This window comes from Hyposmocoma kahamanoa, unplaced genomic scaffold, assembly GCF_003589595.1.
Source record: "Hyposmocoma kahamanoa isolate Upper Pololo Valley unplaced genomic scaffold, ASM358959v1 84, whole genome shotgun sequence".
NCBI lineage: Eukaryota > Metazoa > Arthropoda > Insecta > Lepidoptera > Cosmopterigidae > Hyposmocoma > Hyposmocoma kahamanoa.
In genome coordinates this window covers 6,821,706-6,876,916 of record NW_020654229.1, presented here as the reverse complement: position 1 = coordinate 6,876,916, position 55,211 = coordinate 6,821,706, and the positions used below count along the sequence as shown (strand labels likewise).

General features: G+C 36.1%; 3 protein-coding genes across 6 annotated transcripts; 2 read left to right on the top strand and 1 right to left on the bottom strand.

Annotated features, from left to right (window-relative positions):
- Positions 1-2,183: 2,183 nt before the first annotated feature.
- On the bottom strand, positions 2,184-5,058 carry LOC113234464 (gastrula zinc finger protein XlCGF7.1-like). Of its 2 annotated transcripts, none has more exons than XM_026469785.1 (2): positions 4,965-5,058; positions 2,184-3,273 (listed from the first exon to the last, which is right to left on the bottom strand). In XM_026469785.1, exon 2 carries the CDS (start codon positions 3,168-3,170, stop codon positions 2,199-2,201), a length of 972 nt encoding a protein of 323 aa, XP_026325570.1. In that variant the 5' UTR covers positions 3,171-3,273; positions 4,965-5,058; the 3' UTR covers positions 2,184-2,198. The 2 variants fall into 2 exon arrangements, with proteins under 2 accessions (XP_026325570.1, XP_026325569.1); XM_026469784.1 differs by lacking the exon at positions 4,965-5,058 and adding an exon at positions 4,802-4,867.
- On the top strand, positions 5,052-15,469 carry LOC113234463 (gastrula zinc finger protein xLCGF3.1-like). Of its 3 annotated transcripts, none has more exons than XM_026469783.1 (2): positions 5,052-5,110; positions 13,830-15,469. In XM_026469783.1, exon 2 carries the CDS (start codon positions 13,933-13,935, stop codon positions 15,067-15,069), a length of 1,137 nt encoding a protein of 378 aa, XP_026325568.1. In that variant the 5' UTR covers positions 5,052-5,110; positions 13,830-13,932; the 3' UTR covers positions 15,070-15,469. The 3 variants fall into 3 exon arrangements, with proteins under 3 accessions (XP_026325568.1, XP_026325566.1, XP_026325567.1); XM_026469781.1 differs by lacking the exon at positions 5,052-5,110 and adding an exon at positions 7,677-7,889; XM_026469782.1 differs by lacking the exon at positions 5,052-5,110 and adding an exon at positions 12,943-12,977.
- Positions 15,470-18,919: 3,450 nt separating this feature from the next.
- On the top strand, positions 18,920-39,726 carry LOC113234462 (zinc finger protein 287-like). Its single transcript, XM_026469778.1, has 10 exons — positions 18,920-19,023; positions 22,201-22,317; positions 23,200-23,457; positions 26,544-26,804; positions 29,413-29,618; positions 30,169-30,279; positions 35,552-35,755; positions 36,474-36,603; positions 37,818-37,922; positions 39,383-39,726. The coding sequence occupies exons 2-10, from the start codon at positions 22,216-22,218 to the stop codon at positions 39,554-39,556; spliced, it is 1,551 nt and encodes a 516-aa protein (XP_026325563.1). The 5' UTR covers positions 18,920-19,023; positions 22,201-22,215; the 3' UTR covers positions 39,557-39,726.
- Positions 39,727-55,211: the final 15,485 nt, after the last annotated feature.

Sequence of the window (55,211 nt, the reverse complement as noted above, 5' to 3'; positions counted from 1 at the left end):
GTTTCTGTTTCTGCTTCCGCAACTTTTGTAATGGAAATGTAATAGTTTACAACATTCGCGTCGGGTAGATCGCGCATTGTTTATCAGTTTTGTGCAATTATGAAACTAAAAAGAAATCCTGTTTGGAACAATTTTTTAATAGTCTTTACACTTCCTTCATAGTATTTTAAATGCCTCTGTGGCCGAACGGTTATCATGCTGGTCTGTCACGCAGAGGTCCCGGGTTGGTTTCCTGGGCCGGGAGAAATATTTGAATGGCCCACATTTATTTCTCTCGTGAGTTTGGGTGTAATTTGTGGTTGTCTATGTGTGTCCATGGCACCCGCGACACAGAGTTTCCCTAGTGCGGGGCTATGTTGAGTGTGTGCGTTATTTTTTGAGTAGCTCTCTAACCATTCAAGGGCTCTCCCCCTGATACCATACATTTCGAGTTTGCGTAAGAGTTTAGAATGATTGACAAAATCGAAGGCTCTACCATATCAAGAAAGATTGACATTACTGGGGTGAAGACGTTAATAGATTGTGTTATGACGCGCAACGGTTTAAATCACGCAAGAGTAGTAGAGCTACCTTTTTGAAATCCGTATTGAGAACAGTTAATGATTTTGTTTTTCTAAAAATGCGTTTAATCTAGTATGTAGAGCTCTTTCGAATACCTTGGACAGAGTCGGGATTAAAGATATTGGCCTACAATTTCTCGTGCTTTCCTTATCACGTTTCTTAAAAAGGGGTTTGATAACAGAAAGTTTTAATTGTTTTGGAAGAAGGTCAACACTAAAAGATAAATTTATTATACGTGTAAGTGGATGACAAATATAAGAGGCACACAGTTTAAGCTTTCTAGTAGTTATACTGTCATAACCACTAGATTTTGTGTTTTTTAACGACATAACAATGTTATATGTTTCCTTTTCGTTAACCGGTGTAAGAAACATTGTATGGAAATTTTTATTTAGAGAATTTGGTGTAAATGTCATGTGGTTTTGTGTCAAGTTATCTTTATTTGTCAGATCAATAAAATAATTATTAAAAATATTGCAAATGTCAACTGGGTTTGAGTATGTCATGTTATTAAGTCGTATGTGTTTAATGTCATTTTTTATGAATATTGTTCGTGATTGTAGATCAAATTGTATTCCATGTTGCTTTACAATTTTGGTTTTATTATTGTGTGTGTATATAAATATTACTATTGATTTTTTGAGCTTTTAGGATACAATTTCTTAAGATATTATTATATATTCTAAATTCATTTATGTTTATTTTTTTGTTAGAAGTTGATTTCCTGTATTTTAAATATAACTATCGTTTTGTTTTACAGCGTTTTTAAGACCTTTTGTAAGCCAGAGTAGTTTTTTCGGTCTATAATTAATTTTAATTCTTAATCTTGGAAAACAAAGTTCGTAAAAAAGACGTATCAAATCATAAAAGCTTGAGCTACCTTATCTGAACCAAGAACATCAGAAAAGGTAACGGCCTAAATGCAATTTCAATTTTTTTTAATATTCTCAGTACTAGTCGCGCCGTAGTTCATGCCAAGCGGTGGTAGCTTTTTGTCTCCCTGTCCTGAATAATTTGTTTATGAATAATTTTACAAAAATTAGCAACAGAATGTTCGTACGCTCCAAGTAGCGCCACCTGGTGGTCCATTTTCGAACGATCGACTTCTGCGGTCCCGATTATTTTCTTCCAATACAATAAAAGCAAGTGTTCAGATTTTTTACTTCCCATAAAATAAAATCATACTTATAAGAAACTGAGTCTATTAGCATTAAAAAAAAATTAGTCTATTTTATTCAGTTTGTAACAAAAAAATATTTTATGAACTTTAGCCAACTTCAGTTGTCTCGTACAATGAAATGATGAAACGGAGCCAATTGGCACAAAAAATTTAGATCAATTTTATTCATTTTATGGACAACACGCTTGATCAAATAATTGACTATACCAAAATTGTTTTCACAAAAAAAAGACTTAATGGTTCCTACAACAGTTTCCCCAAACTGTTCCATTTAAAAAAACATTCTGTATACCTTTCTCTAAGAAAATGTTTAGGGTAAGGTGTGAACAGCCTGGATATAAAACCTTTTCAATGGGATTTCAGAACAATGTATAACCAACCAGGATGGACTATTCACAGATAATATTGTCGTTCAATTCATATTAAGTATTTTTATTAGTTTCTTTTTATAATAATATTAATATGTATTCTTAGCATGCGTCACTAAATGTCTCATAAGCTGTGTTTTTCTAACAAAACCTTTTTTACAGTAATTACACTTGTGGGGTTTTTCTCCAGTATGGAGCATTGCATGCGTTGTGGCATTATATTTCGTAACAAAATATATGTCGCAAATACCACACTTATAAGGTTTATCTCCAGTATGGGTCATCATATGCGTCTTAAGATGTTGTATTCTTGTAAAAAATTTGTTACATGTATCACACTTATATGGAGACTCTCCAGTATGAGTCTTTATATGTTCTCTAAGCTGAGGTTTTGTTGTATAACATCTGTGGCAACTATCACATTTGAACGGTTTTTCCCCAGTATGAGTCATCACATGCTTCTTGAGCAGGGAGTTTTTTGTAAAAGTTTTGTTGCAAACATCACACTTATTAGGTTTCTGTCCAGTGTGAATCATTAAATGTACATTAAGAGAGGATTTTTTGGTAAGGGATCTGCCACAAGTATCACATTTATAAGGTTTGTCTGCATTGTGAGTTTTTGTATGTACTTTAAGCAGATACTGTGTTTTATATCTTTTGCTACATATATCACACTTATATGGTACCTCAGCAGTATGACCCATTACATGCAATTTAAGATTTTGTTTTCTTTTAAAACTTCTATGGCAAATGTTACACTTATAGAGCTCCAGTTTAGATTGAGAATCTTTGGTCACTTTGTCACATGTGTTCTGGACACAGGTTGTTTGAGATATGCCAGAATACTGCAAAACCACAGGTCCTATGGCCATTTCCTCCTTGATTTCATGATCTGCAAATATATTCCCATCCTCTGCTAAGTTTTCTTCCTTATAAAGATTTATAGGCTCGTGTTTGATGTCAATATTATTTTGTAAATTCAAGGTATTATCTGTCAAATCTTCTGCCTCTTCCTTGATGCTGAATTCATCTTTGATATTAATTGAGTCTATATTTGACATTGTTATCAACAACAGTAGTATTACTCTTCTAAGTGTAAAAGCATTTATATAATACAATGCTAGTTATTTGATGTGATGATTTTATTCCCAATTCTCGTAGAGTCTGAAACAAATTATGGCTCAATAAATAACAACAAAAGATAGAGAGGGGAAAAAGGAAGAAAGCTCCCTTTCTCCACATTTTACACGGGAAGATGATTTTAAATATAATGCTGGAGGAGCATGGAGGCAAATAGCAAGAGGTAGGGAGAAGTGGAAATCTCTGGAAATGTAAACTAGATCTATGCCTTTGGACAAGCTGAAGTTACCGAATTAACTTCATTTCACTTTTTATTTTTATGGCTCCATCATTACATAGAATGATGATTTTTGCCAATGTCACGATAGAAAGAAAAATTACACGTAAACAAAATAAGCACTGAGTTCTATTGTGACATTAACTGGTGTGGATGGGTTGGACCATAGAAGTACTCAGGTGAGAATCCAAAACAAAAGACAGTGCAAACATGTGACACGAATTTATAGATATATATACGAGATTATAAAAGGCCGCCAGCCGGAGCGAGCAGTACACTCGCTGGAACTTACAACTGTAAGAACCTCCGCTGGGTGAGGGGCTCTTGAGAGCAATTTGTTGCGTGTGACCAAGGCGAACCCCAGGCCGTGTACATTGCTCGTCTTCCGCCCCGCGTAGGGACTACCTTTCCCCCGTCCGCCTCCAGGTTTGGGGAGTGAAAGCAGTGCGTGACCAAGGTGCAAACCCAGGCCGTGCGAATCGCTCACCTTTCACCTCCGCCACCCGTTTACCGCTGTCAATTCCCGCAGAGGAGTAATTGCTGCGCGAGACCAAGGCGCAATCCCAGGAAAATGCACGAAATCATGCAACGTCTGGACGTCGAATTGCAGACACCGGCCCACCACACCATACCATAGCATAATGGCCATTGCCATACTGTGGCCTAAATACTCGCTTGAGAGGATACCCATGCCCAGCAATGAGACGTCTAAATGTGTAGATTTTTTTCGTTTTTTTTAATCTATTTTTTATTGAGGCTTTAGCCACCTTGAGTGACTATGTCAGCCTAATGAGAGGAATACTGGGTTCTCTACTCAAGGGACATGTTCAAAAACTTGTAGTTTGTTTAGAGCTCCAATGCATACAGGCTCTCTGAGTCAACAATTAATTTGTTCATTGCATAAACTTATATTCCCAAACATTGTATCCATTGTACTCAGGGTTACATTTCCATTCCACCAATACATGATACAGATCCTCTATTTTATTGCAAGTACTTCACAATGGGGATGGTTTAAAACCCATCATATGAAAGAATTTATTAGTTGGAATGTGACCAGAACGCAGTCTAAAAGCTAGTATAAGATATTTCCTTGCTATATTGACCAAATCAACCACCCACTGTGGATTACTCTGGATGGTTCTGTACTATATTGCAAGGCCTTTATCCACCGACTGTTCTCTGAAATGATATTCCGTTTTTGTAGGGTTCTTTTCTTAATTAGTGGAATAATCTTGATAATAATGATGAAATTTATATACTTACTGGAATCGAGATGAGTAGATAAAAAATGTTTGAAAAAGTTGAGCAAAGTCAAGGTGTGCCGTTACTTACCACCACAATTAATTAATTAGTACTGACTTCAAGCAACGGAGCCATATCCATATAAAACTTGGCTTGAGATATTGGCACCTTAAGGAAAAATGAAAAACTAGACTGAAACTGTAGCACCAGAGCTCCTTGTGAGAGTTTGTCCAGGGAAGTACTGCCAACTTACCTATTTATGCCGCCAAAAAAAATTTCTGCGGCTAAAAACGCGTGTGTTCCTCAACTGGACATTGGCGAAATCATTGATCACTTCGATGGGGCCATAACGTTTAAAAGAAGAAGAGAAGATCAGTATTACTGTTTCGGTTTTGAAGGGTAAGTGTGCTGGTGAAATTAAAGGCACATGGGACTTGATAAACTTATGTCTCAGGGTGACGGGCGCAATGGCAGTGCGTCTCGGACATTGGCGATTTAACGCTCTGAGGACACTGCATCTGTTTTGGCGTGAAGCTTACCACCACGCGCACGACTTGTTCGTCGCGTCACTAGATATTATAAAAAAAAAACAAGGCAGCAATTCGTTGCAGTGTTTATTTCAATAATATTTTTGAATCCATTCCATTTATGTTAATTCAATTTCGCTAAAAATTTCGATTACGGTAGTTATGACGCAGAGGACAGAGTAGTTGATAAACTAAGGCATTCAACATTATAATTATAAATTTAATAAATTAAAAAAAAATTATATAAATTTTTAAAGCGATTTTACGAGTTTTTCGGCGTATTATAACGTACCAAATAGACACTTACCTTTTAAAGATTATCCTGTTTAGTATTCTATAATATCAACATATTTCCTTCGAAGTAAAAACACGACTGATGTTTGGGAATGTATTATAATATATTTAACGCTGCTCCATTATTATTACAGTTTAATCTTTCCTGACTTTTTAACAACGACACAGACCGATGAGACGCGGTATCAGTGTTGCCAGACTTTTGCGAAGTTAATTCGCCAATTTAAAGGGTCGTATTCCAGAACTCAACTCAATACTCAAGTCAGGACTTGAGTATTGCAGTGAGCACTGAAAATCATACTCAAGTCCTTGCCATTAGAGTCGTATTTCCAATGCTTGAAATCATACTCAAGTCTGCTCAACTTGACTTGACTGGACTTGAATTTGAGGACTTGAGTATGATTTCTAATGCTTTGAATCATACTCAAATCCTGACTTGGACTTGGGTATGATTTCAAACGGAGTTTTTATTCCAGAACTTTACTCTACTCAAGCGTAGAATCTGTAATCGGAGTTTTACTGTTTCCTAAACGGTACTCGACTGTAAAATCTTGTCTTGAGTGTTGTCAAAATCTGTATTTACTTGAGTGAGGTCCTGGTTGCGCTTGAGTACATAATAATCGGCGAAAAAATTATAAGATTACGATGGAACCATTTGACAATTTTGATCTTTATCAAAATATATCAATGATGAATATCATACTCAATTGCTTCAGATGTTGAAAGACCTACAAGATCCGTACGACATGGAAGATTTGGTAAAAAAATTAATTTGACCTATCATAGCAGATGAGTGAAATCAGACAACCGTGGTTACCTAATTGCACCTGAAATACAGATTCCGGCTTGCTTACGTTTGTATGTACTGGATCATTACAGTTAACGATTCTTTTATGGGGAACTGTAGGTATATGATTTCATTACAATATGATTCCGAAGTATATGTTAAGATTATCATTTCCTAAGTATAAAACTTACATTCGAAGTAACTTATAAAATGGCGTTTTCAAGTGTAATATTTCACCAATGGAATAAATTGACTTTGACCAACTAGAATGTTATAATTTAAAGTTCTAAGTTAAAATCTATGTAGTTTCAATAATACAAGCTTTGTTTTGTTGATAGGCATATAGATAATAACAACGTTTCGGGTCGTAATCCAGAACTGTACTCAATGCTCAAGTCAGGACTTAAGTATGATTTAAGGCACTGAAAATCATACTCAAGTCATTGCCTTTAGGGTCGTATTTCCAGTGCTTGAAATCATACTGAAGTCTGCTCAAGTCAGGACTTAAGTATGATTTAGAGCATTAGAAATCATACTCAAGTCCTTGTCATTAGTGTCGCATTTCCAGTGCTTGAACTCATACTCAAGTCAGGACTTGAGTATTGCAGTGAGCACTGAAAATCATACTCAGGGCTTGAGTACGATTACTAGTCCTTGAAATCATACTCAAATCCTGATTTGAGCATTGAGTGGAGTTCTGGAATACGACCCTATGTTTGCACCATTTAGTTATTTGTGAGCATTGGCTATAGAGCCACCAGCATATACACGTAACAATTAATTTAAAGTCAAAACGAAATAATACTTCACCTAAAAATTTATTTGTGAAAAAAACTGTAAACATTGTGTGTATAGTTGCTCCACTAGGAACTCTTTTCCTCTAAAAGGGGGGATTCATTATCTTGCATTGCAGCCCGCCTTGCCGTTGGCCACGTAATGCAGGATTATGATTGTAGTCGCAGCATGTTAGCCTTCCTGTAATCCTACAATGCGTCTTGCGAGACTCCATACGTGGGGCTATGAAATGGCCCATTCACTACTTGCATGGCAGTCTGCCGCACAGGCAGGAAACTGCTCACTAATGCATTTAAGAGAAAGTGAAAACATAATGTTGTAGAACCACAATTGAAAATATTTTATGTAGATCTCGATAATTAAACGAAGACATGGCTTAAAATACTTATATCCAATGCCAAAACTCTTGATAAAAAAATCAATATGATCGTTTTTGACATAAATCGAAGCATTTTCTAATATGTGAATCAAAGAGAATTTTATAAGTTTACTAAAAAAACCATTTTAATCAATAATAAATTAAATTATTAATATAAAAATTCTAATTATGAATAGAAAAGCCAATTTTGCTCATAAAATATTAAAACTAAAAATACATAACGGAAGTGGACATACCGGGTCTCTTTATTAAAAGTTTAGGGAAAGATTAGAACTATAGCATAAACTTATGTATTAATGGAGCAGCTTTAAATGTATTACATACCCAAACATCGGTCGTGTTTTTGCTTCGAGGGAAATATGTTGATAGAATACTAAACAGGATAATCTTTAAAAGGTAAGTGTCTATTTGGTACGTTATAATACCCTGAAAAACTCGTTAAATCGCTTTTAAAAAATCTGTTAATAATGTTGAATGCCTTAGTTTATCAACTACTCTTTCCTCCGCATCATAACTAACGTAATCGAAATTTTTAGCGAAATTGAATTAACATAAATGGAATAAGGCTTCAAAAATAAACACTACAACGACTGTAACGAGTTGCTGCCTTGTTTTTTTTATAATTACTATTGACGGGACGAACAAATCGTGATGGTAAGCTACTTGGTACTTGGTGCAACGGGCTGGTGTTCGCAACTCGACGACAAAGTGCCTATTTTACGTGAGGTGGGTGTAGGGTCCTACTTGTGCCACCCAAGCTCCTCCAGGAATCTCAGGCACCTCCTCGGTTTGCTGATGATTTCGGGGAGCGACCTCTGCACTCCAAGGTAGTTCGCCCTGTAGTTGGCCAAGCTGGAGCACTGTAGTAGGATGCGGGTGGCCGTTTCCTCCCTCTCCTTGCACGCTTTGCATAGAGGGCTGTCTTTGATACTTAAATTGAAAAGGTGTTTATTGTATGGACTATGACCCGTTTGGGTGGCAGTTAGAGTGCGAAGGTCTTGCCTTTTAAGTTTGATTAATTTTCGAGATAGACTGGCGTTGAGTGTCGGGAGGGCTTCCCTCGCCTGTCTACAAACAGTAAGAGTTGTCCATGTGTTATTATGAAAAGATTTTGTACCTTTGAGTATAGTTGTTCTTGACCATTGGTTGGGGAGGGACACTATGAGTTCTGGCCCTACAGCATCCGTCTCCGACCCTTTTCTAGCTAGTTCGTCTGCTGCGTCTTTGCCACGTGAGCCGCTGTGTCCTTTAATCCACTGTAGAATTACGTGCTTGTGTGTACATACCTCCATGAGTGCTTGATGGTATTTGTAAATGAGCCCTGAGTTTATGTCATAGCTGTTCAGTGCTTGAAGTATTGACATGGTGTCAGAGAGTATACAAATGGAGTAATTCTTTAAAGAGAAGAAGAAGAAGTAAAGGTTTTCTTCTCTTCCTCTTTATTTCTATTGGTTCTGCAGCCAACTTGATACCCATGCATTCTACCTGGAATACTGTGTTGTGGTCACCAAGTGGTGTTGATATCCTGATATTGAGGTCTTCTGAGAATACCCCAGTACCTTATGTTATGTACTGGGTACTTTAGTTATGGCCCCATCGAAGTAATCAATGATTTCGCCTATGTTAAGTTGAGGAACACATGCGTTTTTACTCAAAAATTGACCGGTAAATTACGACAGAATCCACTGAAAGAAGAATCTGCAAATCCACAATATTACTGCTTGGCAGCAGAAATAGGTAAGGTGGTAGTACTTCCCTGGACAAACTCTTTCACAAGGAGCTCTACTGCTGCTGTCAAAAATTTGTCAGGTGTTGATTCTGAGGGAGATTTTATTTAAAGACTTTAGGGATCAACCAAGATTCTGTGCCCTGTGGTCCGATGACGATTAGTAATTATTTGACTTTAATTAAGCCCAAACTCACGAGAGAAATAAATGTAGGCCATACAAATATTTTTTCCGACGCGGGAATCGAACCTGGGACCTCTGCATGGCAGTCATGGTAACCATTCGGCTATGGAGGCAGTTAAATCTTTATTTCATAGGTAACCATTATTAGGGCGCGTTCAAGTTAGCCGCTGTTAGCCGCGCTGCAGCCGTGCGGCGGCCGCGCGACGGCCGCGCTGAAGCCACACTCGGTTGCATCACGGTTAGTGAGGTGTACATGTTAATTTTTCAAATTAACTACGATGGAAGAAAATCGAGTTGAATTTATAGAGAATGCAGAACAACACCTTGCAATGGGATATCAGTTCCGCCAGTTATTCTAATCGACTGGAAAAATAGGACATGGGAAAATTTATGTCTAAAATTTATTGACTATTTTGAAACTAAAACTACAAATGAAAAAACAGCAGGTTGTGAGTAATTTTTAACATCTATACGTGAAGTATGTGCTCAAGAACTCTGATCCCCTAACTATATACCTTTTGGTTCTGAATACAAGTGTGAAGAATAGTGTTAAACAAACGTAAAAATCCCATATAAACCCGTAAACAATAGTAGTAGTAGTAGTAGTAGTATTCATTTTGATTATTTTGACAAAATAAAGGTAACGAACGGATTCTAAAGGTGCCTACGACATTGTCGATCAACAACGAGAATTATAGAAGTTTCGAGTTGTTTGGGAGTGCTAATTGAGAATGTGGCATTAATTTCTAAATCCAAGATGGTTGCCAAGAATTTTCAAAAATTTATTTTTGGTAATCCTTATGGAAATGGCACATGCTGTACATGGTGGCTGACACGACTTTTCGCATTTCAAAATCCAAGATGGCGATATTCGTAATGAGCATCCCCAAATACCTCGAAAAGTATACCCATATTGCATTTTTTTGAAAAATCGTGTCTGCCGTCTTGGATTTACAAACAAGTGCTATATTCGTAATGAGCACTCCCAAATACCTCGAAAACGATATCCAACTTGCCATTATTCGAAAAATCGTGTCCGCCATCTTGGATTTAGAAATGAGTGCCATATTCATAATGAGCATCCCCAAATACCTCGAAAATGATACCCATATTGCATTTTTTTGAAAAACAGCTTGCCATTATTTGAGAAATCGTGCCCGCCATCTTGCATTTAGAAAAGTCGTGTTAGCCATCATGTATTCAGATATAAATGCCATTCCCATAAGGATTACCAAAAAGAAATTTTGAAAATTCTTGGCAACCATCGTGGATTTAGAAATTAATGCCACATTCTCAATAAGCACTCCCAAACAACTCGAAAACGTCTATAATTCTCGTTGTCGATCGACAACGTCGATTATACGTTGTCGATTATATTAATACGTTCTGGTATTCTTTTTAATGTTTTTTTTCTTCAGTTTTATCAAAATAAGTGAAACGTTTCTTCGTCAAAATCCATCGTGTAACTGAGTCGAAAGACAAAACATCACTAAAAATTTGGTCGCACTTCAGCAGCGCGACAGTCGCGCGGCCGCCGCGCGGCTAACAGCAGCTAATTTGAACGCGCCCTTAGACTTGAAATCGTCACATGGTTAAACTCTACTGTTCATTCGTAAGGCACATTTCTCTGAGAAGAATGTGCAAAAAACTCTAGGGGTCGCGTAAATAACATTTGTATACATTCAACATTTACAATATATTTTTCTTTTATTTTCAAACATCAGAGATCGAGCTAAACGGGTTACTACCACGGATTTTTGTCATCCAAATACACAGAAGTTGTATAATAACCTTTCTTCTTCTTTTAAAAGCTATGGCTCCATCGAAATAATAATAACCTTTAGTACCTATAAAGTTTTTGTTTCACTATAGTTTTAAACCTCGTGCATAGCAAATTTTGTATATCAACTGGAATCTTGTTATAGAAGCGTATACATTGTCCCTTAAATGAATGTGACATTGTGAAGACGACTATCAATAACAGCTAGTTTATTATTATTCTTGTGTTGATGTTATGTCTGTCGCTATTTTTCAAGAAATTACTATTCCTCCTAACATAAATTACATTTTCAAAAATGCACTGTGACGTGTAACGTGTGTAAGATTGTTAATTTCTTTAAACTTATCTCTCAAAGATACGCTGGTGCCCAGATTGTAAACTGCCCTAACAGAACGTTTCTGCACGACAAAGATTCTATTGATATCGGCGGCATTACACCAAAGCGAAATGCCGTATGTCGTTAGACTGTGAAAGTAACTGAAGTAAACCAATCTAGCGGTTTCGACGTCTGAAAATTTCCGTATTTTTTTAATCGCGTACACTGCAGAGCTGAGCCGTTTTGTTAATTTATTTATATGTGGACCCTATTACAATTTAGCATCTAACTTTATATCTAGGAATACAACTGTATCCACAAGGTTGAATTTTTCGTTTCTGAAATATTTTTTTAAATTTCGTCTCCTGTGTCAAACACCCCCCTCCCGATAGGAGTAATTTGGGGAATAAATTAAACTTCTAAATTGTCAGAAGTGCCTGATTAAATTAAAAAAAAGCAAAAGTTTTTAGTGCTTTATTGCCACAATACAAAGGGTAGGCGTTGGCATTTCTTCTTAACATTTTCAATCGTTTATATTTTTTTAACTAATGTAGATAGGAAGCGTATACCTTTAATTCGTGAAAGTAGCAAATAGGTAGCAATTATTGGTAATACATACTTCTGGAAAATCTGCTCCCTTAACGCTGAACAAAGTGGTGACCAGCCATCCTGACGTCAGAATGGCTGGTCAATTATTTTTTTAATTTCTCAGAATATATCAAAGGTAGCAATTATTTAGAAAAGGTAGCAAATAGTAAGCAATTCTTGAATATACATTCAGTACTAGATGCGATAGGCGGCCAGCCACCCTGACGGTCACTAACTGCCGGCAAACAAATGGTCGTATATCAATCACTATTCACGGTACAACGATTCTCCAAAGCAACAGTAGGCCAAGTGTCCAGTTTTATTAAAAAAAGAAGCTATCATCCGCTTAGAGGCAATTTGCACGCGCGCCACTTTGGTTGGTTTCAGCTCATCTCGAAAGACCCATACGCTCGATTGCTGCTTTGTTTTGGGATCGTAACTATAAATCCATGTTTCGTCATCTGTTACTATGTCCCACACCAAATTTGACGCCCCTTCGTTGAATCTGGTAAGCATGTCATTGCATCTAGTGACGCGATCCGGTTTTTGAGCCTCAGTCAAATTGTGTGGGATCCACCGAGAGCACAGCTTTTTCACACTCAAATGTTGTGTAGTATTGATTGTATTTGACCCATGCTTATGCCTTAAGATGTCCGAATCTCATGGTATGTCACATGCCTGTCTGTTTTGATCATACGGCGCACAGAATCGATCGAATCAAGAAATTCGTCACTGAAATTTACACGACCGCGTTTGAATTCTGCATAGTCGTCTTGCATGGTGCTTCATCGCCAGCAGTTTGAAGCCGAGCGAAGCTCCGCTGAGCTGTTAAATTACACTCAAAGTCGCAGAAAATCATACTACGAAAATGTTTACGAGTTAAATCCATGGTGATGTAAACAACCAATTTCTAAAATGACGTCACAATGTAAAAACAAATGACAGTCAGATGAAAGAAACTGTATTCTACAGCCAAGAGATCCATTTTCAAATGTTCTAATTACTTTTTAAATGTTGTTTATGTAAGTGGCCAGTTCCGGAAACTGATAGTGTGCCCTATGTACATTTACGCAATTGTTTGAACCCTGGCTTTTTGCGTAAAATCAGAGTTCGAGGTCACTCTGCGAGTGTGGCCTAGAGGACGGTAGCTTGGAACACATTTTTTTTCAATTGCCCTAATGATTATGTCCCGCTTTATAATTTGCTACCTCCAAAATTCCCCCGCCCCACTAACATAAATAATCTTCTAACTTTTGTGTTTCCTCTCTATATTTCTACTCTAAGTAAATTCATCCAGTTAAATAGTATATGTTATCTATAGTTCTTTGTTACATGTTTGTGCTGTTTTTGTTTTAGATTCTCACCTGAGTACTTTCATGGACCAACCCAACAACACCGGTTAATGTCATAATAGAACTCGGTGGTTTTTTTTTGTTTACTGATAATTTTTCTTTCCACCGTGACATTGTCAAAAATCATCATTTTATGTAATAAATATAATATAAAAATGAAAAGTAAAGTGAAGTGAAGTTAACTCGGTAACTTCAGCTTGTTCTAAGACATATATTTAGTTTAAATTTCCAGAGATTTCCACTTCTCCCTATCTCTTGCTATTTGCCGCCATACTCCTCCAGCATTATATTTAAAATCATTGTCCCATTTAAAGTATAGAGAAAGGGAGCATTCTTCCTTTTTCCCTCACTATCTTTTGTTGTTATTTATTGAGCCATAATTTGTTTCAGACTCTACGAGAATTGGGAATAAAATCAACACATCAAATAACTAGCGTTGTATTATATAAATGCCTTTACACTTAGAAGAGTAATACTAGTGTTGTTGATAATAATGTCAAATCTAGACTCAATTAAGATCAAAGATGTATTCAGCATCAAGGAAGAGGCAGGAGACTTGACAGATAATACCTTGAATTTACAAAATAATATTGACATCAAACAAGAGCCTATAAATCTTTATAACGAAGAAAACTTAGCAAAGGATGGGAATATATTTGCAGATCATGAAATCAAGGAAGAAATGGCCATAGGACCTGTGGTTTTGCAGTATTCTGGCATATCTCAAACAACCTGTATCCAGAACACATCTGACAAAGTGACCAAAGATCCTCAATGTAAACAGCTCTATAAGTGTAACATTTGTCATAGAAGTTTTAAAAGAAAACAATATCTTGCAGTGCACGTAATGGATCATACTGGTGAGGTACCATATAAGTGTGATATATGTAGCAAAAGATATAAAACACAGTACCTGCTTAAAGTACATACAAAAACTCACAACGCAGACAAACCTTATAAATGTGACACTTGTGGCAGATCCCTTTCTAAAAAATCGGATCTTAGTAGACATTTAATGACTCACACAGGACAGAAACCTAACAAGTGTGAATTTTGCAACAAAACTTTTACAACAAACTCTCTGCTCAAGAAGCATGTGATGACTCATACTGGGGAAAAACCTTTCAAGTGTGACATTTGCCACAGATGTTATACATCAAAATATCAGCTTAGAGAACATATAAAGACTCATACTGGAGAGTCTCGGTATAAGTGTGATATGTGTAACAAATGTTTTACAAGAATACAACATCTCAAGACGCATTTAATTATGCATACTGGAGAGAGACCTCATAAGTGTGATATTTGCAGCAAAACTTTTACAAGAGCACAACATCTTAAGATGCATATATTGATGCACAATGGTGATGCGCCATTCAAATGTGATATTTGCAACAAAGGTTTTATAAGAATACAACATCTTAATATGCATACAATGACCCATACTGGAGAGAAACCTTATAAGTGTGGTGTTTGCAGCAAATATTTTGTAACGAAACATAATGCCACAATGCATGGAATGACCCATACTGGAGAAAAACCTCACAAGTGTATTTACTGCAAAAGAGGTTTTGCTAGAAAAGCACATCTTATGAGACATTTAGTAACGCATGCTAAGAATACATATTAATATTACTATAAAAAGAAACTAATAAAAATACTTAATATGAATTGAATGGCAATATTATCTGTGGATAATCCATCTGGTTGGTTACCTCTACGTATTTCTACAGCACAGCAACGTTGTTCTAAGATCCAATTGAAAAGGTGGACAGACTCCTCAACACAACCTTTTCTCTCTCTACGTCTCTTTCTTGTGTCTGTGCTTTCTTCTTCTGCTGTTTTTTACTGTTTGTTTTTCCTCTGTAATAATACACCTTTTCCTACCTAAACCGCCGTTTCCTTCGCTGTCCTCGATAGGTTCTATATCCAGGCTGTTCATACCTAACCTTACACATTTTCTTTTTTAAAATGGGACAGTATGGGGAAATCAAAATCCTTAGAAGATGCAATGAAACTGTCTTTGGAACCATTAAGTCTTTATTTGTGAAAACAATTTTGGTATAGCCAATTTTTTGATCAAGCGTGTTGTTGTCAATAAAATGAATAAAATTGATCAAAATTTTTTTTTAGTGCCAATCGACTCACTTTCATGAAGGGATCACTTCATTGTAAGTGACGAAAAAATCGGGACAGTTGTAAAATTTCATAAAATATTTTTCATATAAAACGAATAAAATTGACTAATTTTTTTAATGCTAATAGACTCAGTTTCTTATAAGTATGATTTTATTTTATGGGAAGTAAAAAATCTGAACACTACTTTTATTGTATTGGAAGAAAGTAAACGGGACAAAATAGAATAAAATCAGATTCGTAAAATGAAATTAAAACATTAAATTTAGTAAAATGTTCGTTTTGTATGAAAAATAATTTTATTAAATTTAACCAACTTCTGCTGTTCCGATTTTTTTTCTTCCTATACAAGGAAATCATTACTATTAGCATTAAAAAAAATAGTCAATTTTATATTATGGTGTGGTGGTAGAAAGCCATAAGGTCGGGTTGGAAGGAAAACTGAGTGTGTTGGGACGTGGTGTAGAGTGTAATGTATGTGTAGTATGAAGGTGAAGATCGGAGAAGATGGAAACACGGAGTTGGAGGCCTCCGACCTCCAAGGTTGGAAACCGAGGGCGGAGGTGCCGAGCCGGAGCGCAGCGGGTTCGGCGCGGAGGCGGTGTGTGAGTGGCTGCATCGACAGCGGCGGTAGTGCAGCAATGGATTTTATCACTTTGTACTCGGAGGTGGAGTTCTACTTCGTCTTGAGCGTCGCGTTCAGTCATTCCTGCCGCTCCAAACTCGGTTGGTGAAGGTGAGATACACAGTCCAGGTAGGAGGAGCGTAAACGTGAAGACCAGGTTTAGCGTGAGGCAGTCGAGGAACTGCAGGCGCGTAAGCGCGGTAGGAGTAAGGTCGGGTGTAGGGCTTCAAAAAGGAGAGACTTCGTATATTTATTGTAGTACAAGAATGCCGAGCGTTTGGTAGAGCGAGAGAGAGAACATCGAAATTCGAATAGTCAATTTTGAATTTGAAATGAAGAGCCAAAATGAGAGCAGTCTGAAGCGGAAACGCTTCTACTGCTAAGATTGCATATCAAAGGAAGAGTAATTTATAGGTGATCTAGGGAAGAATAGGTAACAAAATCTGTCAATTAATGTTAATATGTAAAAATATTAAATACGAAATAGTACGTAATTAGCAGTGGAAAAACGAATAGCAAAATTCGGAGATACTATCAGTACGACAGAATATGCCAAGGTCGGGAGATCAGACATGAAAAGTGAGTAAGCATGACGTAGAAGGTTTTATACCATTAGTGTAATCAAGATTCTAAAATCTTGATTACACACGGCAACCTTTGAGCAAACATCAATACAAACGCGCGATTTCATCGATGCAATCGCGTATAAACCACAAGTAGAGATGGGAAAAACTGCTTATTTTTTCAAGTGTTAAAACGTTGCGCTTTGTTTTAAAAAGCGTGCTTTTTAAACGCTTCTTAGTTTGAAGCTTACAAAATCGTTTAGAAAAACGTTTAAGCGCATAGACTTCTAAGTTAAAAAAGCTTGCAACGTTGTGTTGATAGCGAAAAGCAAGAGTAGACCACTAAAGGTTCTGTAAGTTTATTTGTAAAACACGAGTATTATTGTTATTTATAAAATTATTATTCACATTGACGAATTAATTTGTTTAGGAAACATAGATGGCGGGACTTGAGCACATAAGCACGTTGTTACGCTTACGTTTAAATTGAAAATCGTGTTTATATATGCTTATTTTAAAAAGCAAACTTTTTAAGTTTAAACGTCCACCTCTAACCACAAGTGTAGCGATGCATCGCGCGTTTTTATCGATACAATCGCTTATAAATCACAATACATAAAATAAAATTAACCTTTGTAAGCCTATGGTGTCAATTCGAAAGCCCGCCATTTTTCAATTTTTTCCGACATTTTTACTTTTTACGACCATTTTTTTTTATAAATAGTTTTGGCTTGGATACAAGTCCTTTGAGCCATGTCTTCGTTTAATTATCGGATACTCAATAATATTTTCCATTGTAGTTCTAATAGATTATGTTTTAAATTTCTCTTAGAATACTTAGTTCACTTATTAGGATTTTTTACATAGTCTATTAAGCGGCGTGAGTCAATATTTATGTTTTCACTTTCACTTACATCACTTTATCTTCTATCACTTTGAACAAAAACTTTGAATTCGTAATTAGTGGAATTTTCAGGAAAAGCTCTTTTGTAATTTGGTTTAAGATAAGGAATATAGTTCTAACTTTCTTCATTACTATTTCTTTCTTCGTTTTTTCTTCATAATAAACATAAAATAAAAATAATCTTTGTAAAGACTGCAGTTATAACTTCAAAAGCCCGCCCTCTTACGATCATATCACAAATTAGAAAGGACCTTAACTGAGTACAATAAAAATACAACCTAAGGTTGTCTTTGTCTATGTTTGCCTCTCAAAAGGTTTGCACCGTTTAATTAATTAATTTATTCGTGAGCATTGGATAAAGAGCCATCAGCATAAACAAGTAATAATTAATTAAAACGCAAAACGAACTAATACTTATACTAAAAACTGATTTGTGAAAAAAACTGTAACTACGTATTATATATACCTTCACCACTAAGAACTTTTTTCTTCTAAAAAAAAAACTCATTATCCTGCATTGCAGTCGGCCTTGACGTCGGCCACGTAATGCAAGATTAATGTAGGCGCTGCATATTAGCCTTCTTGTAATCCTGCAATGCGTCCTGCGAGACTCCATACGTGGGGCCATAAAACGGCCCATTCACTACCTGCATGGCAGTCTGACGCGCAGGCAGGAAACTGCTCACACTGTCTTGCGTATAACCAACTTAAGATTGTAAAGCCTCGCAGTACGCATTGCAGGATTGCAGGATGGCTTGCACGCTGCGACTACATTCATAATCCTGCATTACGCGGCGAACGGCAAGATGGACTGTAATGTACGATAATGAATGCCCCCTTTAAGCGGGATAGTATGTGACTGAAAAGGACTGCCATGCAGCACGTATTCCATGGGCCGTTTAAAAACCCAAAAAACCACTTTTAAACATGTTAGGCTCAATGTCTTTGTTAATTATTAAATATCTAAAATTGTATTAAATTATATAAACCTCTTATTCTTCTAATCTTTTTTTTTAGATGTTAATTTAGGCTTCCAAAATTGTGAGTGCCTTTTGCCGTTCATTTGACCGTGGCACAAACACAAACCGTGAAGCGACTAGTAAAAAAAAATTTAAATATTTGGAAAAATTGTGATGGAATTGGAATCTCCTTTCATATTTATTTCACCTTTTCAATTAACTTTTTTCATAGAAATAACATTTAGAAAAAATGTTTCAACAAGGAGATGTAAAGTTAGAGACTAATATAATACGAAATAAGTCCATTTGTTGTGGCTGTTTGAGCTCAGATAGAAATCTGCGGGAATTAGGCGAATTTTTAGAATTGTTTACCAAAATTAACGAAAATGTGGTTTATGTAAGTATTATTTAATTTAATTAGATATTTCGTTGAACGTCTTCATGTATTTTTTGTTTATATTCAATGTTATTATTGAAAAAGTTATATGAGACTGTTGTTTAGATTAAATGAAATTTAAAGAAACCACATTTTTTAAATGGTGTAATAGAAAAAAAAAGTGGTTTTTAAGAGGGTGATGTGAATAAAATAGAGATGGGTATGCTGAGTTAGTTTGGACATGCGAGGGGATGAATGAAAGAAATATATAGAGCTAACATAGAAGGCATAATTGGAAGAGAACGGCCATGGAGAACATTCTCAGATCATATTGAGAGTGTTCTTAAATAGGTTGAGGTGCATAGTGAGAGGGCTTGTATGGAAATATTGAAGAATGTAGTAAGGCAAGAGAGGTTAGTCAGGATAGTTCTGAGTAGCGATCGATAGTCTCTGCCTATCCCAATGGGAATCTAATCATAAAACATTCTCTTTATGATATAGTGACAAATATAGAGAAGAGAGTGCCTAGGTTTTTTAAATTAAAATAAGTGTACATTTAACTTCTAACTCTTTAAACTTTGACTATGTGGGGTGCACACTATTATGTTTCTGGAATGAAGAAGAAAAAAATACTATAAATGGTCAGAAAAGAATTTATTGTTTCTCAAAATATTCTCCGTTAGTGTTAATGCACTTTTGCATACGAATGAACCAATTTTGAAAACATTTATGCCACTCCTCCGTGACAATCTCTGAAACATATTTTTCATACTCTTCGACAGCCTCTTTAGGTGATGAAAATCATTGACCATGTAACTGTCTCTTAATTTTTGGAAATAAATAAAAGTCACAAGGTGCCAGGTTGGGATTGCTCATAAGGTCAACATTGTTCGCCTTCAAATATTAATTTGTCTGTCTGGCCGTGTGAGAACTGGCATTATCGTGATGCAAGATGATACGGCGTTTACGATTTTTTTACGGAGTTTGTCAATAACTTCCAGCAAACAAATGGTTGTGTACCAATCACTAATCACGGTACAACGATTCTCCAAAGCAACAGCAGCCATGTGTCCAGTTTTATTAAAAAAAGAAGCTATCGTCCGCTCAGAGGCACTTTACACGCGCGCCACTTTGGTTGGTTTCGGCTCATCTCGAAAGACTCATACGCTCGATTCCTGCTTTGTTTTGGGATCGTAACTATAAATCCATATTTCGTCACCTGTTACTATGTCCCACACCAAACTTGACGCCCCTTCGTTGAATCTGGTAAGCCTAAAGTTGCCCGAATCTCATGGTATGTCACATGCCTGTCTGTTTTGATCACACGGCGCACAGCTACGATGTTTTTGCTGTTCACAGCAGTGGACGGGCCACCATCAAGAAGTTCGTCACTGAAATTCATACGACCGTGTTTGAATTTCTTTAAACCAGCTATAAATAGTCGTCGCGGCGATGAAGCACCAAGCAAAAGCTTCATCGCCAAAAGCAGTTTGAAGCCGAGCGAAACTCCGCTGAGCTGTTAAATTACATTTAAAGTCGTAGAAAATCGTACTACAAAAATTTTCACGATTTAAATCCTCTTCGGTCCACTGGCATTATTCGTCTACTTTCCCGATCAGTCCACTTGTTTTTCCCAATTCGTCTATTTCCCATGTCGTCTACTTTCCTGTTTGGTCTACTTCCCCATTGCGTCAACTTTCCCGATAGGTCTACTTTAACGATGCGTCTACTCAGACAATTTCATTACAGAGTACTAAAAAAACTTACCTCAAAAGCTCGTGGAATTACGTCTATTAGCCAAGTTTTATTGAAATCAGTTACCGGAAAGCGCGCGAATCCGGATTGACGCCCTAGTTTGCCACCCTTAGAGATGGAATATTTTCTTCATATTTAAATGCACCACTACTGAGGTACTCTCTTTTCAACAAAAAAAAATCATCAAAATCGGTTCCCAAATGCCGTTGAGTTATCGCGTTGCATACTTAAAAAATATACACACAATTCAATTGTGAACTTCCTTCCTTCCTTCCTTTTTTTGAAGTCGGTTAAAAACAAACTGTCTCCTTGATTTTGTTTTTTCAAATCATGGTTAACATAAAGTAACATATCAATATCAAAAGTATAAAATCTGCAATTATGCAATTATAAACTGCCGTTGAAAATTTGTAAAACTAATTTTTTATTTTATTTTATTAACTTACATAAAATTTTATTAACTTGCAAAATGGACTATTTGGACCAATCGGATCGGACAAGTGAACCAATCGGGAAAGTAAATGAAATGGGAAATAGAATCGGGAAAGTAAATGACAGATGAAACAAACTGTATTCTACAGCCAAAGAGTTCTATTTTCAAATGTTGTAATTACTTTTTAAATATTGTTTATGTAAGTGGCCAGTTCCGGAAACTTATAGTGCGCCCTATGTATAAACTCATTTGACCTATTATAAGAATCTTTTCTATTTTTAAATTCTTCTATATTGTTATTATTGCTTTTGTTCATAAAATCGTCTACAGTGGAATGCTGTGTACAGTTATAATTGGAATGCAGATTTACTGATGTTTCTTTTTGAAATAATATTGTTTGAAAATGGGATGAGCCTCCACTGAAATAATCTTAATAGTTTTGTCCGCAAAACGGGTTTCCAATCAACCTTGCCAGCAGCTTGAGGCGGTTATACTTTGTGACGTATCGCTTCCGTCGAAGGCCATCCTACTATCCATAATAATAATAATAATATTACAACAACAACCCTCAGGGGATTGCTGGGGCTGTTTCGACACTGTAGTGCCTCAGGGATGTTCGCAGAGGCTAGGGTTGTTGGTTTTCAGGTAGTCAGAATGGCATCCTTGTTGGCCAGAGTGATTGGCAGCACTAACAATTCTCTTAAGGTAGTAGCAGAGAGGATGGACAGCCCATTCCTTATGTATTGGATGTCCATCCTTGTTCATGAAAATGAACACTTTGCATTCTACTAACGTAGTCGGAAGTACCAACCTGCTAACACTATATGGACATGTAACTGCAACTACTCTCTGAAATAAATTCTCTCATTTCATGTCATTACAGTACCTTCAATCTGGCTGGCAGTACCTTCAACCTTCGGAAGGTTGGATTTTAGAAAATAGTTAAGTTAGGATTGTTCCTAGCACTATTTTGAAAAACTAAATCAATAAAAGCATTGTTTTTGTTTCAGGTAAACGAACACATAATGTTATGTTGGGAATGTATGGCATTGTTACGGAAAGTAAATATATTTAGGCATAATGTTGCTGCGGCTCAGATGGTACTCAGCTATTATTATGACGTAGAGGTACGTTTTATGATTTTATTTCCTTTTACGACCTCTGTGGTCCAAGGGCTTGGACACCGCCTGACATGGTATCGCCATCTCTGAGATCCCGGGTTCCATGCCCAATCAGTCAATGTAAAAAAACTAAAGATTTTCGATTTTTTTTAACGAGATAATTGACACGACCATGGCGGATTCAGCTCAAGTTTGCAGAACTCCGTGAACTGTTGGCACACGTACCGCGCAAACTAAGCACTTCTACTGTGTTTATTGTTCTGTGCGCCAATTTTTGCTGTTGCGCCAATGACAAGTTAAGGAAGACACGCGTTTATTAAAGAAATGGGAATAAAGACTAACATGTACTTATACAGATTTTTAAATTAATTTAAATGTGGGAACCTGAAAGGTTTATCATACCTGCTATAAGAAAGCAGTATAATAATAGGAATGTGACAAAACACCCCTATAATTTTGTTTCAAACTAGGATGTTTTCCGTGCTGTGAGTACCAGAGAAATGATGTTAACTGGAGGCAATATCTGGATCACCCAGACTAGCTTTGGCTCATGGAAATTTATATCCATACATAAAAAAAATATTTTTCAGAATACTTTTTCAGGATTTTTTTTATTGTATATTTTTGTTGTTTTCTCAAAAATATTTAGAAATATTTCCATTTCAAATTTCAAACTTTTCGGACAAACATCGACTAACTCAGAAAAAGTGGTTTATCAAGTAGAAGAGTACCAGAAGTTGAATCTGGAATCTCCTGCTCAGTGCTAACTGTTGGGCTACCAATGTTGACATTAGAAAATAAGTTTTTATAATATAATAAATAAGCATTTAACATCAATAAATAATTTCTATTAACTGAAAAATCGGCTATCAAATTATCAATTTTCAGAATCCACCCCAAACATTATCAAAACTATCAATTTTAAAACTACACGATGAAGAAGATAAACTACAATTAGAAATAAAACCACAAATTGAAGAACAATTCCCAAATGTCAAGGAGTCAAATGGAGAACATATTAACCTGTCAATAGAAGTCCAAGTGAAGCAAGAAAATGAGGATAACTGTGTGGATGATATTTTCAACGATGGATGCTCTATTGACTATGGCATAGAGCTGAATAATATTCAAGATATTAAACAAGAGGTAAGTATAGTCTGTCCACAGATTTCTATATTTCATGAACTGGATTGCGCACTTCGATATACCAATATTCCAAATTTGCACCTTATTGGGTAATGTTAAGGCTTAGTTTAAGTAAAAGTAAAAAACCGAGTCACGTGAAATAGCTTGAAGTAGTGATCTGTCCTTTTCTAACAAGTTGCTTACGCTAAATAAAATCATCTTAGGTAGTGTCTATATAAGCTTTTTTAAATTTTGATTAAATAAAATTAGCTTAGAGGTAAGTAATATCCTTTTACTTTAATAATTAAAAAATATTTATTAATATTGAAACCATCTATTACGAAGTAGCATATAAAATAAATATAATATATCAAACAAATAATAATAACTTGTATTATGAAATAATATTAGTAGTTTTGGTCATCCATAAGCGGCTACATTTTCTGTAAAAATTAAAAAGTTAGGAACAATATGGCTGTTAGAAAGAGACGCATTACTACTTTGAAGCCTCTCACTCGGCTCGTTTTATTAACTTAGTGCGTGGTCCAGTTTCATATACAAGTCCGTGAGTCTGTCTTTTTTGAAGATGGAGTAAAATGACATTTGTAGGGTATCCAGTTTTCATCAAATTTTAAATAGTTATGTAGTTGTCGATCATTTTTTATCGATGCATTGTGAAAAAAGATAAAATTTTGCCAAAAATGACTGAATTGTGAATGTTACGACGTCCTAATGATTACTCGTTACGTTACAGCCTTCTTTATTTTTATTTTTACAGTTTAATAGTTTATTTTTACGGTTGAATAATGGGTCGAGATTGATTCAAATGAAAAAAATTAGGCTATTTATATATAATATAATATTCAGTCGATAGTCGATAGAATATTTATCGACTGTAATCATTATCGTATGTTCATTGCGTATGTAATCACGCAATGAACTTTTTTTTTATATTTTAATTTTACTCCGTCTTCAAAAAAGACAGACTATAACGTCCGGAATTTTTATTTTTTATATTTTTATTATAAAATAAAAAACTAAATAAATCAAATATTTTTATTTTTGTAACAATCAACATTGCTTTTGATATTTAATGCTCCCAGAAATATTGTCCAATACGAGAGGCGCTTCCCCCTTCTCGCCCCTTCATTGTAAAGTTCATCCAGGGAAGTACTGCCACCTTACCTATTTCTGCCGCTGGTTTTGAATGGTAAAGGTGCTGGTGAAATTATAGGCACAGGAGAATTTTCAACTTATGTCTCAGGGTGACGGGCGCAGTGGCAGTGCCCCTCAGATCTTTGCGATTTAAAACTCTGAGTGGCACTGCAACTGTTATGGGCAGCTGTGTCGTTTACCATCAGGCACATAACTAGTTCGTCCCTTCACTTAGTATCATAAAAAAAGTTATTGCGTTACTGCCTTTTTTATTCGAATTTTGACAGGTGGCCTACTAGTATCGAAATCACAGGCGGATTTGATTGTGCTGTATTGAATTAAAATGAAACACTTTAAAATATGTTTTCTTATTGAATTTTTAATAGACGTAGCTGTATGTATGAATTTAGAAAAATTGATAATTCATGATAATTCAAATAAACCAAGTTCTGTATATATTGCTTAAGCTATAAATAAACATATTGCTTATGCGTAACAATTTTCAGTCGATAGTCGATAGAATATTTCTGCAATCACTAGCCAGTTGCAAGTGAGCAACACTTTTTCACAATGAATTGTCATTTTACTCCATCTTCAAAAAATACAGACTATACACATTGTTATACCAAAATAATACCTAAGTAATTGAAATTCTTTGGTAACTAATTGAAACTAGGTAAATGGCGCCCAGTGGAACAGACAGTCATATACAGAGTGTTTTTTTAATGGGACCGTATGGGGAAATGCGAAACCATTGAAGATTCAAGAAAACTGTCTTAGGAACCATTAAGTCTTTTATTGTGAAAATAATTTCGGCGTAGTATTTTTTTTTTGATCATACGCGTCCATCCAAGCAATAAAAACAATAGTCGATTTTATTCATTTTGTATTAAAAATATTTTAAGAAATTTGACCAACTTCGGCTGTCCCTATTTTTTTATTCCATACAATGAAATGGGATCATTTTGATTTGGGATCTTATGAGAGTAAGTCGATTAGCATTAAAAAAGTTTTTGATACATTTTATGGACTTCTTACGCTTGACCAAAAAATTGACTATGCCAAAATTACTTTTAAAAAAAAAGACTTATGATTCCTAAGACAGTTTCATTGTATCTTCCATGGTTTCGGATTTCCCCATACTGCCCAATTAAAAAAAAACTGTATACTTTTATAATTATTAATACAAAGATCGAACACTCAGAAAAAATTCCTTCGATCCGGTCGGATTCGAACCGAAGTCTTCTTGCATACCGTGCCAGACGCTATACCAACTAAGCCACGGAACGAACCAACGGACCTCACGAATTTTTCTATGTGCTTGCGTCGTGTCTTTGTACTTGGTCTTTCAACGACTTTTTAGTCGTAGCGCCATCTATGAGAAATCTATGACAGATTTATCACCCAGTTAGTACCTTTACAGCTACCAGTCCTGGCGAGAGATGTCGCTATTCACTGTATTTAAATTTTTATTGAATTGATATTCAATTATTAATTTGTGAAATTACTCCACTAGTTTGTTATAATTATTAATACAAAGATCGAACACTCAGAAAAAATTCCTTCGATCCGGTCGGATTCGAACCGACGTCTTCTTGCATACCGTGCCAGACGCTATACCAACTACGCCACGGAACGAACCAACGGACCTCACGAATTTTTCTATGTGCTTGCGTCGTGTCTTTGTACTTGGTCTTTCAACGACAACGGATCGAAGGAATTTTTTCTGAGTGTTTTTCCTGAGTGTTCGATCTTTGTATTAATATGAGAATCTGGGTGATAAATCTATGAGAAATCTATGACAGATTTATCACCCAGTTAGTACTTTTACAGCTACCAGTCCTGGCGAGAGATGTCGCTATTCACTGTATTAATTAAATTTTTATTGAATTTATATTCAATTATTTTTTGTGAAATTACTTCACTAGTTTGTATAGTTTTATTATTTTCAGCTGCAACACATTGTCAAACCAAGAAAGAGAAAACCGAAAAATATAGGTCAAGAAAATAAATACAAAGAAATATTTATACCTGATCATAAATGTGAAGTAGTAAGACAGGAGATAAGCCAAAATGAAATTAATGATTGGTTAGAGAAGGAGAGAAACAGTCCTTATTACGAAGCAGCAAAGTTTAAATGCGACAGTTGTGCTATTATTTTGAAGTCACGAAATCGAAATACGCATTTTGACACTTTTCATAATCCGAGTAAGGTGAGTTATTTCTTGTAATATTGACGTGGTTATTATATTCTATAAACACATTACAAATAAAGCTATTTTATTGGACTTCAATTGGACGTAGTTAACCAAACAGGATGCAATCCACAAAATTATAAAAATATGAGTTAGATGTACCAAACGTTTCCTAAGGGCACACATAGACACGGTACGACGTTGCGTCGTGCTACGACGCGGTATCGTTTCACGATGCGACGTCGTATCGTGGAAATCTACGACGAGCAGCGTAAAAATTCACGACACAGCACAGTAACGTGTCACGACTCACGGCACGACGTCGCACAGGCGACATTGAGGTTAATTATTTAATAACCCTAGTCGAGGAGCGTTCTGTACTATGGGACAACACATCAGAAGAATACAAAGTTATCTTTGAATATTGAATAACAAAAGAATGCGGCACTGGGGAGCGCACCGTGAGTTTCTACGTTACGATACGGTCGTGCTGTGCGTCGTAACACGTTGCGATGTCGTATCTTGAATTTTTACGTTTCTCGTCGTAGATTTACACGATACGACGTCGTAGCACGACGCGACGTCGTATCGTGTTAATGTGTAAGAGCCCTTAAGTGTAACTTCGTAGATCAGCAAAAAAATCCAACATATAAATATAAAGAAATATCTCTCGAGTTATACGACATTATAAGTTTTGAAAATAAAACAAGTGAGAAACGCTTTTAAACCTCAAACTGCCATATCTCGAAAGTAACTGGATGTGACTTGGTTGGTCCATCAATAAAATTTAAAGTCCTCATCCCTCGTATTAGTGGTGCCCTGTTTATTTAGAAAAGTTCGTTAGCCTAATTGGCAGTGATGTAAAAAACTCGAGTCCAGGAGTCTACATTTATTAACTCGACTCAATTTTATACGGCTCAGTGGCCTAAAATATTCACGAGTCCGTGTCAAGTCGAGCGCTAGTCGTCGGAGCACGAACTCGAGTCTTAAAAGACCAGTCGTAATCACAAAACTAGATTTCGAAAACTCGAATCAAAGCGACTTCCACACTACAAAGTCGCGAGGACGACAAGCAGGGTTCAATTTTATTGAACATCTATTAATGTCCAGGAATTAAATAAAAAACATAAACTCAATATGGTGATTTATAAAAGAAAGAAGATATAATACTTAATTATATTGTAGTAATTATACTACAGTTTAACACGCCACACCACAACACCGCTCAATAGGTACTTACCAGACTCGGGCACTAATCTCGTATAACATCGAGCAGTGAGTCTCTGTCTTTATGAGTCGAGTCTTGTGAATTGGAAAATGTAGACTCCCGGATGCGGGTTTTTTACAACACTACTAATTGGTGTTACCGATAATCGAAACTGGTCCCTCCTCTTCTGCACGGGGTAATTTTTATTTATCCCGTTTTAAGAGAGTACAACCTCAAATTGCTTCGGTTAATTCCGCAAAACAGTTGAATCAATAACCTTGGAAAAAATATATAGTAAAATGACCATATACACCATTGACTTACAAATAAATGGACGACGGGTCTAATACAAAAACCACGAAAAAATGTCCCAAGTCAACCTATTTAATCGTAGTGACATGTAAAGGAATATGAAAAAGCTAAAACGTTGAATTTAAATTGTAATGTCATCGCAGTACTGTCTAATTTTGCTTGCTTCGCTGTGAGTCGAACAAACGAAGACTAAAGTGTGAATGACGCTCTGTATACGATTTTAACGCCCTATAAGTTCGGACACTTTTTACCGCGGACCCGACGTCCATATAATTGTAAGTCAATTATATACACTGATTACTATACGGTATGAAAACACGACTCCTAAATATTTTCACGATAGAAAACAAAACACAAACTTACCTCGAAATTTTACAAGAAACGGCTGTACTAAATGGGTACTTTATATTTATAACAATGATTTTTTTTTCTGTATCAACTGAATTAAACAGAACACGTATAGTATACGATGTCCTTTTTTTAAATGGCTTTGATTACGTTTGTAAAAAATAAATTTTAAAATACAGCCAGTGACCCTGCCGCTCGACTTAAGCAAAATGAACCGTATTAGTACGGCATAAATTCTAATTCGAGCTGAGGTCTTTCAAGGGAGTTGCCACACTAAATCGCATTAAGCCGGTCACACAAAAAGCTTTATTTATGTCTTATTGCAAGAACAAAGATTTTTCTGCTCAAGTCGATTACGCGTCAACATGGAGTACATTATATAACCGTAAATCGACATGAAATGTCATTTAATTTGTTTGAAAACTATTCTGCCAAATTGTTACGGTGACAACTGCGCACCGATTGACCAATTCATTCACTTCAAATTGACCAGTTTAACTTGAGCTTTGCAATAATGAACGAAAAATGAACAATCACATATTTAATTACCGATGAAATGTGACTCCGTTTGTTTTGTAATTAGATGTTTTGCTGTTTTTTCCACACCACCGAATAGAACAGCACGGATTGTTAGAGATATTATCTTTATTACAATAAATACAGAATATTTTTTGGAATATACGGAGACGTACACACAGGTCAGTTGTTGGCGCTGTACTATTTCAGCTTTCTAATAAAGTTTTATTTGATTTTTTACAGTACAGCAACCCGTACAAATGCGATATATGCCAGTGCATTTTCTCTAAAAAGTCAACCGTATCTCATCACATTAAAGAACATCGCTACATATACACTTGTACAACTTGCGATGTCACTTGTGTATATAAACAGAGTATGAGAAACCATTTGCTGGCACAGTCAAGAAAGATGGTTTACCAGTGTTTGCTGTGTCCCGGGAGATACAGGTACGGGGTATTGAATTTTAATTTATTGTCTGCCTTTTTTGAAGATGGAGTAAAATGACAGTTAAAAAAAATGCGCAAAAGTGTTGCCCGCTTGCAAGCATCTAGACTATCTGAAATACAATTTGTGGTGGAATTACGGGCATGTGGGACTTGTCAACTTATGTCTCAGGGTGACGGGCGCAGTAGCAATGCTCCTCAGATCTTTGCGATTTAGAGCTCTGAGTGGCACTGCAACTGTTATGCACAGGCGTGTAGCTTACCATCAGGCGTACGACTTGTTCGTCCCGTCTCTTGGTATGTATATAAAAATAAAATAAAAAAAATACAAGTAGAAGACATATTTTAAAGTTTTAAGGGTGCCTGTAATTTCACTAGCACCCTCAACCTTCAAAACCGAAACGCACTAATGCTCACATTACTGCTTGGCGGCAGAAATAGGTCAGGTTGGCAGCACTTCCCTGTACGAGGTCTTCTGCTACTAAAAGGTTTTAGGCATTGCATTGCATGCGGTAGAGCTAGTAGTAAATAAATGTTTCTTATTTTGTTTCAGTAGTAGAAGTCTTTTCTTCAGACATTACAAAGAAGCCCATCGCCATTTTGTTTGCGATTATTGCAATTCTAAATATAAATCGAAACGGATGTTGATTAAACACATTATAACGTAAGTATTTATTTAGTTGCTATCAATAGGTAGACTCCATACTTATTGACGCGCATCGAGTATATAACCAGAAATAGAGACGAAATAAGGGCCATCCATCTCTGGCAAATGAGCCTTATATCTCTTTTAAATATCAACTCTCGTTTGCGCTGAAATTACAAATTAGAAAACTGAAATACAGTACAGCACCAACTACTGACCTGTGTGTACGTCTCCGTATATTCCAAAAATATTCTGTATTTATTGTATATAAGGATTAATATCTCTAACTATGTGGGGCTGTTCCATTCGGTGGTGTGGGAACAAAACAAACGAAAACACATTTCATCAGTAATTAATTAATTTCAGTTTTCGTCCATTATAGCAAAGCTCAAGTTAAACTGGACGTTTTGAAGTGAAACAATTGGCCAATCGAAGCGCAGTTGTCACCGTAATGATTTGGCAGAATAGTTTTCAAACATATTAAATGACATTTCGTCTCTATTTCTAGTTATATAATGTACTCAATGTTGACGCGTAATAGACTTGAGCAGAAAGTTTTTTGTTCTTGCAATAAGACATAAATAAGGCTTTTTGTGTGACCGGCTTAATGCGATTTAGTGTGATAACTCCCTTAAGAGTCGATACTATCTCAGCTCGAATTAGAATTTATGCCGTACTATACTCCATTCACCGAAACGAGTTGGTAGAGCGCTATCCCTCTCGCACAAAATTTTAACTGTGATTGGTCGGCGATAATGACTAAGGCAGTGTACACAGTGCGAATATTTTTAGTCTACTCGTGCTTTCCGTGCTGTGCAGACGCGTTCTTTATTGCAATATTTGCTCAATAGATTTTCTCAAACTGTGACCCGGCGTGTATATGGACTTTGTGATAGATTGTTTTGTGACGACTTGGCGACTTGTAAAACGGACATTTGATTGCGTAGTGACAATGGCGGATCTATTAAATAATGGATCTATTGGAAAAAGAAAACGGCGGGCTTTTTCGTCTACCGAAAAAGCTATGATTTTGCATAGTTTTCATACCAAGATTAATGAAAACCCTTCGGCCTCGACCGGTCAAATTTTGAAAAGTGTTGCAGATGAAGTAGGTGTGCACTCGATGTCGGTCTATAGAATTATAAAAGAGCAGAAGGATTGTGGTGTGCTTAAATCGCCCAAAAAGTCGAAGAAACGCGTGCCAATCGTCGATAAGGTCGATGACTTTACGAAAACTTCTATCCGATCTATAGTGCATGGTTTCTTCGCGGAGAATGAAATACCTACATTAGACAAGATTTTAAAGAAAATAAATGATGATGGTACTTTGGGCACTATAAAGAGAGGGACGCTACATAAAATACTAAAAAAAATTGGTTTCAAGTACAACAAGAGAAACAGAAATAGCATGTTGCTAGACCGTGATGACATATTTTTTTGGAGAAGAAAATATTTACGGTCTATCAAAACCGCTCGAGAAAATAATCAAAAAATTTATTACTTGGACGAAACATGGGTGAATGAAGGTCACACTACTTCAAAGGCATGGACCGATACAACAGTGAGAAATAGTCGGGACGCTTTCATTAATGGATTAACGACTGGCTTAAAAACACCTTCAGGTGTGTATTTATTTTTTCATATCACCTATTAATGACATACACTGTTATCTATCTCTCTTTGTGTCATTTGGTGTTTGGAATTGCATTGTACTGTAGCGCAGCTGCGCTAATGACTTGTTTTATGTAGGAGCGCCAGTGATGGTGCTATTGTACATTTTTTTTATCTTATTGTTTAATGCGCCCAGGTGTGCTAAAGATATTTTTGTATTTAATTTTGTATGTTTTTATTACAGGGAAGGGCAAAAGACTTATCATCACGCACATCGGGAGCAAAGACGGGTTCGTTGAAGTTGGTCTACACGTCTTTGAATCTAAAAAACAAGGCGATTACCATAAAGAAATGAATTCCGAAGTTTTTGAAAATTGGTTCAGCGAAGTTTTAAATAAACTCGAGGACAATTGTGTGATAGTTTTAGACAACGCCTCGTACCACTCTAGAAAAGTTGAGCAAGTACCAACAGCAAAATGTAAAAAACAGGAGATTATAAATTGGTTACAAACTAAAGAAATTAGCTTTGATGATGGTATGTTGAAACGAGAATTGTTAAATATTGTTAAAAATCATAGACAGCGGTACGAGGCGTGCATTATAGATGAATTAGCCAAATCTCAAAATAAAACTGTATTAAGACTCCCGCCGTATCACTGCGAACTGAATCCAATAGAATTAATTTGGGCTCAAGTGAAGGGTTACGTAGCTGCCAATATGAAAACTTTCAAAATGGCGGAATTGAAAATTTTATTAAATGAATCTTTGCAAAATATTGACGCAGAAAAATGGCAAAAATGCATAGGGCATGTTACGGAAACAGTTGAGCCCAAAATGAACGCTATGGACCATAATGTAGAAGCAATAACTGAAAGTTTAGTAATAAATGTAGGAAATGACAGCAGTGATTCGTCGGAGAGTGAAATGGAATACTGATATGATATGACAATTTAATTCGATTTTTTAATTTAATTTCATGTGATTGTTTTAATCTACAATTAATAAATGTGATAGATAAAAACCGTTTTTCTTTTCATAAATATTTTGTAAACAATATAAAAAACGTATGTATAAACGAGTGAAAATTCATTCAATTAGCTTAATTATTTAAAATGCACAATTTGTGTAAAAAAAAACGTAGTCTAAAATATGTCGCTCTGTGAACGCGCCTTTACTTTTCTACGGTTTTGTTTACGCCCACTGATCATTTCCTGTCCTTGTCATTTGTATGAAAAATTCAGACAGAGAAAGCGCTCTACCAACTCGTTTCGGTGAATGGAGTATAATACGGTTCATTTTGCTTAGGTCGAGTGGCAGGAACGCTGGCTTTATTTCAGAATTTATTTCTTTACATACGAAAATAAAGCTCTTTGAAAAATATATATCGTATACTATACGTGTTATATTTAGGTCAGTTTATATTAAAAAAATCATTGGTATATATCGACCCCTCCGACGTGAAGTATCGTATGTCGAAATTGCCAAGTTTACAGGGAAGCGTTTTAAAGTTCTGAATTCACTGAAACGAACATAACACGTGACTTTAGCATTTCTCAGTTTTATTCGGCAAAGCTCATTACTCACATAGAGTATTATAAAATCCTAGATATCGGTTAAATGATCTATGGTGATCACTCTTTCAGTGAATTCAGAACTTTAAAACGCTCCCCTGTAAACTTAGCAATTTCGACATACGATACTTTACGTAGGAGGGGTCGATATATGTAAGTAACTTTCAAATACAGCCGTTTTGTTGTAAAATTTCGAAGTAATATTTGTTTTTTTTCTAGCGTGAAAATTTTTAGGAATTGTGTTTTCATACCGTATAGTAATCAGTTTATATCCTCAATTTTACTGTATATTTTTTCCAAAGTGATTGATTCAACCCTTTCACTGTCATGCGGAATCATCGAGTATGTAATCAGAAATAAAGACGAAATGTTACTTAATTTGTTTGAAAACTTTTCTGCCATATCATTACCGGTGACAACTGCGCACAGTGTTTCGAAATGCCTTCGGATCGGACATTTTGAGTCAAGCTTAGCAAGGAATACGTGTTAATATTCTAAACGCAGGACGTAAACTCCCGTGTGCCAATTTTGTATAGTTTTGGTTGGTTTGGTTTGGTTCACAAAATTTCAGGCGTTCTAAATTTAAAAAACTTTAGACGCGCATATCCCCAATGTCTCACGGCACTAAAATCTGCTTTTTTTTTTTGTAGAATAGTATGCATGGTTAACTATTTATTTTAATAATTTCTGGGCGCGATGGACGCGAAATAAAGAAAAAAATATATAACCGTTTTAAGGAAATTCTCGATTTTCGTAACTTAGGGTTGTATTTTGGAAAAGCGGCAAAGTTACTTGAATAATGCTTGAAATTCCTATTAAAATAGTGTTTTTAAATATTAAGTGGTATTTTCATTTTTTGAGTTATAATCATTTTTGTAATTTCTAAGTATAAAAATCGAAGAACTTTGAGCTGAGTTTTCTCCAAAACTATACAAAATTGGCACACGGGAGTTACCGTCGTGCGTTTAGAATATTAACACGTATTCCCTGCTAAGCTTCACTCAAAATATCCGATCTAAGAAGGCATTTCTAAACACTGTGCTGCGCGCCGGTTGGCCAACCCGAATTCGAAACAATTGTCCGGTGTCGTCAATTGTTTCACTTCAAATCGACCAGTTTAACTTGAACTTGGCTATAATGGACGAAAAGTGAAAAATTACATATTTAATTACCGATGAAATGTGATTCAGTTTGTTTTGTAATTAGATCTTTTGTTGTTTTTCCCACACCATCGAATGGCACAGCCTCCCCATTGTTAGAGATAAAAACTCATCAGTAGAACAAAGATCTTTGGCAAGACTATTTGTTCTCAGGGCATAATACATTTCGTTCGTTCTTCTTCGCTGTGAATGTCAGATCGACCGTTGTTCGATTTTACATTTCCGAAACGAAATAAGATATAAACACCTTTACATAGGCCTTAGTTTGAATAACGAAATTATTCTCGCAACGTACTTATTCTCTTTTCGCTATTTAATCACATCGGACTCTGTTCTTCGGATGTGTCGATATTATCTTTATTACAATAAATACAATATTTTTGGAATATACGGAGACGTACACACAGGTCAGTTGTTGGCGCTGTACTATTTCAGCTTTCTAATTTGTGATTTCAGCGCAAACGAGAGTTGATATTAAAAAGTGATATAAGGCCCATTTGCCCGACGAGTTGCCAGGGATGGATGGCCCTTATTTCGTCTCTATTTCTGGTTATATACTCGATGTCCGGAATCAACCAAAGCCACGTGAAGTAGTATAGACTCTTAAAGGTCGAGTTTAATTTCAATCCGATTATAGCAATTAAATTTTAAAATTAGATTTTTGTCCGATTTTTTCCGTTGGTCCACTAACTAAAACGCGGCTAAATGAGAAACGGTCAAATATCCTTTTTATTTTATTAGAAAAAAAATAATGCACAAAATTCTCTTTTGAAAACAATTGAAATCAGTTAAGTTATTGAACAATTTCAATATTCTACAACTGGGTTATGGCTTTTTTATGATATTTCTAAAAAATATTTTGTCACTAAGCCTCGTTTTAGTTGGCGGTCGTCAGATTTGTCTGACCTAAATTTCCAGTGGTTTGTCACCTTTGTGTGTTACTTATAGAAACCATTACACGCCTAAATGTCACATCTGCAACATAACGTTTAAAAAATATCGAATCCAGCAAGAGCACATGAATAGGCAACATGTCTACGCGCCTACAGAAGCAAATTACTGCGCGCCGTGTGACAAGCAGTTCGCCAACGACGCTCAGTACCGGTATCATATTTCCACAAGTGTTGCTCATTCTCGAGAAAGGCGAACAAAGTAAGTCCACGTCACAAATATATCTTATTTATTTTTATTGAATATCATGATGTTGAAATTTTTATTGAATTGATATTCAATTATTTTTATGTGAAATTACTCCACTAGTTTGTTATAAATTAATTATTAATTACAAAGATCCAACACTCAGAAAAAAGTCAGGGCTGATAGCTGTAAAGGTATCTAACTGGGTGACAAAATACTTAAGATTTCTCATAAGTGGTAACGCCACTTATGAGAAATCGATCGAATCGACTTCAGGCTAAAAAGTCGTTGAAAAACCAAATACAAAGACACAACATCAAACAGATAAAAAAATTCGTGAACTCCGCTGGTTCGTTCAGTGGCTTAGTTGGTATAGCGTCGCACGGCACGGTATGCTAGAAGACGTCGGTTCGAATCCGGCCGGATCGAAGGAATTTTTCTGTGTTCGTTCTTTGTATTAATAATTGATGTTTTTTACTACTATCCATTTTTACTGTTGCTCTATTGTACCTACATAATCTATGTAAAATTTACGTACGGGGACCTGGTGACCTGTGTGATACGTGCATTTTTATGCCTATCTCAAGTACCAGTTTCTCGCAAATTAGGTTTAATGTAGAAAGAAACTCATTAGTCAGTAAGTCATTTATACAATTTTTCTTGTATGCTGAGAGAAAATAAATAATTAATTATTATTATTATATGTGTAAATACGGCTCTATAATTTTTGCAGCATGAAGAAGAAGGAGAAGGTAAAGTGTCCGCAATGTCCAAACTTGTACCACAGGAGGAGCTGTATGATGAATCATTTCCGGCACGTGCACTTGAAGCAGACCAAGTACTTCTGCAGTATCTGTGAAAGGGTATTTACTTATTATGTTACTTGAGCCTCGGTAGTTTGTTTGCATGCGAAAATAGTGGCTGGCCAGTCCCTATTTTGTTGATCCCGTTTTTGTGAAAACCTTTCATTACTAAAACCTACCCTGATGTTCCGGAAATGGTACACCTTTGTGTCGGGTGGCTGAACATAATACTTGGTCCACTGGGTCACTGAGGATTTAAAGGACAACTTGGACATAGAGAGGGAACGCAGGTCGCTGGCTGTCCGCTGTAACACGCTGGCCCGAAGGTTTGCGATGTATACAAAACCAGTTAGAATTTCGCTTTTCAAAGCATACTGCCAATCATTCTACACCTGCAGCCTCTGGGTCGATTCAGGGTTCTGTTGGGGCTGCCGTGGCGTTGCAGTATTTCGGAGATGTTTGCGGAGGCGCACGCGGTTAAACCTCTGTGCTACAATGAGAAGACGTTGAGCTTCCTTGCTAGCCCGCCTCCGCGGTAGCACCAACGGACCCCAATGTTACAGAATTTTTATTTCAAGTCTACTAACATTAGTCCTAAGATAATTTGTTACTAACACTATGGACAAGATTCCATTATTATTATATTATGATTTTTTTGACGGGACTTGAACCAACGTCCATGCTGCACCGTAGCATTGCTGTAACCAACTGAGCCACGGGTCCAGTTACCGAATCGTCTAAATAATTGCTACAAAAACATCACGCGAAGCTCAAAACAACAGAAAACGACTCGCGTACAAGGTGCATGCCCTCGTATTGGCGGTGGGTAAACATAGCTTAATAGATTTACCTATATATATATATATATATATATATATATTCCGTTTTACGCATTAAGTGATTGGGGCAATTTATTTTTATCTTTATCATTTAATTTTCTTTCTACTTAATATATTGTAATTTTTATTAAAATTACAACTGTATCAAATATTGTTTCTTTCTGGTACATTATGACAAATTTCCAATTAATTTTATAACCTTGTTGAGAGATTAGTTAGAAATAGTATGCGTGTAACGTAAAAATTTAAAATGTCACACAACTTATCCTATGTGAAATAGAAAGGCATCGAAATGTTGTCTAGCTTTTAAACGCCATAGGATCGCAAGAACAAGCAATATGCGGGCAGCCGGTACGGACTGCCGTTGCCTGCACGAATAAAGAGCTCTTTAGGTGATAATGCATCGGCTTTGCTGATTGAAGAATGTTGTTGCAGTACTTCTTGAACAGCACGCGGTTGATTGACCACCGACGCGAGAAACACGAAGGATATGTGCCCGTGAAGGACAAACTATGCAACATCTGTGGCAGAGGATTTTCTGTAAGTATCCAAAAGGAGGTTCTCAATTCGACGGAATTTTTTTTATATGTATATTAATTTGAGATCCGATTTTGACGAATCTTTTTTTTTTGGAAAGAGTGTACCTCAGGAGTTGTCCCATTTAAATTTGAAGAAAATATTCCACCTCTAAGGGTGGCAAACATAGTCTGTTCCAATCCACTTTGAACAAAAGGTAAACAAAACTGTTTGGTTAAAATTCTAAAGTAACCACTCAATAAATTGAATAAGTAACACTTCAACGTATATTTCCAAGATTTCGACATATCATTTTTTCCAACAATATTCAATTGAATAGCAAAGTAAAATTGTATTTGAAAAATGGTAGTCCAAAAGTGAGGTTATATTTCATCTACACTTCTATGACTTGCCTATGGTTGCATAGTGCTGTTCGAAAAAAAACATTCGGTTCAATCAATTAAAGTTTGGTAATCAATTATTAAATCGAATATTTCAAATGCAATCGAACGAGTATCTAAGGGTCGTATTCCAGAACTCTACTCAATACTCAAGTCAGGACTCGAGTATTGCAGTGAGCACTGAAAATCATACTGAAGTCCTTGCCATTATGGTCGTATTTCCAGTGCTTGAAATCATACTCAAGTCTGCTCAAATCCTGACTTGAGCATTGAGTAGAGTTCTAAAATACGACCCTAAGCGTAATCCTTATTTGAAATTTTAAATATGCTTATATAGGTTATGTAAGGAAAACCGCTAATATGGCTCAATTGAACAAATCGTTTCATTCAATTATTTAATCGATTTGTAGTTGGCATTACAATTGGCCATCACTAAACCGTTTATGGTCGGGTCAGTGACTTGTTTGTTTAAAATGGATTGAAACGAAGTATAGGGGATGAATTACTTTTGAGGTCGGTTTTTTTAGTACTCTGTACTGAGATTGTTTATAGGCTGCTACAAGAAGTATGTCTGTGACGTTATGGGGGTGAAAATCCAATGTTATTGCACAACTTTTTTCCGAGGAATCCATGTGTATTCGTGAAAATAATGTTGAAAAAGATTTATATTTGTGGCAGCATCGCCCCCAAACGGATGGACATTTTTTTCATTTAAAACGGCCTCCGTAGCCCAATGGTTACCATGCTGGTCTGCCACGCAGGGGCCACTTGTTCTACTCTCTGGCCAGGAGAAATATACGTACGGAGAGGAAAAATATATAGATTTATTTCTCTCGTGAGTTTGAGTGTAATTTGTAGTTATCTGTTTGTGTGCTTCCATGGTATCCGCGATACACTTATAGCAGGGTTTCTTAACCTTTTTCTAGTCATGGACCCCTCGCAAAATGGCAAAGAGCCCACGGACCCTTTCCGTAAAGATAAAAAATAGTATAATAAATATCTACCTTTGTAGTAGAATAGTAGATAGTTTGCGATTAAACTTTACGATTTAATTTTAGTATAACGTATTTTTCTCATTTGCAGACCAATCGCATTCTGACAAATCACATACGAACTCACACCGGGGAGCGTCCTTTCCAGTGTAACCTATGCGATTCAAAATTCACGCAAAAAGTAGCACTCAATTCTCATGTTAAGTTTATACATAAGAAGTTTCGCAGGAACACTCGGCACGTCGACGGCAATCAATGTAAATAAAATAACTTTTAAACAGTAGTTATTTATTTCTCTACAGGTTTATGGGTCAACAAGTTGGCCCTTGCATTGTGTCACCGTTTCTAAGTCCAAATAACTTGTCAGACTTTACAATATGTATATACAATAAATATACAGTGAGAAACCCACCTGGCGCAGTTCTCCATTTATCACTTCCACTCCCTAAGCGCGTTTGTAAATGGCGTGCAAAAAATTGGCGCCCAATGTGTAACCAAAATGTTGGCGTCCAATGTGGGACCACAAATGTTGGCGCCCAATGTGGGACCGAAATTAGGAACGTATTAGTATTATTTACGCCTTTTCATGCCCCTGTGCACCAATTTGTAGTGTGTGTAAAGCGCTGGACGCTGCTTGAATGTGTCGCCGCAGTCTTCGCACATGAATGACCTTTGTTCCGAGTGAGTCAGTTGGTGCCCTTTTAGAGTTGAGAGGGTCTGGAAATTTGAAAGAGGTTTTTAAGAGGTTTTTTCGAAAGGTGTTGAAACTGTATTTTCCTGACTAGTGCAATAATTTGTACACTTTACTCATGCACTCCAATAAAATAACATCATACAGAAAATAAAATTGTCTAGATTAAAAAGTTAATTTTAGAAGAATTACTTCAAAAAGTAGATATAATTACTGCTAGCAGACTGCACTTGCAGTTGGCAGTATTATCTACCATAGACTAGATATGAGCGCCGATAATAGACCAACTGGCGGCGGCGCGCCGACGAAATAAGAGTCGGCGGCGATGGCTGCGTAAGCGCGACCATGAAACGAATTTGTGTAACGGTGTTTGTTTTTACAATACAATAACGTATTTTCTATGGTAATCAAATTTTTATCACTTCGATTAGACTCTCCGATCGTACGCACGCACACGCTTCCGTATTGTGCATGCGTTCACTGCGCATACACAAATTTTCAAATAGCGTCGCCAGAAATCGACAAATTAATGTTCTAAACAAAACATCTTCGAATATAAAGTCACCAAGTTTTATCTCAGAAATGTCAATTTCGGACGTCGACATTTTCACTACGTATACACAATACAGAAGCGTGCGCTTGCGTACGATCGGAGCGCCTGATCGAACAGGACTGAACGGCGCGCCGATTGCATTTGTCGACGGCGGCGGCGGCGCGAGGGGAAACGAGGCGACGGCGGCGCGCCGATGCGGTGCTCATATATCTACCATAGACTAAGATTCATAATGATTGGAAGAGGCGGCTATTCGTCGTCAATGGCACAGTCGACCGGGCACAGATAGACAAGAAATTTGTGCAGCAATCACTTGTGGCCTTATGACATCTAGTGTGCGATTATATATTATCGGAATATATCTTTTTTTATGATAGTGACGGGACGAACTAGTCGTGCCGCCTCGTGGTAAGAGACACGCCAGCCCATAGCAGTTGCAGAGTTTTAAATCGCAAAGATCTGAGGGGACTGCCACTGCGCCCGTCACACTGATACATAAGTTGACAAGTCCCATGTGTCGCTGTAATTTCACTAGCACCCATACCCTTCAAAACCGGAACGCACTAATGCTCACATTACTGCATAGCGACAGAAATAGATAAGGTAGGCAGTACTTCCCTGGACGAACACTTCCACACGTTGAGTTTAAATTTGCTCAAGATTATCAGGAACACTTACAAAGAATTGTTTCCCGCAGACATTACAGTGATGGTCCCGAGATCTGCTAAGTCCGTGCTGCGTTGATTTATGGTTTTTCAGACGCCATTGAGATATGAATAGCTGAGGACAACATTGAAGAACAGACTTGATATTAGAAATGAATAATAAATTATTTCTTTAAACATATTTTAACTGCCTCTGTGGCCGAACGGTTACCATGCCGTACTGCGGCGCAGAGGTTTCAGGTTCGATTCCCGGGCCGGGAGAAAAATATTTGTATGGCCTATATTTATTTCTCTCGTTTGTTTGGGTGTAATTTGTGGTTGTCTATGTGTGTGTCCATGGCACCCGCGACACAGGGTTTTCCTAGTAGTCTATGTTGAGTGTGTGCGTTATTATTATTATATTTAAAATATCTTATAATAAAATAAAACTTAACATAGATCTGCAATGTTCTGTTTCCGGTATATGTCGGGTTGAAAGGGACGTCAAACAATAAGAACATATACTTCAACTATAAGTGTTTCATATTTAAAAAATCTAGTATATGGTGTGTGCGTGCATGCCGTGTAAGTTTATGTGTGTGTATGTATGCATTGGAGTGTATGTGTATGTATTATACGGCCTCCGTGGTCAAGTGACTTGCACACCGGTTTTCATGGTGTCGCCATCTCTGAGGTCTCGGGTGCGGTCCCCGGCCGGGTCAATGTAGAAAAACTAACTTTTCTTCAGGGTGTTTGGGGTACCGTAGTTGTTTCAGATTTTCATAACACAAGTATATTTTGTATTGAATTGATATTCAATTCTTTTTTGTGAAAACTATTGGAGTAATTTCACAAAAAAGAATGTATATCTCTAGCCAGGGCTTGTAGCTGTAAAGTTACTTGAGTGACGAAATAATTACATAGATTTCTCATAGCTGGCGCTATGCGTAAAAAAAACCAAATACAAAGATCCAACAAAAAAGCATATACAAATATTCGTGAGGTCCGCGGGTTCGTTCCGCGGCTTAGTTGACATAGCATCTGCCAGAGCAATGTACGTGATGTTGTCTATTTGTGCGCATGTGTGCGTGCGTGTATTTGTGTATGTATGTTCATGTGGCAAGGTGATTACTGTCCTTATTATTTTTTATAGTTGTTGGTATTACCTTATTACAAAGATCGCAGCGATACTGTGATTTGTGTAGGTGATAGAAATTGTAATGTTTTTTCCAGTAGACTTTGGACGCGAAATGCTTATTACATTCTCGACATTGGTACCTGTTGACAAATAAATGTGTTAATGTGCACTTCAGTGACAGAAAGTTATGTCAATCAGTAATCATACCAGTTATATAGCAAATTTACGTCACTTATTGTTATTTACTCCTGGTTAAAAAATTAAAGGGGGTTCAGTTGCACATTAGAGCGATTGACTCTGAAGTCAGTTAGTTGTCCAACCTCCGATACAAGAGGAACCCTAACGAGAAAGATTGTTGTTTAGTCCCCTTGTGACTTATTACATAGTGGCTATTATCACTAAATGTTATTTAGTCATTTTTTGTGTGACTTATTGTTATTCAGTAGTTTTTATCACTTCATATTATTTAGTCACTTTCTAAATTGTTATTTAGAACAGGGTCAAAAGCAGGTCGTGCTTGATAGTTGAGATTGAAATTAAACTCTATGCCCCTTGCAATAAGAAAGGTGCCAAAGTACAAACTGTCAAGCTTGATGTGCTCTTGACTGTACCTTTTGTCACTTAATGTTATTTAATCACTTTTTTTTAAAATTTATTGTTATCGAGTTTGACTACTATTTGTCATTAAATGCCACCTAGTCATTTTTTTATGCAATGTTATGTTGTTTGCCATTTCAACTTCATGTTAATTAAGCACTTTTTATCATTTAATGTTATGTAGTTTTGCTAAATCTATTTAGTGACTACATAACAAACTTTTTTAATGTCGACACCGGAAAGCAATCTTCTCATACTATCTCGAAAAATTGAGAAAATGAATTTTATATATATGGATCAGAAAAAAATTCCATTGTGTGCTTCGTCAAAAAATCGGTGTCCAAAATCGAGGCATACGTAACACGAAAAAATATCGTCGCAAAATTACGATACCTAGACCAAAACCTGCGCAATTTTTTCTGTATCCAAATATATAAAAAGAGATACGACATTTCAAGATACGAGAAGACTGCTTTCCAGGGTCGATATTAACAAAGTATATTATGACTAAGCTACTATAATATTGATTTAGCACTCATACTTCTTGAGATTAAATGAATATGATGGACAAATAACCCTCTCTTTTGAGGAGATTCAAGACAGCAGTGTGAAATATTTCAAAAGATGTGAACAGTGATAGCACATATCGAGTTCTTAGGTTTTCGCGATTGTTACACATTGGAAATGAAACTATTTTTCCGGATTTAAATCGCGTATAATTTGTTTTTTTCAAGCAAACCGACATTTCGGGTCCTTTACAGGTCCCATGGTCACGGTTGACATTCATGACATTCGGTATAATAGTTTCATTTCCTAAGTGATAGCACACATAATAGAAGATATTTGACCTTGACGATATCCAGGAATCACAGAACCCGGCAAAGAATTTCACACACAATTACAACTGACACATACACACTAACAACTGAGACATTTTTTTTATATTTATTTTATTTTTATTTTATTTATTTATTTATTTATTTAGATTCACTTACAGTTATAACAACAATACCTCCATACATTGATTACATTCTTGATATATCTTAACTAATTGTATAACTAATTAAAAGTGAACACAGCATGCATAAACAAACTTAAGTATGAAATAATATGAGTTCTTAACTAAACGGGATGAAAATATAAAACAAAGAGAATAATAAAAATTTCAAAAAAGACAACAAAAGCAGTGACCACCAATGTCAATTCCAATATACAACAATACAATATATATCAACAGTATAGATAAAATTATTAAGTTACAGTTTGGATAAAATTGATCTGCAAAATCTGTACAAAGAGTCGGAAAATATGTCACTAGACCCGCTATGCTGGTTATACAGTCTGCAAAGCCTGGGAACACATGAATTAAAGCCAAGAACAGTCCTGCGGAATAATAAATAAATAAATAAATAAAATTGTTTATTCAGTAACATAATGTACAGAGAAAACTAAAGACTACTTATGCGATTTAATGTAAAAATAACACATGTACCTGAACTAGGAAATTCCTGTATTTCAGGTAAAAAGTACTACTAATTATACATAAATGTGGATACTATTAATATTATAAATACTTTTTAGGAGAATCTTATGAAATAAAATTAAACAATTAAATAATAAATTGCCGTTAAAAAAATAAAAAAAATAAATAAAAAATGTACACTTAAACAAGACAACGTTTAATTTACGATAAAAAATAAATTCTCTGTATCCTCATAGGACATATTTTGAAGAGCTTCTTGGAGAATTTTCTTTATCTTAAAGCAACAGAAATTATAAATGGAATATTCACATCATTCAAGCGTCAGCTTTCGTTGGATAGACACGTAGTTGTTGTTATTGTGAAGCAGTTATAGTTCAGGGGTGTCCAACTATTTTACCATGTTTACCTCCCATTGTGTTGGTTGTGATGAAGTTGTAGGGCATGGTCCCGAGTGCTCGAAGTGCAAGCGCAAATACCATTTTAATTGTGGTGGAATATCAGAGCGCGGTTACAACAGACTTGGTACCGGCCGGAGCTCATGGTTATGCTCTCCCTGTCGAGATGGTAATACCGTAGAGGTTCCGTGTCCAACACCGATTACTCCTCATGAGGATTGCTCCGCGAGACCATCTACTCCGCTGACCGGACCAGCTTCACCATCTGCCCAGCCTACTGTTCCTAGTTTTTCTTCAGGACTGCCACTGGAACGTTGCAGTCCCGGACCAACGCGTGAGTTAACACCCTCCGCTATGCCCCATTTGGCCATCTTGGAAGAGATATCAAGAAAAATTAACTCTCTTCAATCTCAGTTTGATATCATAACTAGTATCCAGGCGGACCTAAAGGTAGTTAAATCTGACATTGGTGAGCTCAAAGCGTCCTTAAATTCTAGAATTGACGATATTTCTAACCGTGTTACCAATATTGAGGCCCAATTATCAGCTACGGAATGTACTAATACAGAGGTTGTGGAGTTGAAGAATTCTGTAAAAAGTTTGCTAGATGAGGGCTGCAAGAACGAGCAGTGGGTTCGTCGTTCGAATATACAGTTCAATGGTATTCCGCAGAAGGGAAGTGACAACCTTATCGCAATTATGCAAAATCTTGCAAATCTTAGCGGCTTTCCTTTGGATCCCAATATAGACATTGATTTCGTTACCCGCGTCGCGGTAAAAAATGATACCGAAGGCAATAAGTGCAAGCCTGTAATTTTGAAAATGCAATCGCGCTACAAAAAAGATAACTTTCTGGCGTCGCTGCGAAGGCTGAAGATTATAAAGGCTAGTGATATAGGCTTTTCCGGAGTCAATGATCGTATATATGCTAATGACCATCTGTCCGCCAGAAACAAATACCTATTTCATCTAGCGAAGACGAAGGCGAACGAGAAGAATTATAAGTACTGTTGGGTGCGAAATTGTACCATCATGGTTCGGCGCGACGATTCCTCACCAGTTGTTTACATCAACTCGGAGGAGGCATTAAACAAAATTTCATAAGTGCTTTTTATATGTTAAATTTTTTAATATTAGAAATACTGAGCATACCTAAACTCAACCATTATTATATTCACTTAATCAATTACAACTCTAGTGGTAGATTTGAAACGGTTGGCTTGGTTTTGAGTATTGAAAGTTTCGTAACAAATTATCTATTAATTTTAGTTTTTGTACAACTTTATGCAGCCCGCGAGTTTACCAGGCCTACGCTTTTGGTTGTGCTATTGTTCTCTAGTTTTTACTACAGCGCTCTCGACATAATTCAATTGCCATTTGCCTTATTTTTCATTGATGCTTCTGTTGGTGTTGGTACATTAGAGCACTATACTTGCCAATCCATGTATGCGTTACAGCAGCCAAGTGACTGCAGATGTCTCTGCGATTCCGTACAATCGGCAGTTAACATTGTAAACAATACACTCAAAATATTCCGTGCGTTGTTAATATTTTTCTTAAACCACCCACAAAAGTTTATTTATAAATCATATAGATACATATTATATTTTAATTTTTACTTAATTCGAACTTATTTTAATACGACTGCAGATTGTTATGTTCTTTTTGGCAAGCATAGGATACTTTTGAAAAATTCGAATACTTTGGTTTTAAGATCTGTCTTTTTTATTTATACAAATTTGTGTCGTTACCGATTGCAAAATATTATAGTTATAAAAATAAGTTATACTTCACATAAGGCGGTTCAGTGTTTTGATACGATTATATCCCAAGTACTGCATGATATAGATGTAACTTGTTCGAAATTTAGATATATTGTTTATATATTTCAGGTTGGGCTTGGTTTTTACAACAATTATTTCGTAACACACTTGCAATGGCTACGTTGAGTATATTTTATCAAAATGTACGTGGTTTACGTACAAAGACAAAAACATTCTTTAGGAATGTATTGAATTGTACCTATGATATAATATGCCTTACTGAGACTTGGCTTCTACCAGAAATACATGACGCTGAGCTATTCGATAGTACCTATTGCGTATATCGTACCGACCGTGACTACGAGCGCCGCGGACTGTCCCTAGGAGGCGGTACACTGGTAGCGGTGCGTCGTGCGGCGGGCCTCGCGGTGGATGCGCGCTCGCTGTCACTGAGAGCGTCCGCGCCGCATACCATGACCGATGCAGAGGTCACATACGTTTGTTTGTCTCAACCCAACATTAGCGGATCGCACTTTAACAATAAAATAGGTTTATTTTGCTGTTACTTTCCGCAATCGCGGGAACAGTCATCGACACAAATGTTATTTTTTGATTATTTATCTGAATTAGCTACGGACAACGCGGACATGGATTTTGTAATTCTTGGTGATTTTAACATTAGGGGAGCCGAATGGGTCGCTGATAACAACAAATACATATTGCATAATCCAGCATATAATAATTTAACTACCCAATTACATTTGTTTTTGAATTACACTGACTGGTGTCAATTTAATAGTGTGGTGAATGTTAATAATAGATGTTTAGATCTAGTTATTTCCAGTTTGTCATGTACTGTGACGAGGACTGATCCTATGGCTGTACCCGAGGATGGGCATCATCCGGCGTTACATATAGAACTAATGACTCCTCAACCAATTCAATATTTGAAACCTCAACTCCGTCCTGTGCGTCAATTTTACAAAGCTAATTACATTCGTATCAATACTGAATTGTCTAGAGTTGACTGGCAATCGTGTCTGTTAGGACTGGATATGGATGCAGCAGTCGCCAACTTTTACACGATCCTAAATGACTTCATTGACAGATTGGTTCCATCTAAAAATGTTAAAAATAATACAAAATTTCCTATTTGGTATACTAAACCTGTAATAGGTTTATTGAGGAAAAAATTCAAATGGCATAAAAAATGGAAAACTTTTGGCAATTATAGTGATTACGAAGTATATTCCAATATTCGTAAACGATTCAAATTAATGGAATCCTCCTGTTATAAAATTTACATATCTAGGACGGAGGATAATATTCGAAAGAATTCTAAGCAGTTTTGGTCATACATAAAATCTAAAGTTAATAATAGCGGAATCCCTGACAGTATGTACTTGGACCGTGTAATGGGCTCTGATGCTCAAACAATTTCATGTTTGTTTAACACATTCTTCCAATCAGTTTTTGTGCAAGATTATGCTGCGCCTTTACCTATGGATGATGAACCACATGACGTGTTAATTAATAATGTAGAAATTACACCATCTATCGTCAAAAATATCTATCTCGTTTAGATATCACGAAAGGTAGCGGTCCTGATGGATTACATCCTATCTTTCTACGTAATTGTTCTGATACCCTGTGCGTTCCGATCAGCTATCTCTTCAACCTATCCTTGTTATCAAGCACAATGCCCAAGGTATGGAAGCGATCTTTAGTTGTTCCCATTTTTAAGAAAGGAGACAAACATGATATCCGGAATTATCGAGGCATTTCAAAATTATCTATCATACCCAAATTATTTGAAAAAGTTATTTACGATAATCTGTACCCAGTTGTTAGACCTCATCTGATAGCTGAACAGCATGGATTTATTAACAAACGCTCAACTGAGTCGAATCTTTGTGAATTTCTTGACATTGCTCTGTGTAGTATTAACGATGGTTATCAATTGGACGCAGTGTATACTGATTATTCCAAAGCTTTTGATAAAATTTCTCATACTTTATTAATAAAAAAAATAGAACACATCGGTATACACGGTAATCTACTTCGGTGGCTTGAATCGTATCTCCGCGACAGGAGCCAAGCAGTTGCGATTAAAGGGTTTACTTCTAGTTTCATCCCTGTTAGTTCTGGCGTTCCCCAGGGATCTCACTTAGGACCTCTCCTTTTCAATATTTTTATAAATGACGTTAAAAATGTATTTTCAAATTCTAAATTACTCCTATTTGCAGATGATACTAAAATTTTCAATGTTATTAAGTCGAACCAGGATTGTTTAAACTTACAGAAGGATTTGGATAGCTTAAGCGATTACTGTATTAAAAATAAATTATATCTAAATATTGAAAAATGCTGTACAATTTCATTTACTAAGAAATCTAACCCAATCTTTTATAATTACCATCTTAATAATCAGAAACTACAAAGAGTATCTAAGGTGAGAGATCTGGGGGTGTATTTGGATAGTCAGTTAACTTTTACATCTCACTATGAAAAAATTACCAGCAAGGCTTTTAGATTACTAGGTTTTGTATTTAGACAATGTAGCGATTTTAGGAATCCTGACACTCTTATACTGTTATACAATGCGTTTATAAGACCTAATCTAGAGTACGCGTCCACTGCTTGGAACCCCAACTACAATAAGTATGTCGATATGATCGAAAGAGTGCAAAATAAATTTGTTAAAAGATTGAAGTATAAATACTGGAAATTTAAACCCTCAAAAATGATATCATTGCAAAAACGGAGAGAGATTCGGGACCAAATTTTTCTTTTCAAAATTATTAATAATCACATTGATTCTACTTATTTACTAAGCCAAATTTCATTTAAATGTCCAAGACCCAACCTACGTCCGCGAGGCCCATTTGCAATACCTCATTGTCGCACTAATTATTCTAAGAATAGGTTCCTTGTAAGGGCTTGTACCCAATTTAATAATGTATATAATGAAATTAATATATTTGACAATAAGCCATTCCGGTTCAAATCTGCCATTATGAAGATCTTATTAACGTAATTATCCAATCGAGGCAATTTTTCTTAGTGTTCGGTCTTTGTATTCTTTATTATAGCGAACTGGTGGAGAGTTTTCTGATAAAGTGGTTGAATGTCATGGTAATTCACATCATGATATTCATTAAACTTAAAATTATAATTAAAAATTACCTACAATTTGTTGCTTGGTGGTAATTATTTTGTTGGTTGCTACCTTATTTTACGTATGTTCAATGTCTATCTAACGTAACTTAGTTTAAACAGTAGTGGAAACTGTTTTGGCCAGTGTTTGTTTTATATGTGTTATTAATGAAATGTATAATATGACGCTGTATGTTTCCCAAATAAATAAATAAAAAAAAAAAATATAGAAAAAACTATATTTAGCGTTTAATTTATTGTACAAAAATGGTCCAAGAAACACAAAAAATCTTGAAATAAAAGTATGTTTTGATGATATAATTTTGGGGCAGACAATATCTTTTCGTCTTTTATTAGTGTTTTCAGTAATATATGGGAGCAATACGTGCTGTTTGAGGACTGTGGACTTAATGAATAATTACCTTACAGTTAATACTTTACATGACTTATACAGAAGGTCAGTGGGGTAACGGAAAGGGCGGTAGGTAGAAACCTTTAGGACAGCTCGCTGGGCTCTTTCAATGATTAGTAAAGTAGTTTTAGCTATACCACCCCATGATGTAATGCAGTAAGTAATTAATGATTGGCATAATGCATAATAAACTTGCCTGATTATTTTAAAATCAGCAGAAACGCGCAGTTTTTTAAACACAAACATTAACTTACGGAGTCGGGCGCTTAGTGCTTCGATATGGTGTTTAAAGGATAGGATGTCATCTAATATAACACCTAAATACTTTATCTTGTTAGTAATAGCAATGTCTGGACATTTACACAGGTTGTTAGTAGGGTCAAAACAATGGTGAGCATATAGTTTAGGGTTAGATATAAATGACTTTGATTTCCGCATATGGAATTGCATAAAACAAGTTTTATCCGTATTTAGTGTTAGCAAATGATGTTGGAGCCAGTTATTTACTATATTGAATCCACGCTGTGCATAGTCGTATACCTCCTTGTCAGAGTTTGTAGAAAAGAGTAGAACAGTATCATCAGCATAGGATATGATCTTTCCACCTTGTAAATCTAGGTTACAAAGGTCATTAATGTAAATCAGAAAAAGTGTTGGTCCTAAAATACTTCCTTGAGGAATTCCAACTGAAGTGCACTTCAGATCAGAACTGTGAATGTCACCTATTTTAACACATTGGGATCGGTTCTCCAGGTAGTTTTCGAGTAATTTAAGCTGTATGCCCCTTATACCAAGCGATTCAAGCTTCTGTAACAGCACAGGGATGTAAACTGTATCAAAAGCCTTCGCTAGGTCTAGAAAAATACCCACAGTTTTGTTACCCTTGTCTAGTTCCCTTGCTACAAAATTCGTAAGGTGATGCACGGCGTCAGATGTCGATAATTTAGATCTAAAACCGAACTGTGTTTTAGATAATATGGAATGTCTCTCCAAATACAAGACAAGTCTATTGTTAATAAGTTTTTCTAATATTTTAGATATTGCTGGCAGTAACGAAATAGGTCTATAATTAGTTATTTGTTCTTGGTTACCAGATTTATGTACCGGGACCACAACAGCTTTTTTTAAACACGTGGGGAATATTCCTTTTGTTAAACATTTTTGCAAAATGACCGTAAGCGGTGAAAGTAGAATGTGCCTGAATTGTTTTAGTATTTTGTTAGATATGTTATCACAACCAGTAGCACTATCGTTTTTTAAGCTTACAATTATTCTTTCAACCTCACTTTCATCCGTATCTAATAATACAAATGATCCCAGAGACTTACTACAGATTGATTGAGAGCAACGTGGTTGAGTAAGCGGAAAACTCTGGATTTTTTGTGCCAGATTTTTACCTGCATTAACGAAAAATTCATTTGCTTTGTTAACAGCAATACGATCAGATGAGTGGCTTTTTAATAATCCTGTAGATGATTTATGATGTTTCGATATGTAGGTTACATTTTTTATATATTTCCAAACCTTTTTACTGTCTGTACCAGCTTTTTCCAATTCTTTTTTATCATAACAGCTTTTAACTTTTTTAAGTAGATCGTTACAAAATGATGGAATGGTGGTGCTAAAGGTGTGATAGCGTACCTTGGGTATCTAGAGGGTACTCTAAGGTTAAATTTTGCGAGCAACTGTGGACAATCTATATATGAACGTAAAATTTTGTATAAAAACATCATATCTAACAGATCCATTCTTTTAGCGAGCGGCAGCATTTTGAAAAAAAATAGTCTATCAGAATATGATTTCAGCTTTCTGGCTAACCCCTCTGAGTAAACTAAGTGCCACAGAAATCTCTTTTGCACTCGCTCAAGCCTCAATGTGTGGATCGCATAATGGGGGCGCCAAACCGGGCTTGAATATTCCAAAATACTACGAACTAGGCTATTGTACAGAAGTATCTTTGTAGCGGGAGAGCGAAATACCTTCCCGTTCCTGATTACGAAACCCAGAACCTTAGAAGACCTTCCAATTATATTTTCCATGTGAGGTACGAATGTCAATTTAGCGTCAAGTAACACTCCTAGATCTCTAATACAATTTACTTCTTCCAATACTTGTTCGTCAATTTTATAACTAGACGGAATAATGTTTAAATTTCTGGAAAACTTAATGTGTAAACATTTCTTAATATTTAAGTTCATAAGATTATCAGAGCACCATTCTTGCAGTCTGTCTACATCAGACTGCAATAGACACACATCTACAGGTGATTCAATGACTCTCGAGAATTTCAAATCGTCTGCATACAAATAGGGTATTGAGCGACAAAAACACTCGGAAATATCATTAATAAAGATGTTAAAGAGAAGTGGACCCAAATGCGAGCCCTGAGGAACGCCAGAGGCTATGCTGAAAGTATTTGACTTGTATCCATTAACCACCACGTAAAAAGAACGATCCTTTAAGTACGAGCAAATCCACTGAAACATTGTGCCACCAAAGCCATACACAGATAGTTTTTTTAGCAGTACATTGTGGGATACGCGGTCAAAAGCTTTACTAAAATCTGTGTAAATTACGTCTATTTGGCTACCCCTATCTATAGTATCGACTACACTTTCTGCAAACGAAACTAAATTTGAGCACGTAGATCTCGCTTTAACAAAACCATGTTGGTGTGTGGATAGAAATTGTTTAAAATGGTTACTAATAATTGGGTAAACAATGGATTCAAATAGTTTGGCGGGAACCGACAGCAATGAGATTGGACGGTAATTGTTCACGTTGGCTTCGTCACCAGATTTAAATATCGACACCACCTGAGCCGATTTCCATGAGCAAGGAAATGTTCCTGTTGACAAGGATCTGTTGAAAATCAATTGCAACGGATAAGCCAAACCATCGGCACAGTTTGCGAAAAAGACCGCAGAAATTGAGTCAGGACCTGCGCTTTTATTGACGTCCAGTTTTTTTAATTTATTGAACACCACCTCACGAGTAACATAAATAGACGTGGCACCCGCACTACTCATATTAATACGCTGCCAATATTCAGAAAAAGGTGTCTGAGAATTACTGCCAATATCTTGATAGACCAGAGAAAAGTGTGTTGCAAATAAATTGCAAATCTCATCACCAACCGCCGAAACATCTGTGCCATTCGTAATTGTATCAGGATAAGTACTATGACCACCTCTTTTCGATTTCACAAAAGACCAAAAATATTTGGGATTGACGTTGATTTTCTCCTCAGCTAACTGTATATACGCATTATAGCATTTGTTAGCAAGTTTTTCACAGTTCGTTCGTAATAGTTTAAAAGTCAGATTATCCATTGGATTATTATATTTTTTGTATAAAGTTCTATGTTTATTCTTTTCACGTAAAAGTTTTATTAGATTTTTATTGAACCAGGCTGGATATTTTGTTCTGTTTCGGTTAAAATTAATTTTAGGAACAAATTTATTTATAATCTTGTAAATATGATCATAGAATATAGATAGCATGTCATCGACATGATTACAATCAGAAAACAATATATCCCAATTGAAATTACTTAGCTCTTCATTAATGTCTAAATAGTTTGCTTTAAATTAATTAAATCTCCAGTTCAGATTATTGATTTTCAAGCGATTCCCACCAGAGTTGTTCGATAAAGTTATGTCTAAGGGGGGATGATATGTGTCAATAACACTAATTACATTTTGAGATTCACTTACATTACAAAATTGCACGTCCGTTAACACCAAATCAAGAACTCTGCTCGTCTTGTTAACAATTCCGTTAACTTGCTTCAGACCGTTCATATTGGCAAAGTCAATTACTTGATGACCTAAAGGCGAAGTATGATACAGCAGTGTATTGTTATTAACTTGGTTCCAGTCAATGCAACTAAGATTAAAATCTCCAATAATACAAGTTTTAAAATCATGGTTTTCAGAGACAGCATTACAATTATTCAGAAAATGTTCAAGTATTGGCTTCGAAATAGGAGAGCGCAGGTACACAGCACACAGCGATAAATGAGTAGCAAGATCAAAAGGACCCTCGATGGTAACCCAGAGATCCTCACATGAACTCTCCCAATTGACCATTCTTCTAGAATTTAGATTTCTAGAAACCGCTATCAGAACTCCACCTCCATCATTGAATCCGCGAAAACCCGTCATTTCTCTATCTCTTCTATAAACTTGGTATCTAGAGTCAAACAATTCCGAACTATTAACGCTACTATTTAAGTTTGTTTCCGTGAGAATAATAACATCATAAGTTGAACAACTTATATTACGATAAAATACGTGAGTTTTAGTTCTTAAACCTCTGACATTCTGATAATAAATGTTTAAATTAGCGAATTTGGAAAACAGAAATGTAACATACAAGCACTATTAGATTTATAAATAAATAAAAAGTATATTAATGAATATTATTTAACATGTCCATATTTTTTACTAAAACATAATCAGTATCTTCCCTTTTCCTCATAAAGATTCTGCCATTCCGAACCCAAACGAACTTATAGCCCGTCTCCTTTGCTCTACTTCTAGCTGCTGCGTGAAGAGCTTTGTTTGTGGGAGATAAATGTTCAGCAACAAATATAGGTGTGCATTTTCCAGAAATTCCAATTGATGTGCTGTTCAATTTCTTTTCAATGGACTTTCCTTTATTATATGTAATTGTTGCCGCCAGAAACTGGTCTCGCAAACCTGGTGACGCCAGTTGTACAATTATAGAGCGTGGGCGCGGGGATGTGCGATTTAGTTTAGCCGTGCGGGAACAATACAGTATATCACTCTCCTTCAATTGACAACCGACCACCTTGCTGAGTTCAAAGACAATATTCACAAGGTTTTCGTTCTTACCCTCGGGCACACATTGAAGCTCAACATTATTCTGTCGAGTGTGTTGCTCCATTTGGTTTACACGCTGACTAAGGTCGTTAACAGTGCATTGTAATACATCATTTCTAGTCTCCAACTCCAATATTTTGAGTTTACAAGATTCATTGTCCGTCTTCATGTCCTCGTACTGACTATTGATGAAATTCATGGATTCTTTTATCTCGAACAATTCATCCTTTATAGGCTTCAG

Bases quoted from the DNA above. Each gene is read 5' to 3' on its own strand.
- LOC113234464 (XM_026469785.1), bottom strand. From the start codon at position 3,170: ATGTCAAATATAGACTCAATTAATATCAAAGATGAATTCAGCATCAAG.
- LOC113234463 (XM_026469783.1), top strand. From the start codon at position 13,933: ATGTCAAATCTAGACTCAATTAAGATCAAAGATGTATTCAGCATCAAG.
- LOC113234462 (XM_026469778.1), top strand. From the start codon at position 22,216: ATGTTATGTTGGGAATGTATGGCATTGTTACGGAAAGTAAATATATTT. The intron at 22,318-23,199 runs GTACGTTTTATG...ATCAATTTTCAG, and splicing joins GCTATTATTATGACGTAGAG to AATCCACCCCAAACATTATC. The intron at 36,604-37,817 runs GTATTTACTTAT...ATGTTGTTGCAG, and splicing joins TCTGCAGTATCTGTGAAAGG to TACTTCTTGAACAGCACGCG.